We start from the raw sequence: 72,089 nt of genomic DNA, 5'->3' as shown, positions 1-72,089 counted from the left end.
ATATATAATAATATATATATATCAGTTATAAAATGAGAGTATATTCGGTAAAATTACATAATTTGTATTGTGTCAGATGAACTCAAATAAGTAGTTGTGGTATAATTGCCAATAAGACAAATATACACAAAATACCAAAATGATGTAGATCTAATCTACTATTGGTCTTCATACAACCTTCGCCATTGAGCAAACCCCATACTCTATAGCAAGCTATAAACAATGATAAAAGCCAACAGCATGAACAAACGTTTAAAACAAATAAATGAGAAAACCCTTGCCTGATTTAGGCTTAAACAATAAACTAAGAAATAATTATGACAGACAGCGACCAACGACTACCACTAAACCACAGACTCTCGACTTAAATTGTGACAGGCACTTAAAGAATGTGTGAGGCGAAGGGGTAAATATGTTTACAAGTCCTCATCCCTACTTGTCTTGAACAATTGTGTAAATGCACAACATAAAACACGTGTAAAATTTCGCAACAAAACTGGTTTTTCAACTTCCAGCAAATATCATGTAAATTTGACTATTTTGAATTAAAGGTGCTTGACCATAGTTGAAATAAAGTAAATAATTGACGTTTAGGTCATTTAATAGTATGTTGTGGGTGCTTTGCTTAAAAGGGGAAGTTAAATCAATAATTAGAGTGAATTCTAATGAGATCAACTCTGTAAAGTTATCATCTGTTTAACATATAAAAAATCTCATTTGTTTATGTAAAAGGTTGGAATGAATGAATTGAATATTTCTAAAAAATTCAAAATCATTTGTAATCTACACTGACTAAATGAAAGTAACCAGGATGTCATGGGTTCATAGCGAATATGACCAAAAGAAAATGCACTGACCGCAAATCATTTGTCGCATGTTAAGAATACCATTTTCATTATGTTTTTTCTTTTTCTTTTCTTTTTTTTTGCTTTTTCATTCTCTTTCTTATATTTTACTGAATTAACTCAAAAAATATTGTAACATACTCTTGCTGCGTTTTTGATTTTATATTTAAAAATGCATTCATATGTTCGGTGATTCCTTGCACGTTTATTATTGGAATTTTAAAAAGGACGAAAATTATACTTTTTTCTTTATTGTGTAAAACACGCTATCCTGTTTATTTCCCGCATTCCTATAATTATAATGATAACATGTCATTTATCAAGCATTTGTATGGAAAAATATTAAAGTCTATCAAAAGATTGTTCAAAAGTTTGTTATCGGTTGTTGCCCGTCAATATTCCGTTAATATGAAACTACACCAAATGAAAATCTCAATTTTTTAAATTATTAATGTAGGCTATATTCAAAAAATGCAAAGTTCAGTGAAATAAAACAGTCAGGAAAAATTTCAAAAAATATGTGTACCATAAAACGATGCTAAAGGGTAGGTTCAAAAATCTATTATAGAAATACGAACGACTGACAACAGAAAATAAAAATTCCAAACCACAAACAAATCCATTGAATTTAATACTTCATAGTTAAAGATAGAACAAAATGAGCTTTACCACCTGTCGTAACTACACACCGGTTCTGTATTTCTCGATTTTGATATAAACGAATGCAACTTGTTACCAGTATTTTGCTAGCAAAGAATAACACGATGGATGTCAATATTGGAGCAGCCAGAACAGCTTTCTCTTCCAACGTACCTGAGTTCACCCCTGGTTTTTGGTGAGGTTCTTGTTGCTCAGTCATTAACTTTTGTTATGTGTTTTGTTATTTCTTCTTTTTGACGATAGTTTTGTCAGTTTTTATTGGACTCGTGATTTTTCATTATTCCATTGGAATAATCGCTCTCCTTTTCTACCAAAAACCGTGGGTGTAACTCAAGTGTTCCAGAAGGGTTTCGAGTTATTCTTCTCCTCGTTAAACCCGTCTCTTTATTTAGTTCAACACTCGAATACGTTGTCAGTTATTTTTATCAAGCTTCTTATAAAGCGAATTTCTATATTGTCTTGTCTAACAGTAAACCATTATCAAATTCATAAAGTAGACATATTTAAATGAAAAACTCTAAAACCAGGACTAACATAAATGTCGAGACATTCCAAAAACAGAATTGATAAAAAAATAAATACCGAAGACTGAAGTAATAAAAAATTATATCTCATTAGGATTTTATTTGTTATAGAAGCATACACTATTGGTTAACAGTTGATTATATGTCTGTCTCATTATAAATGAAATCAACACCTATTAAATTTCCTGCGTCCGAAGCGCTTTTCTGGATTTACCTATGTCAGAAACGCTAAAACATAAACATTAAACAGCCAGAGATGCGTAAAAACGCTGCAACGGTATGGACCATTTGAACAATTGGGACCTAACTAGAAGAGACAAATTTGTCTACGGTCAATTTACTTCCTAATTTATGCAAGGAATGTCGTCAGTGGTTGTCGTTTTTTTTAATTTTAAATTTTCATGATAGTCCCCGAGGGTATCACCAGCCCAGTAGCCAGTACTTTGGTACTGGCATGAAAATACGGATTTTATGTTATTAAAATTTGCTGTCACAAAATTTTGGAAATTATTTAAAATTAAGGAATGTATCTCCCTCATGCAAAGCTCTGATTCCTTGCCCGGCTTTGGCTATACTTTTTGGTCCTTTTTGTTTATAGCTCTTCATATTTTTAATAAGCTTTGGATTTTCAAATATTTTGGCCTCGAGCATCACTGAAGAGACATTGATTGTCGAAATGCGCATCTGGTGCAAAAAATTGGTACCGTTTATGTTATAGTTCAGATGTTCACAATATATTCGTTAATGATTGATCTACTATTTGGATTTTCTCTTACACATTCGTTTTAAGCTTTCAAACCTCATGTATTTAAGTATCAACTACGATGTTACCAACGTTTACTTAAATGCATATTTGACCATAAACCTTAACAGAAATATAAATATATGCAACAACTTCTTCATACGAATATGGTTAGCGCAAATAAAATAGAATAGGGAGTACTTAACTAACTTGATTTCTGGTTCCAGAGGGCTTCAGTTATGTGCACTATTATGATTTGTTTAATAACTTCATTAGATAAGTTAGACATTGTGTATAGAGATTGTATTAACACATCAAAGGACCTTAAAGGACCGGTAGTTGTAGACATATTTGACTTTTTCCTTAGATACGAATAATTGGATTTTTGGCAATCGTACGACATCTCTTTATCTTTCTTTATATATATATATATATAAAACCTACATTAAAAATCGACAAAGGTGAAGTGTGCCTTAGCGAGTTGTTGGCCTTTTTTAAAATCTAATAACATAATTCATAAACCCGCAAATTGAATTCAAAATCTACATGAAGTATCTGAATTATACAAATACAGAAAGCGCCTCTACTGTGGAATCTGCGGAGGACAAAAACATTACCTAAATGATACCGATTTTTTAGGAAACACACTTGTTCTAAGTATTATCTCAAACAAGAACTGCCAAGGCAATACAACATGTACAAGAAGAAGCCAAATGCACAAGTCAGAATAGCCACATAGCCTAAGGTCAACTGATTACAGGAAGTATGGTAATCTAGATAAAAATAAGGAGATATGTGTTATGATAAGCAATGATACAACTATCCACCAAAGTTTAAATGAAGTGGATGTAAGCAATTATAGGTACCCTTACGGCCTTCAACAATAAGAAAACTCATACCGTAAAGTGGGCTATAAAATGCCCCGACATGAAAAATATGAAACAATTCCATTGAGAAAACTAACGTCCTAATTTAAGACAAAACAATTTACGAAAAACAAATATAACAGACATGAACCAGCGACAACAACTGAACTACAGGCTCCCGACGTGGGACAGGAACATAAAGATTATGGTTGGGTTAAACATGTTTGAAGGTGCTAACCGTCCCTAACCTGGAATAGTAGAGTAACAGTACAACATAAGAACAACCTATAAAAATCAGTTGAAAAGGGCTTAACTCATCAGGTCGATACAAAGCAGGAACACATCTAACAAACACACATACCGGACGTAGCAAGATATTTATACTTCCCACACACCAAAAAAGACACAAAGTACTGAGAGTACTAGCAGTTACTGACAGCTAGTTCAACTAATAAAACAACAATCATTTATCTTAGACTGAAATATCAATCAGTACACATCCAACATCCAACAGATTTAGGTTTTTTCCGACAACCAGCACCTGTAAATCTCCATGTGGAAGTTATATATTCTATAAAAACGTATGCAATTGTATCAAAATAACTTCCAACACAAACATTCGCGGATATAAATTTGACAGGCCATATGTGTTAAATAATTGAAAGCAAACATAAAACAAAATAAAATAAAAAACAAACAAACAAGAAATAAAGATACCAAACATTCGGACATAAAAAAATTAAGAAAAGACAAAACCCATTTGAGCAAATATTTTCTCGAGGTTTTCCTTTACAGTTAAGACTGTACTTCAATATACTGGCATGCAAATAATGATATTGTCTTATTAAAATATGCTGGTATAACATATGGAAATTATTTTAAATAAAAGAATGTCTTTCCGTAATGCAAAGCTCTGGAGTCAGTTTCACAAAAAAACTTACGACTTGGATCGATTGTAAGTATACTGACTTGTTCATGACTTACGATCAATCTTAGTCGTAAGTTTTTTTGTGGAACCGACTCCTGATTCCTTGTCCTGCTTTTACTACACATTTTGTCCTCTTTGGTTCATTAGCTCTTCTTTTTAAAAAGTTTTGAATTTTTAAGTATTTTGGCCTCGAACATCAACGAAGAGCCATTTATTAACGAAATGTGCATCTATTGCAGAACAATTTGTACCGTTAATGATCTGTTTAACCCAGTCACATTCTGCATGTGCCTGTCACAAGTCAGGAGCCTGCAATTCAGTAGTTGTCTTTTGTTGCTGTATGTCTTTACCTTTTATTGTGTTGTACATAAATCAGGAAGTTCGTTTGATTTACTTTACATATGTCATTTTAGGGCTCATTATTTAAGGTCATACGATTGTTAATTTCTACGTCATTTTGTTTCTGGTTGATAGTTATCTCGTTTGCAATCATACGACATTTTCTTTATTTTATTTTATCCCAGAATTCGACATTAGCAACACAACATGTGCCGCCTTTAAAACAGGAACTATTTATCCTAGCAAAGAACATTAGTGGGATCTTGTTGATTAGTATTCAATTTCTGTGTGATGCTATAGTATTTTTTTCTTTCGACTACGGATTCATATGTAATAATTAGCTTCATGAAGATGAACAGCCGTCTGCAGGTAGTTTTCGTAATAAGTAGTAGCATTAACGGTACTAATTTTTCTGCTCCAGATGCGCATAGAAATGGAAACATATGATACATATTCCAGTGACAACGACAGGTGTTCTTAAATCATTTTCAATCAAGTATCCTCAAGAACAAGCTTCTGGATTAGAACGCATATACAAAACATTTGGGAAGATAAAAAATAAACGGTTAATCAAAATCCGTATAATGCAAAAGGAAGCTGTTGTTTAGTTTTGACTATTAGAAGTTTGTCATGAAATTTAAAGTACTTATACTAAGTTTCTACGCCAAAACAGTGGAAACTATCTCAGTTCCACAAGTAAAGGAGTCACCACTATAAACCCAGATATCCTTCAGAAATGTATTTTTTTTTTATTTTGAATAAAGAAACTCATTGTACGTTTGGCACATTTTATTTCGTTCACTGTTTTTCCTTTTTTAGTGGGCAGCCATTTATCTGAAACAAAAAACAACAAAACAAATTTTAAATTGCTTGTAAGGATAGGGTTGCTTTACTTCTTTGAAATGACATTTAAATTGCTAAATCACTACTGCTTCTGTTTGTCCTGTACCAAGTCAGGAATATGGCAGTTGTTATCAAATAGTTCGTTTCTATGTATGTTGGCGTTTGTTTTTGTTGCACTTCAGTGTTCCTGTTGTTCCTTTGTTTTCCCCTTATAGTTGATGTGTTTCCCTCGGTTTAAGTTTGTAACCCGGATTTGTTTTCCCTCAATCGATTTATGACTTTTGAACACCGGTATACTGCTGTTGCCTTTATTAAATTGTACGTACCTATTCTTTATTAAACAACTTAATTTTTGTTTTAAATGACATATTTTTCTTTAATTCTTTAGGTTTTCCTATGTGTATTGTGTCATTATAAATTGTCTTAAGTTATTTCGAAAGGATTTGATTGAAGCCAATATTAGCTATAGAAATTATGATTTAGCATTTTCAAAACACGACGATTACTTATTTCATTATTATTTTATTTCAAATGCACTTACAACATGTTTTTTGCATACGAAGTCAATTGTGTACTTGCAAGGTTTATCGTTCCATGGCCCTCCATGATTTGCGTACATCTCTAAACAATTTTCACCAGTTCCACCATTTGGTTCATTACTATACCATTTAAAAAATTTAACAGGTGCAAAGTCAGACACCCATATCCACTTGTCTGAATCACAGTCAGTTGCTCCTAACCAAGCATTGTTTATTTTTGCTTCTAAAACACATATTTTAATGGACATTAAACTGCAGTATCTACAATACAATGCAAATGTAACCTCCACCTTAAAGATATTCAACAAAGAGAAGTATTTCTTGTGTATTTGGTTTAAAACAGTTATCAGAAACAATTGACTCATATCGGGGAGAGAGAGAGAGAGAGAGAGAGAGAGAGAGAGAGAGAGAGAGAGAGAGAGAGAGATAAGTCATACTATTTACCTTTTAATTTCGACATTACCCAGTTGTTTTCAGTGTCATCCTTAATGTTGACGAGAGATGAACCTTCTGATCGGCAATACCGCTAAAAAAAGGACAATACAAACTCAAAATCATTAGCATATTTTTATATTTATTATATAGAAATGTTCAACAGCATAAACATACAATTATTATAACTAAAACATTAAACTTCTACACTATTTAATATATTCCTCTATTTTTTTTTGTATATGGATATGTTTTGGCTTGAACTATCCTTCAAAGTCAAATGACAAGAAATATAGAATAGCAGATCACCGTACGGTTTACCACAATGATCAAAGACCCTACCATAAAGTAAGTTATACGAAAGCGAGGGATACATTGCTGTAGAACAAATAAAGAGTGAGCACAAATGGCATTGTTAGAATTTAACCTTTTAAAATTATGACAGACAGCAACCAGACACAGTGTTCAGACTAAATAATAAATTAATAAAATATGTTTTCTTACCTCAGCTTCAAACCAACTTTTCTTGTGTTTGCTAACGAAGTAACAATGATCTCTAAAACGGTCCCAGTCTTTCCTACAACCGTCATTTCCCGAAACATGTTTTCCTGGAATATTCAAAAGAGAATAAATTTCTTTCAATATCTTGTATTTATCCATTGTTCCTCTATTGTAATCAGATCTTTTAGATGCTTTAATAGAAAGTTTCTTGAACCACATATTGATTATATTTGTATCTTGTCGTTTTCTTTTAACATTTAAAGTTTTGTTTATCATGAGAAGTCCCTTGGCAAAATATTTAATACTGAAACTCTTTTTCAAAACTTGATAACAAATCTCCCTTTTTCTTTTTTTAGGTTAATCGAAAATGAAGATAAGAGACAGTAATTGTAATTTGTAGATGTTAATCTATAAAATTAAAACCAATCATGTTATATTTGTTAAATCTATTTTTATTTATGTTTGAAAATTATGATTGTAATTATTGTGCACATTTTGGACGCTGCTGTTGTCAAATGAAGTAATTATTTGTTTGTGAGCAAAACAAACAGATATTAAGTACAAAAACGAGATAAGAAAAGGGGATGAGTTGAGCTATAAAAAAACCATAGTTAGTCAGTTCTATTTTTTTTAGTCAAGCACCAATACCCTCAGACAGTTTTTAGTTATGCATGTTTTTAAAGTTGTGGGATTTAAACTAATCCTTACCAAGGTTATTCAAAACCTTTCTAGATTCTGATCGATTGAGAACTGGTAAACACTTTCATATTGTTGAACATCGTACGTATTTTGACAACTTATGTCTTCATTCCAGTGTCAGTAGTTAATGTGCTGTCTCAATATAAAAACAGACTTCCCTTTCTATATATGTTCCTCATAGTTAAGTTGTTTGTCAGTTTGTTTTCGGCTTATTAGTTTTAATATCCCTTTGGTATCTTTCGCCTTTCTTTTTAAAAAATAATGATAACGATTTAAAATTATTTCTTTGCTATTTATAAACATTATCTAATGCACACGAAGTAGGTCTTTTCTGAAAAAATTATCTCTAGACAATGATATAGGAATCAAATGACTAAAACTAACCTTTAAGACCCTTTTCCAAGTCACTGATTGTTTTTTTAAAACCTTTTAACTGGTTTCTCAATTGATTCAAATTATTTTTTTCTTGTTTTTCAAGGCATACATTATGTCCACCAACCTCAACAAAGGTAGCAACCAGAACAACCACAAGAGCAATCATTCTGAAAAGTTATAGAAAAAAACGTATTCCAAACAATGTTTTATAAATGAAAAATGCCTTATAAGTAAAAATTTTGATCAATTGCTTCGTTATTGATTTATTGCCAGTCTCAGATTTGTTGAATAAAATTGATGTTTTCTGTATATACATTTGTGGACTGCATAAAAAAACTCTTTTATATTGTTATTATTTCAAAAGATTTTTTATTTGTGTAAATGTTAATAATATAAGTGATCAAATTCCATGTTTCAATGAAAAATCTTTTTGTAAAAAGTTTGACAATGAAAAACAATACGTCTAGTCAATAAATCTCCAACCATTTATTCAACAAAAACATTTGTAATATTTACTTTGGTAAACAATGTTACGATAGTTTAAAAGTACAAACAAATAAGATGGATCATATAATTCAACAAAGGTTTAACCTTTTTTTATAAAATCACTTGGGATGAATATTTTGCATTGCCTATTGTAAGATGTTAGATTTGTAACGAAAAAAAATCATTCATCTATTATTTGAAATCCATTAGCGGTTTTATATATCAAACATACGAGGTTAATAATTCAAAACAATAAAATAAACGATCATAAGCATAAGGTCAATTCAAACTGGATAACAGTCACATTATTGTATATACCATTCGCTGCGTGTTATAAAAAAATAATAATTAACAATAATCTATAAATTCATACATGTATTTTGATTTAATTAAAATCGCATCATAATCAACTTCATATCATATTTGTGTTCACATATTAACAGCAAATCGAAAATAAAATGTTAATTTCTACTTATACAATTTTTCTTACCTTAATCTTCAAAATATATTGAGTTTGGTGAATGAAAAGTAAATGTATCTATATATATATATATATATATATATATATATATATATTTGTATAGCGTGTGTCAGTTTCTGGCATCCTTCTGTAATATGATCATGCAAGTTTTGAAGTCGGTATAATATTACTTTTATTTTTGGAAGAATCCCATATTTCTTGTATTTTTTTTGTGTATTATAGTTATTACTTCTCTTTTTAGTAATAACTATTAAAAACGATGAAATGAAAAGCATACATCAAATAAATAAGACATAGTTTCATTAACAGTACTTAATTTTTATCGGAAGCATCATTCGGAATAATATAACGTTTGTATAAATACTGTCGTTTCCTTAGGTAAAAATCAATTTGTGGTTTTATTGACTTTTAACTGTTGAAAACAAATCCAAAAAAGGTCACTTCTCTAAAATGTCGGTTTAACACATTTGTAAGACGGTTATTTGTTCATTCCAAGTTCTGAGAAAACAAATATTCAGTAACAACCATATTCCCGAACCGTTTGTACATTACATCTTTTAAAATAATCATAATCATCTAACACATGAAGCAGCAAATGTTGAAGGGTTCTCATTTCTAACAAAATAAATAATAAATATTACACTTGTATCAAATCAACGTAAATAACCATAACTGAAACACGAACATCAGTTCATAAAGGCATGAACTGCAAAACTAAGACTAATGAATTATTATCAAGAAACTAAGATTCAAGCACCCCTCCCCCTTCAAGACAAAATTGACCTCAGATTATTTTAGCTGTCCAGTTTTGGTCCGGCTTTTGGTCTTATAATTGCGTTCAGATTCGGGTATTTGTGTTATTTTATTTTAAAGTGTAAATTTGTATAATGTATGTATATTATGCATATAATTTATTTGAATTATTGTTTGGGGGCCTCATTGAAGAATATCTTTGCTGTTGCTAACTGTGCTACCCTCTTTAAATAAAGGATTGACTGACTTACTTAAATTTCTTATTTTTTTCAGGTGGTCGCACCAATAACTTACTGAGTATATCATCTAGCAAGTCGTAATCACTTACACTTTGGTAACACCACTTGCATTGTGTAACATATATTTTTTCTTATGCAGAAAAAATACTGCAATCTGATTGGTTAATTACCCCGGTGTAAATAACAAACCACCCTTGTTCACCCCGGGATAAATAAAATTTAGCCAAAAAAAAAATAAATAAAAAATTTGCCAAAATAAAGAAAAAAAAAAATATATAAAAATAACATAAATAAAGATAAATTTAATGTAAAAAAAAAACAAAAAAAAAATATAAAAAAATAAAAAATAAATAAATTGGAGGACAAAAATTTGTAACAAACATTTTGTTTTCCCGAAAATTCAAAAGAACAAAATTTGTTTTCTGAATTTTCCCCAAAAAAAGAAAAGAAGTATTTGACAATACGCAGCAACATCAACATTGAAAAAATGTTACACTAGAAATTTTTTATTAGCATTTTTCAATTTTACATCCCGGTTTAAATGAGTAAAGGAATTGTTCATAAAAAATAAATTCGTTATCTTGGTGTTATCAGGGGTGAACGGAATTTTACTCCATTGTTGAAAATTCATACACCCATTCGGCTTACACCAAGATAACTAATATACTCTAATTGTTATTGTTCATTTTGGTGTTCTTCAAAAAATATGTATAAAGTTTCATGTCTTTGTAACAATTGGTATGCGCATATAAAACATGATTTAAAGGCAGAGTTCGTCTCTTTTAATTTTCAAGCAGACAAGATATATACCTTTTATACTATACGGAATAAACTACTTACATTATAATTTGAAAAATTAAACAGCTGTAAAAAGTACCGTGTGCAAATATTATACATATTTAAGACATTATCAAGTATTGCATAACAAGTGTATTAAAAAGAATAAATAAAAACCTTAAGGACATACGATATAGTTACAAGGAAGGTAATGACAATGCTAACGTAAAATGTTATCTATCGCGACGTCAAACTGTGACATATCGGGAAAAGATGCATTTCCATACTGATTTTAATCATTAACTTGAAAACGAGTACATGCAACTCTCTTTTTTAAAATGGTATATGGTTTTATGATGAGTGAAGATTATTTGTACCTGTTTTAAGAACGAATCACCGATTAATTTTGTTTAAATGAGTTGAATAAACAGCAAAAAATGACGTTTTCTTCTCTAATATCATGAACATTTTTTTTAAAATGAATAGTTTAAAAATAATTGTTACATAAATTTGTAGCATACTTATGTTAAGAAGATATTCCAAAAGTTTTTACAAAATCCGCTTGTTTTCACTTTTGAAGCAAGAAAGTTAGGTATGGCCTTATGAAGGCTAGAAATTTCCAAGAAACCCAAATTTTGAGTGAACGTCTAAAAATTTATTTCCATACATAGCATACGAAGGTATATTTTTCTTATTACATATTTAATTAACAAAGTGACAAAAAGAGTGTATGCAAATTTTCGTAAAATGATCATCGTGGGATCAAAACTGTAACGGATGCCCTTAATCATGTAATAGTCAATTACAGAAATTGTAGTTGTAGATTACCGGTTTGTAACTTAACAGTTCTATAGACTATAAAACTCATCCTCATTATGGATAGGATACATAATTCCTACTTTATAGTCCTAGACACATATTTATATTCCAGAAATAAACCATGCACAAAGCTTTTAAACAATGCAGCTGAGTAATAAGAAAATAATTGCAAAAGATAACATTTAGCATTGACACAATCGTTTAAAAATGACCAAAGTATTCCAGCTGTAGGGATGACATTTGAATGCGAGAAAACATAAGTTATAAACAAACAGTTTGGGGTTATTCGTTTATTATGGTAGATTGTTAATAGACTTTTTGTTAGCATGTCACATTATATGGACTTCTTTTACAGCTCTTGTGCTCAGAACGCAAAATATCTTCCAGCAGGGTCCGTGTATATTTGCGTCCATTCGTTTTTCATTTTGAAATATCAAAAACAAAAAACAAAAAACGAGAGTGTTTTCATTTTTCGTTTTTGATTTCTCAAAAACCAAAATGAAAATCTAAAGTGTTTCCGTTTTTCGTTTTTGATTTCACTAAACAAGAATTTTGTATTTAATTTTGATTATTTCTCGTTTTATAATGTACAATGTTTTCCTTTCTTGTTTCACAGTCATTGATAGTAAATAATGCCAATGTAAACACCCCGGTGTTCTTTCAACATATTGTAGACAAAATAGACCGCCTGAATTGAACTACGGTGATAAATGAATCAAAGCCTTTCAAATTACCTTGTTTATATCTTAAATAAAAAATAAATTATTATATTTAAATATTAAACGAATCATATTTTAAATTGTACAATACAATATTATATAAAGATGGTACAAATAAATAGATTGATTACAACATCACATTAACAAGGGAGGTTACTACTTTTTAAAACTTATAAGAAAACTACCCCGGTCGTTAAAGTATTCATGCACAGTCACTGTGGTTATCAGATCTTTAATCGAAGATAATGTCGACGGATGCAAAAGACTTTATCAATCTGAACAATAAGGGTGCGCGATCTTTATTTTTAAATTTAGAAAGGTTGATCTCAGATGATTAGAATTCATAACCAAGGTCCATTATACGAACATTCAGGACGATAATGTGTTTTGCTTGATCAATTGATTGAAAAACAAATTTCCGCAATTTCACAATTCAAACCGGGATAAGCATTCAATCATTTTGTCATTCGGAGCCTACTCGGTATTAGTTTTGCTTATTTTTGAAAGCTATATGGTGACCTTAACTAGAGCCTGGGTGTGGATGGGGGTTAACGGAATAGAGAATAGTGGGCAAAAAATATAAATAATAGAGACAATGGACCAAGAAATAAAAAAAAATAGAATAATGAGGTGTTAAAATATAAAAAGAATAGAATAATTGGCAAAACGTATACAGAAATAAACATGATAAAGAATAGAGAAAAATGGGCTGAAACACTGGTTAAAGAATAGAGAAAAATGGAATAGTATATCAAAGAATACAGAAATGAAGAAATACGCATCCAGACCATCATACTAGTTGCCTTAACCAACGTTATTTTGTCTCCGGTAGAATGTTATTGGTTTTCATACGTTTTCTTTTTATTTCTATGCCTATCAATTAAGACATGAGCTTTCATAATTTGCCAGCTTATTATATTATAAAAAAAGACTAAGCCGAACATCACTCTGGATTTTTTCTCAAGTAGACCTAAGCTACCGTCCCTACCACACCATTACCGATAAGTTAATAAAAAAAATCTACGGCAATACTTTTGTCCGCACTAGGTGCAAAGGGAAGCTGGGTACCTGAGGTCTTCTGGAGAAAAAATCCAGGGTGTAAGATAAAGCAAAACATTGTAATCCACATAGCCAAGTGTGTGGCTGTTGTTTTCAGGGTATGAATGGTTCTTTTCCTCGTTGAAGACCCTCCAGCTACTTTCAAGATGAAGAACAGGAATAAAAGCCCTGTTCATTGATAATTTGTATTTTTTCTATGTATTGTGTGTGATTTTGTCCCATGCACATCTCTTTATTTTCTATTTTAGGGCCTAAACACGACTCAATGCAAGTTTAGCCCTTCAATATAAAAGGTCATATGTTACATTATTGTTTCGGATAAGAGTGAATTTGGTACCTATTAAAACGTTTAAACCCTCTGCATTTGTTTGCACCTGTTCTAAGTCAGGAACCTGATGTTCAGTAGTTGCCGTTTGTTGATGTGATCCATAAGTGTTCTCGTTTCTTGTTTATTATATAGAATATACCGTTGCATAGTTTTACCGTTTGAATGGTTTTGCACTGGTCATTTTGGGGCCCTTTGTAGGTTGCTGTTCGGTGTGAGCCAAGGCTCCGTGTTGAAGATCGTACTTTGACTTATAATGGTTTTTCTTTTACATTTTGTGACTTGGATGGAGAAATGTCTCATTGGCACTCATACCACATCTTCTTATATCTATATATGGTCTTTTTAAGTGAATTGGGAGATTGGGATTTCTAGCTTTTATCTCACCCATGTCAGCTTTTTATTTGTACTTACAGAAAAGAGAGCTAGTTTTGTATTCTTTAATATACTGTAACAGTTAAATTTTCCATGAAGAAAGGACATTATTTTTTATGTCCGGTAGCATCGTATCATATCTGGACATCGGCTGTTGTCTGCTCTTTGGTCGGGTTGTTGTCTCTTTGACATATTCCCCATTTTCATTGTCAATTTTATAATCGGTAGGCATGTAAAATTGCCAAACCATACACAACCGTTCATTAGTCATCGTAGATCTATTCCAAGTCTTAATAAGTCTACACAAAGCAGAAAAGGAACTTTTACAACAAGGAATATTACACAACTGAAGCCATAGTCATAAAGATCGATTGACTGATTGGTGTTCCTTTAACGTCGCCGCAGAACATAAAATTATTACCTGATCTTCATTCTCAACATCTTCAATCTCTATTGTTACCAAGAAAGCAACCATTAGATTCTCTGGGGTGGGGCAGGGATTTGTACCCGAAGTCAATAATTTTTTTTAACCCAGACTGAAAAACATGTCTTTATCTATGGCCACACACAAACACAATAATATTTTCAAGATTTATTAAAAAAAAATTTTTTTTTATACTTTTATATTTTTATGTTGTTTTGAAATATTAATTTGACTTGAATTTATACGAATTAACTAAATATACATGTTTATACCAAGCCAAGTCCGTTTATATCTTGTTTCTCGACTGACTATACAAAAGGCAAGGAGAGCTTTGGCCATCATTTGTCGTCTTTGATAGATATGGTTGACTGATCAGCTGTTTATATAAAGTAATGGGACAATGGCATGAAGACATCACCAAATCACCATATACAATACACAAAAAGACACCTAGAGCTTACCATATGGTCTTTAACTACCCACCAACAGGCAGTAAGCTCTGGTTGGCCTTAAACACAAATCCAGGGGCACAGCAAACTGAGAAAATATCCAATTAAAACTGGGTGAACTGGGAGGAAAACATTGGAACCTTCCTAAGAAATACAAATTTCACCCCTTCCCCCCCTCAACATTTTAATAAGGAGATGTGGTACATGTATGATTGCCAATGTGACAACTATCCCCAAAGTTCAAATGAAGTGGATGTAAGCAATTATATATAGGCAACCGTACCACCTTCAACAATGAGAAAAAAAACCAGTAGGGTATAGTCGGCTATGAAAGGCTCTGACATGAAAAATATGAAACAGTTCAGTTGAGAAAAAACGGCCTGATCTATAACACAATAAAACGAAAAACAAATATGACAGACATCAACAAACGACAACCATTGAACTACAGGCTCCTTACTTGGGACAGGCACATACAGTATGTGGCGGGGTTAAACATGAAAGTGAGCGCTCAACTCTCCCTTTAACCTGGGACGAGTTTTGTTACAGAACAACATAAGAACAAACTATAAAAATCAGTTGAAAAGGGCTTAACATATCAGATCGATACAAAACAGAAAAAAAACATCTAATAAAAGCACAGACCGGACGTGGCAGGGTATTTATACATCCTTAACAAACAAAAAAGGATACAAAGTACAGATCTGAGAGTAATCGCAGTACTGACAGCTAGTTTAAAGCCAATAACAACTAATACAAAAATCATGTATCTAAGACTAAAATATCAATCAGTACAAATCCAACATCCAATGGATTTAGTGTAAAGACGTCATTAACAGTCAGAGAAAGACATGACCTTGTGCAATGCCAAATCATAGGTATCAACAGATTGTAGTACCTTGATGTGTATAACAATAATATATAGTATAATTTTAAGTTACTGATAACAAAATTAATATTTATACCAATAAAAACAATATTCAAAGATCTATTTACAGTGTTCAATTGGTAACCTTTTAAAATAAATTTATTTAAAGGATTGATAAGTTTACCCTGATCGTTTTTAATTTACATGCATACAATTTCTATTTATATTATTATTGATAAATACAATATTGCAGAAGTAGTGGAAATAGATTCACAAGTGAGGGAAGTTGTTTGTGACTTCAGGGACATTTATTTGAATATGCCTGTTATGGTCTTATTTAGATTTACAAGACCTTCATTCAATTTCAGCACATTTTGTGAATGTATTTCCCATTTATAGGCATTATGTTTTTCGGTCTGTGCGTCCGTTTGTTCTTCCGTTCATCCGTCTGTTCCGCTTCAGGTTAATGTTTATGGTCAAAGTAGTTTTTGATGAAGTTGAAGTCCAATCAACTTGAAACTCAGTACACATGTTCCATATGATATGATCTTCCTAATTTAAATGCCAAATTAGTGTTTTGACCGCAATTTACGGTCCACTGGACATAGAAAATGATAGTACGAGTGGGGCATTCATGTACTATGGACACATTCTTGTTCAAATCCTTTATTAAAGAAGTTAGTAAATTTACTTCAGATAAAAATACTAAATTAGACGAACCAATCTAATTAAAAGATAAATCTCTGATTTCGTTATACTTATATAACATTTTTGTATGAATTTTAATAAGATAACTGGACAAACGCATTCAATCTTCGGACTTAATTCTTAACAATTTTACCGAGCGGTGCGAGGCGAAAAAAAAATAACGTCTTTCAAGCCAAATTTTATATGCATGCTATACACACACATTTATTGTTTAAACTTGGTAATCAATTAATCTAAAATACAGTCTTAGATAATCAAATAATTATGAAATATTTGGTGTAGTAATCAAATAATCACTAAAAAAAACGGCCAAGTAATCACATAATCAAAAACCCCATGAGAAATCATTAAAGATGACATATTTTTGTATTAATATTGATTCACTTATAAAGTCTTTGCATCGGAAATAAACTAATTAATTCTAAAACCAGTTGTTGGCATAATAAGGGTCATTTTCTTCACATTGACATAATTTACTAAACGTTTATTGAAACCTGTAATGTGAAGACGTGAATGAAAATGCGGAGTTTGTGAGACCAGGTTCAAGCAAGCAGCCACTCGCTAGCAGCCACTTCGCTAGCAGCCAGTTTTCAGATGTTTATATAAACCCAAATGTTGCATAAGATTCAAACGTACTTCAAATGTTTTTATTAATATATAACCACTATAATATCAGTTTTTAATATATAATTAAGCAGTCAAAGACACTATTCAATGAATTTCAAAATTTTATTTCTTGTTCATTAATTATACAAATACAATAGAAATCGCTTTCAATACATCACACAGCGTGCTGCACGCTTTACATATTTTAAATAGTCAACACTTATATAGAATCGTAAATAATTATGAAATTATTTAAATGTTCGCAAAATGGCACTATTGTGTGAAATAGCTTTCCATATTCTCGGCATCCTGATAATAGTTCATGAAAAGTAACAATTGTTCTGCATTAGAAGAAAAAAAAGTTGCACTCGTGCTTTAACTTTTTTTTTGCCACACAAAACTGTTTTGGCAAAACATTCTACTTCTGAAACAGTGGATTTCGCTTACTTATGATTGGACGAAAGGTTTATTTTTTGTACTCAAAGTATGGTGGGCAAGGAAATTGTTTATTAGCTTTAAAAAATAATCCGTGCTATACCCAAACTGGGAATTTTGATCAAGTAGGCGCTAGGTCTCTAGCTTACGTTTGCACCTAGTGCGGAAAAAAGTATTGCCATAGAATTTTTGTTTGTTAACTTTTCGGTAAGGGTTGGGTAGGGTATCTGACCTCAACTTTGGACCTACTTTAGAAAAAAAAACTAAGCCGAAAAATATCCTGTGTTTTTTTCTACTGTAGACCTCAGCTACTAAGCTTCCCTTTGTCTTAGTGCGGACAAAAGTATTGCCTTAGATTATTTTTTTTATTAAATTTTCAGTAAGGGTGAGGTTGGGCGTCCGCGGACCCCAACTTTGGACCTACTTAAAAAAAACTAAGACGAATAACACCCTGGATTTTTTTCTACAGTAGACCTCAGCTACCCAACTTCCCTTTGCACCTAGTATTGCCGTAGATTTGTTTTATTAACTTTTCGGTAATGGTGTGGTAGGGTAGTTAACTGAGGTCCACTTGAGAAAAAATCCAGAGTGATGTTCGGCTTAGTCTTTTTTTATAATGCAATAATCTGGCAAATTATGAAAGCTCACGTCTTAATTGATAGGCATAGAAATAAAAAGAAAACGTATGCTAACCAATAACAATCTACCGGAGACAAAATAACGTTGGTTTAGGCAACTAGGATGATGGTCTGGATACGGGGTTCTTCATTTCTGTATTCTTTGATATTCTATGCCGATTTTCTCTATTCTTTAATCAGTGTTTCAGGCCATTTTTCTCTATTCTTTATTTCTTTATACGTTTTGCCAATTATTCTGTTTTCTTTATATTTTAACACCTCATTATTCTATATTTGTTTTTATTTCTTGGTCCATTGTCTCTATTGTTCATATTTTTTGCCCACTATTCTCTATTCCGTAAACCCCCATCCACACCAAGGCTCTAGTTAAGGTCACCATATAGCTTTCAAAAATAAGCAAAACTAATACCGAGTAAGCTCCGAATGGCAAAATGATTGAATGCTAATCCCGGTTTGAAATGTGAAATTGCGGAAATTTGTTTTTCAACCAATTCATAAAGCAAAACACATTATCGTCCTGAATGTTCGTATAATGGACCTTGGTCATGAATTCTAATCATCTGAGATCAACCTTTCTAAATTTAAAAGTAAAGATCACGCACCCTTATTGTTCAGATTGATAAAGACTTTTGCATCCGTCAACATTATCTTCGATTGAAGATCTGATAACCACAGTGACTGTGCATGTATACTTTAACGACCGGGGTAGTTTTCTTATAAGTTTTAAAAAGTAGTAACCTCCCTTGTTAATGTGATATTGTAATCAATCTATTTATTTGTACCATCTTTATATAATATTGTATTGTACAATTTAAATGTATGATTCGTTTAATATTCAAATATAATAATTTATTTTTTATTAAAGATATAAACAAAGTAATTTGAAAGGCTTTGATTCATTTATCACCGTAGTTCAATTCATAAGTCAGGTAGTCTAGTTTGTCTACATTATGTTGAAAGAACACCGGGGTGTTTACATTGGCATTATTTACTATCAATGACTGTGAAACAAGAAAGGAAAACATTGTACATTATAAAACTAGAAATAATTAAAACTAAATACAAAATTCTTGTTTAGTGAAATCAAAAACGAAAAACGGAAACACTTTAGATTTTCATTTTGGTTTTAGAGAAATCAAAAACAAAAAATGAAAACACTTTCGTTTTCCGTTTTGGTTTTAGAGAAATCAAAAACGAAAAATGAAAACACTTTTGTTTTTCGTTTTGGTTTTTGACAAATCAAAAACGAAAAATGAAAACACTCTCGTTTTTTGTTTTTTGTTTTTGATATTTCAAAATGAAAAACGAATGGACGCAAATATACACGGACCCAGCAGCTAGGGTTTGACGAAGGATAGTCTGAGATCGACAATACGTACGTTTTAGGTCAACATCACAAATTGATTATCAGATGCGACCTGTCGATGTCTTGACTCAAGAAAGACATGTATTCATGGTGTTAGTTGTAAGGATACAAGGATAGTTTTCTTATCTTTAATCTTACCTGCTTGCTCCTATTCTCTCTTTTTGACTGAATCTATATTTGCATAGTGTTGGAACGAATGCTCAAACGGAGATTTTGGTTTTTTTAGTTGGTTGTATATTCAAAATGGGTTTTAGATTGATGAGCACCGGTAAACCATTTTTGCATTTTATTTCAATAGATTCATATTTTGTATTCGAAGCCATTTTGAGCTTGACAAATACCCTCACATCTCCGGATCTGTCTACATATACAACAATACATTACAGTGCTGAAACGTTTCTAAAAGATTGTTAAAATTTTGTGAAATAAAATTTTGTGAAAAGGGACTGAAAAACTGAATATGATTGAATGATTAATTTTTCAAACTTTTCAGATGTTGTTAAGATCAAAATGACCTTTTCAGACTAAGATTCATTTACTTATGTTTCATAACACAATATGTCAAGATTGATGTTCAAATTTCAATGGAGAGGACATTGATATGCTTATACCCTATATCCTTCATCCTAAAATAACATGTTATTTTAAGAAAATACCTTTTGAAAATGTTGTTTTTAAAACTTATCAAATGAAAAATGACCGGCTTACTTTTTCATAGATTAGAAAACATTCCTGTAAATAATATATTGTCATTTTACGTAAAATAGTAATCGTTTTTTCTTCCATAATGTTTATGATGACAAGGGGTGGTTCACTTGTATACAACAGTGACTAAATTGAAATTCTGAGCATTGCATTGGTTCAATGCGAATATGACTATAAGAATATGCACAACGCACATAATATTTGTTACATGTAAGGAATATGATTTAATTCTTTTCTTTCTGTTGTTTTCTTTTTTATTTACTTTCTCATATTTGACTTATTTAACTCAAAATGGTTTAATAATTTGAACATAAAATAGATGCATTTTCGATTTAATATTAAGAAAGTCATACATATGTCAATGGCTTCCAGGAACGTCCTTTATGTATTATCGGAAATATAAAAAAAAGACGAAAATTAGGCTTTTTCTTCAATTTTGTAAAATACATTATCTTTTTTATTTCCTGTATTCCTATAGTTATAATGATAACGTGTCATTCAACAATCTAGATTACGCAAAACCCATAGAAAAAAAATCGAAATGAAGTGCAATATTCCTAAAATATCAAATAAAACTAAACAATATGAAAATTTCAATTTATTTCTGTAAGAAATGAAAACAATACTTGATACATTTTATGCGTTCGACGCGCTTTTCTGGATTAATCTTCATCCGGAACGCTTACAGTCGACTATTTGAAAGCCAATGATGTATAAAAACTAAGTACATGAAAGTAGGCTATATAAAAAAAAAAGCAATCCCCAAAGTTCAGTGAGTTGACAAAAAAATATTCGCATGTAATTATTTGTTTTTGACTCACAAAAAATTTCGGAATTAATCATTGTTCTAAGAAAAGAAAAAGTTTAATACTGTTACCATGAAATCATCAGCAGGTTCGTTAGGGTTGTTGCAAAACAAAATAGCAAAAAGATGAACAACAGACAACAAGAAGAAAATCCCTATATATACAAACAAATCTACATGATTTAACACTTCATACTGAACTAGGGTTTGAACACGAACCCTACCACTGGTCGAAATGACAGTTCTGTCGTCTATTCCTCGATTGTGATATAACCGAATGCGACTTGTCGCCGTATATTTGCTATAAATATATAACACGATAGGTGTAACTAGTGGAACAGGAACTGCTTATTCTTCCAGAGCACCAGAGTTCGACACTGGTTTTTTCGTGAGGTTCGACTTGCTCAATATTTAAGTGTTTTTTTTGTTATTCTTGGTTTTAGTTTTGATCTTGGCTTTCTTTGTTTTATACAACTTTTTTTATTGCCTCTTAAAATTATCACTCTCCTTTTCTATCAAAAACGGAGGTGAAACGCAAGTGCATCGGAATGGTAACCATCTATTCTTTTTCTAGAAAAATCCATTGCTTTGTCTAGATCAAAACTCGCTATACGTAGCCAGTAATTATATAGTAGGCTTAATACAACAGTCGGAATATCTTATCTAACCATAAACCGTTATCAGATTCATAAAAAAGAAATGGATAATAAAAAAAGCGTTATCAGATTCATAAAAAAGAAATGGATAATAAAGAAAGCGAAAATCAAGACAAAAATAAATGTCGGGATATTGCAAACAACATAAAAAAAAAACACAAAAAACATCAATTTGAACACCGAAAACTAAAATAACAAAAAAGTGATATCTCATTATGATTTGATCTTGTTGCTGAACATTTGGTTAACTGTTATTTATGTGTATGTCTTTTGCAAGGAATACCGTCTGTGATTGTTGTTTTTGGAGATTTTCATTGTTTTTTCTAACTTTCTTGTTTTATTTTAATTCCATACCATTGATATCGTGAGCACTTAATGTGTCTGCCTTATTGCAAGGAATATTGTCCGTGATTTTCGCTTTTCGAGATTTTCATTGGTTTTTTTTTTATTTTATTTCTGTTTGACTTCAATACGATTGATATCGTGAGTATTAATGTGTCTGCCTTATTGCAAGGAATATCGTCGTGATTGTCGCTTTTCGAGATTTTCATTGGTTTGTTTTTTATTAAGTACTCAACATATCAATCGTATTGAAGTCAAACCAAAAAAAACAAGGACAATATCACGGACGATATTCCTTGCAATAAGGCAGACACACGCGTAGTGCATAGAAAAGTTTTAACCATTCATTTGGATCATTGAATAGTTTACTTCAGCTTTTCGAAAGACACTTATTTGTTCAAATCAAACTAATTCAATTTTCTTTATATATATATTCATTCTACTTTTGAAGCATGCTTTGTGTTTAAGGAGTCTTAGCGTACCGCCATTTTCATCAGACGACAATTAGTGATTTCTCCAACTTACAAAAGCGCGCCAAATTCATAGGGAGTGTTTTTACTACATGCACATTCCCAAATATTTATTTGAATCCATTCGAATGACGCCGCATCGAACTATTCTTTGTGAATGTGTTCCCTTTCTAAATATGCAGGAATGCTTGCCACTGAACGATAAGCAATCAACATCCAATCATAACTGTACTGACATACTTTTGTTTTTAAATGTTTAATATCATCCATTAAATTTTTGTAAGATTCTTCACTTTCCCCATCAAGGCCTTGGGCTAAATTTAGTTTTATTTTAAAAACACAATTTATGCATTTTTTTTTTACAGTTATCTCATCTTCACAGTTATTTCATTGTCACATTTTCATTTTATTTATTATTTAATGTTTTTATATACATTCTGTTTTTTGTTTGTTTTTTTTAATATAATTTTTCATTTTATCTTTCTGAGTGTATCCACTTGTACAGGTTTTTTTTAATATTCAAATTCTATTTGAAGTATTGCATCTTGATCTGTTTCAGAACCTTTCGTTTAACTTGTTTTTTTTATAAAGAAAGTTGATGTTTTCCCTTTTCTCTCTCCTTTTAGCGCGAGATATAATTTAATTTGTATGTGATTTATCAATCTACTTAAGGGATTATCTAGTGTATTTTCATTAAATGTACCTAATTTTTTTATATTCTTAGTTCAAAGGAGAGGTGAAAGATGCCAAATTGATATCCAAACTGCTAAGTCGAAAACAAACTGACAATGCCATGACAAGAAAAGAAAAACGACCAAAAGACAAATAACAGTACTGTATACAAAACACAACATAGAGAACTAAAGACTGAGCAAAACGAGACCCACCAAAACTGAGATGCTCTCATGTGATCCGGAAGGGTAAGCAGATCTTGATCCACATCTCATGTGGCCCTCGTCGTGTTTAATTAAGTTGCTGAAAATAGGTTAGCCTATTTTCAAGTTTATTAATTTTCTTACTATAAGACATATTTTTGAATGTATTGGTAATACAGTCCTTTTCTTCATATTTTTAGTTATACCATTAAAGACCTACATCAAGGTATATATTATAAATACGTTGATACCTATCATTTAGATTTTCAATGAAAATATCAATATTCTTCATTTTCTAAAATATTAATATTCAGTTTCCTATAAAAAATTTCCTTTATTGCCTAGATTTGTTTTTTTTTTTTTCAAAAATATGTTGTTATTGTCTGTGAATTTTCAAACTAAAGTTCTTAAAACTGATTTTGCAAGAAGCAATGGGAGACGATACAAAGGGATCACATACAAGCTATTAAAAGTACTACGTATGAAAGTACAATTGACAGTAGCTTTTGATAAGTCTGTACAAAGGCACACTGTATATAACAAATTTGAAATGCCACACACGTACATACACAAACAGAAGGACGAAAACAATTTGAACGAAAACCAAAATAAGCAACGAACCAGAAAAGCATCAAACCACATTCTGTCTCAGGGATTTGAATTTTATTTTAACTGCTAAAAATATTATGAAAGTCTTCAGAAAAACATGATGTATGTCAAACAATACATTGCTCATTTGTTGGAATTTCATCGAAGATATCATATATTGTTTGATGTAATTTTATTTAGTTCTTCAGATGCTTTTGTGTGGCGTTCAGGCATTTGCCTGAAATTTAAAGAAAACAACATATTGAATTAATGTTTAAACTGCCAGCGAAAAATACTATACAATGTCAACAAAGCGCTATTTTTTCCTTTTTTTTAATAAAGCAGTGAAATAATTTATTTCAAATTATTGATATTTCAAATTTTCTTCAGATGTTATCGATTTGAGCTGATTTATTCCTATGTGTTCTGGCATTTTTTTTTTTACATTGAAGGTATCATTATCCAATATCGAAGTGATTTTATTTGAAATGATTAAAACTCAAAAACTAAACATTGTATTTTTTCATTTCACAATATATTTACGCTTACTCTTATTTTATGTTTTTTTTATGTTTAATGAACTTAGGAATATATTCTTGCATACAAAGACAAATTCCTTCTCACAACCAGCATCATTCCATGTCCCATTATAAGTTGGGTATAGCTCGGCACATTTTCTATGTTTAGATCATTTGGTTCATTGATGTACCAATTAGAGTATTTAATTGGGGCAAATGTCGCCACCCATATTAATTTGTTCGAATAACTGTCGGTTGCACCTATCCATGCATGTCTAACATTTTTTGCTGAAATTATCAATTGTATTCTAAAATGCACTCTATTACTAATTACGTTACATAATGCAAATTATGAAGACGTTGTACTATTAAAAGATGTAAATAGCAAACAAAAACTATGACTATTGAAACAAAATTATTAATTGTGTTTTGTTCGTGGGTCGAGGAAGGGTACTTCAACTTACCTTTCGAATTTGACATTAACCTGTTGTTTTTATAAATATCATTAATGGTGACGAGTGATGAATATTCTGTTCTCATGTACTGCTGTAAAATCAGCAAAGATAATTATAAATGAAAGACATTATATAGCATGTCAGTTTTCTTAAATACAAAATAACTTAAGAAAGAGGGACGAAAGATACTAGTGGGACAGTCAAACTCATAGATCGAAAAAAAAAACTGACAACGCCATGGCCAAAAATAAAAAGACAAGCAGACAAATAATAGTACAGATGTCACAACATAGAAAACTAAAGACTAAGCAACACGAACCCCACCAAAAACTGGGGGTGATCTCAGGTGCTCCGGAAAGTTAAGCAGATCCTGCTCCACATGTGGCATTAAGAATGTTCGATACTCTGTTTCTATTTGATTGACAAGTAGAAATTGTTGTTGTTGTTGTTGTTAAAAAAAAAGTTGTTTTTTTATTAAGACTATTATGAATTGATAGTATATAACAGAACTAAAAGAACCAAAATACAAACTTAAGTTCCATGTCCTTGTTTTCAAGATTCATTGAACATTTGGCGGAAAATTAATCTCTCTAGATCTTTCATACATCTAACATTGTTATCTTTTATCATTAAAAAGACTATGAAAATAAAACAAGGATTTTATAAGTTTTTGAAATATAGCTTTTTAAACTATATGTATTAAAATTATGGAAAAAAGTAGGGATAAGCGAGCTAAATTTTAATGGATACATGGAAAAAACTTGAGGATTCCGAATATCTGACAAAAAGTAAAAAATCAAGAGCAGCGAACATCCTTATGTGAACATAATACATCTACGTGATGCATGCTTAGCAAGAGATGCCTGTATGTCGACGCACCTGTTCTCGCTCGGTTTAGAATAAGCTCAACTTTTCTTATAGTTTGGATATAATATTTATCGATTCACTAGCTTCAAACATCGGTAAACTACATAAACCTATAACAAGTACATCATTAAATAAATAAAAATATCATATGAAAGGTAATTGATACAGATGATATATTTTGTTTGAAAAAAAATAAACCGTTTGCTTTTATCTTTCATAATGAATTTTAATTTAAACAAACCATTAAGATGTACCTAATGAATAAGTTTGTTTTTCATTTTCACATTCTTTAATTGTTTATTTATAAAAAGCAACCATATAAAAAATGATTCGTGAAAAAATTTTGCTACTTACATATGCTACCATCTAACACTCAGGGTCTATCGTTACCAATTTTAGTTGTGCTCATATTCGTCTATTATACGTGTTTTGTCTTTATATAGATATAAGAAGATGTGGTATGAGTGCTATGAAACAACTCTCCATCCAAGTCACATGTATATTGTGCATTTACATTTCGTAATTGGATATATATTTACAAGTTGCAAGACCTCATGTATTATGTTACATCCCTAGACAAATCCGAGGATAAAAAACATTGCTCGACTAACAAACTGTATTGTTTTATTAAGCTAATTTGGACGAGTGGTCCAAGGTACTTGACACAGTGTAGGCTGTATTGACATAATGTTACAGAAACACGGGTTTAAATACTCCTGAAGGAAGAACGAAAATAAGCTGTTGTGCATATCTTATAGTGTTGCGCTAAATTCCAGATCTATAAACTGTGGTAAGTCATGCATAAAAACATTAACGAAGCTTTTTATTGCACCAGATTATAACCCTAGGTTAGCTGATAGAGAATGCAATTAGTAACATTATCATAAAGTAAAATGTATATAATAGAATAATAGTGATGTAACTACATGGTAAATGTTAGCACCCTTTATGATAAAAAAAAAACAGCTGATCAGCTAGGTTGAAAAAAATACAATTATTAGAAAAATTATGATTTGTTTTGATCTTATGTAATTTTAATACATATAGTTTTAAAAGCTATATTTCACAATCTTATAAAATCCTTGTTTTTTTATCATAGTCTTTTTAATGATAAAAGATACCAATGATAGATGTATGAAAAATCTAGAGAGATTGATTTTCCGCCAAATGTTCAATGGCTTATATCTCAAAAACAAGGACATGGAACTTTAGTTTGTTTTTTTGTTTTTTTTAGTTTTGTTATATCCTATCAATTCAAAATAGTCTTTTAATAAAAAAAAAAACATTTTTTTTTAACAACAATAACAACACCAATTTCTACTTGTCAATCAAATAGAAACAGAGTATCGAACATTCTTAAGTTATTTTGTATTTAAGAAAATTGACATGCGATATAATGTCTTTCACTTATAATTATCTTTTCTGATTTTACAGCAGTACTGCAGAACAGAATATTCATCACTCGTCACCATTAATGATGTTAATGAAAACAACAGGTTAATGTCAAATTCGAAAGGTAAATTGATATACCCTTCCTCGACCCAGAAACAAAACACAATAAATGATTTTGTTTCATTAGTCATAGTTCTTGTTTGCTATTTACATCTTTCAATAGTACAACGTCTTCATAATTTACATTATGTAACGTAATTTGTAATAGAGTGCATTTTAGAATACAATTGATAATTTCAGCAAAAAATGTTAGACATGCATGGATAGGTGCAACCGACAGTTATTCAGACAAATGAATATAGGTGGCGACATTTTCTCCAATTAAATACTCTAATTGGTACATCAATGAACCAAATGATCTAAACATAGACAATTATGCTGAGCTATACCCAACTTATAATGGGACATGGAATGATGCTGGTTGTGAGAAGGAATTTGTCTTTGTATGCAAGAATATATTCTTAAGCTCATTAAACATAAAAAAAAACATAAAATAAGAGTAAGCGTAAATATATTGTGAAATGAAAAAATACAATGTTTAGTTTTTGAGCTTTAATTATTTCAAACAAAATCACTTCGATATTAGATAATGATACATTAAATGTGAAAAAAAAAGAACTCATAGGAATAAATCAGCTCAACATCTGAAGAAAATTTGAAATATCAATAATTTGAAATAAATTATTTCACTGTTTTATTAAAAAAAGGAAAAAATAGCGCTTTGTTGACATTGTATAGTATATCTCAGCTGGCAGTTTAAACATTAATTCAATATGGTGTTTTCATTAAATTTCAGACAAATGCCTGAACGCCGCACAAAAACATCTAAAGAACTAAAAAAATTACATCAAACAATATATGATATCTTCAATGAAATTCCTACAAATGAGCGATGTATTGTTTGACATACATCATGTTTTTCTGAAGACTTTCATAATATTTTTAGCAGTTGAAATAAAAAGCAAATCCCTGAAGTAGAATGTAGTTTGATGTTTTTCTGATTCGTTGCTTATTTTGGTTTTCGTTCAAATTGTTTTCGTCCTTCTGTTTGTGTATGTACGTGTGTGGCCTTTCAAATTTGTTATATACAGTGTGCCTTTGTACAGACTTATCATAAGCTACTGTCAATTGTACTTTCATACGTAGTACTTTTAAATAGCTTGTACGTGATCCCATTGTATCTTCTCCCATTGCTTCTTGCAAAGTCAGTTTTAAGAACTTTAGTTCGAAAATTCACAGACAATAACAACATATTTTTGAAGAAAAAAAAAACCAAATCTAAGCAATAAGGGAAATTTTTATTGGAAACTTAATATAAGTATTTCAAAAAATGAAGAATATTGATATTTTCATTGAAAATCTAAATGATAGGTATCAACGTATTTATAATATATACTTTGATATAGGTGTTTAATGGTATAACTTAAAATATGAAGTAAAGGATTGTATTACCAATAAATTCAAAAATATGTCTTATAGTAAAAAAATTAATAAACTTGAAAATAAGCTAACCTATTTTCAGTAACTTAGTTTAACACGACGAGGGCCAAATGAGATGTGGATCAAGATCTGCTTACCCTTCCGTATCACATGAGAGCATCTCAGTTTTGGTGGGTCTCCTTTTGCTCAGTCTTTAGTTTTCTATGTTGTGTTTTGTATATTGTTATTTGTCTTTTGATCGTTTTTCTTTTCTTGTCATGGCATTTTCAGTTTGTTTTCGACTTAGCAGTTTGGATATCCATTTGGCATCTTTCACCTCTCATTTGAACTAAGAATATAAAAAAAATAGGTACATTTATTGAAAATACACTAGATAATCCCTTAAGTAGATTGATAAATCACATACAAATTAAATTATATCTCGCGCTAAAAGGAGAGAGAAAAGGAAAAACATCAACTTTCTTTATAGAAAAAAACAAGTTAAACGAAAGGACACACATGAATTGTACAACAAAGAGGAAGGTTCTGAAACAGATCAAGATGCAATACTTCAAATAGAATTTGAATATTAAAAAAAAACCTGTACAAGTGGATACACTCAGAGAGATAAAATGAAAGATTATATTAAAAAAAAAAACAAAAAAAAAACAGAATGTATATAAAAACATTAAGTAATAAATAAAATGAAAAATGTGATAATGAAATAACTGTGAAGGTGAGATAACTGTAAAAAAAATGCATAAATTGTGCTTTTAAAATAAAACTAAATTTAATCCAAGGCCTTGATGGGAAAAGTGAAGAATCTTACAGAAATTCAATGGATAATATTAAACATTTAAAAACAAAAGTATGTCATTACAGTTATGATTTATAGTTGATTGCTTATCGTTCAGTGGCAAACATTCCTGCATATTTAGGATGGGAACACATTCACAAAAATTAGTTCGATGCGGCGTCATTCGAATGGATTCAAATAAATATTTGGAAATGTGCATGTAGTAAAAACACTACCTATGAATTTGGCGCGATTTTGTACGTTAGAGAAATAACTAATTGTCGTCTGATGAAAATGGCGGTACGGTAAGACTCCTTAAACACAAAGCATGCTTCAAAAGTAGAATGAATATATATATATAAAAAAAAGAAATAGTTTGATTTGAACAAATAGCTGTCTTTTGAAAAGCTGAAGTAAACTTTTCAATGATCCAAATAAATGGTAAAAACTTTTCTATGCACTACACGTGTGTCTGCCTTATTGCAAGGAATATCGTCCGTGATATTTTCCTTGTTTTTTTTGTTTTGTCTTTTTGTTGTTATATTTGACTTTTGTTTGACTTCAATACGATTGATATGTTGAGTACGTAATAAAAAACAAACCAATGAAAATCTCGAAAAGCGACAATCACGGCGATATTCTAGCAGTAAGGCAGACACATTAAGTACTCACGATATCAATCGCATTAAAGTCAAACAGAAGTCAAATAAAAAACTTAATGAAAATCTCGAAAGGCGACAATCACGGACAATATTCCTTGCAATAAGGCAGACACATTAAGTACTCACGATATCAATCGTATGGAAGTCAAATAAAACATGAAAGTTATAAAAACAAACAATGAAAATCTCCAAAAACGACAATCACAGACGGTATTCCTTGCAAAAGACATACACATAAATAACAGTTAACCAAATGTTCAGCAACAAGATCAAATCATAATGAGATATCACTTTTTTGTTATTTTAGTTTTCGGAGTTCAAATTGATGTTTTTTTGTGTTTTTTTTTATGTTGTTTGGAATATCCCGACATTTATTTTTTTTTTATTTTCGCTTTCTTTATTATCCATATTTTTTTATGAATCTGATAACGGTTTATGGTTAGATAAGATAATCCGACTTTTGTTTTAAGCCTACTATATAATTACTGGCTACGTATAGTGAGTTTTGACTTTGACAAAACAATATATTTTTCTAGAAAAAGAATAAATGGTTACCCTTCCGATGCAATTGCATTTCATAATAGTTTTTGATAGAAAAGGAGAGAGATAATTTTTAGGGGCAATAAAAAAAAAGTCGTATAAAACAAAGAAAGCCAAGATCAAAACTAAAACCAAAAATAACAAAAAACACTTTACAATAAAATAAAAACTGAGCAAGTCGAACCTAACGAAAAACCAGTGTCGAACTCTAGTGCTCTGGAAGAATAAGCAGTTCCTGTTCCACTAGTTACACCTATCGTGTTATATATTTATAGCAAATATACGGCGACAAGTCGCATTCGGTTATATCACAATCGAGGAATAGATGACAAAACTGTCATTTCGACCAGTGGTAGGATTCGTGTTCAAACCCTATTTCAGTATGAAGTGTTAAATCATGTGGATTTGTTTTTATATAAAGGGATTTTCTTATTGTTGTCTCTTTTTGCTATTTTGTTTTGCAACAACCCTCACGAACCTGCTGATGCTTTTATGGTAACAGTTATTAAACTTTTTCTTTCCTTAAAACAATGATTAATTCTGAAACTTTTTGTGAGTCAAAAACCAATAATTACATGCGAATATATTTTTGTAACTTTGGGTATTGCTTTTCTTTAATATAGCCTACATTCATGTTCTTGGTTCTTATGCATTCAAATAGTAGGCTTTGAGCGTTCCTGATGAAGGTCAATCCAGAAAACGCGTCGGACGCATTGAATTTATAAAGTATTGTTTTCAATTTTACAGAAATAAATTGAAATGTTCATCTTATTTAGTTTCATTTTGTATTTTAGGAATATTTAGTGGGCAGTAAACGATATCAAACTTTTCTACAATCATTTTTCATATTGCACTTCATTTCGATTTTGTTCTACTTCTTTTACGTAATCTAGATTGTCGAATGACACGTTATCGTTATAATTATAGGAATGCATTAAAGAATTAAAGAGAAAAGTCTTATTTTGTCCTTTTTATATTTCCGAAACTAAATGCAGGACGTTCCAGGAATCCATGGACATATGAATGAAGTAGTGAAGTAGTAGTATCACAAATAGAAATCTAGAAAACAAGAAATAAGATAAAATCAGGAAACAAAGCACGAATGCACGAATGCGACAAATAAATGGCAACAACAAACATGTTAAAACAATATAAATTCCCATCAAAATCACGAGTAGTATCACGACTACGGCCGGGTAAGCATTTGTTGTTTAAATATAGTTATTTCAGCTACTTACATGAATGTGTAATGTGAAATCGAAATTATTTAGTACAAAAAAGACTTATGTGTACTGATTGATAGTGAATGCCACTCTCAAATGGTTCTAGAATTATTTTGTTACACCTTCAAAGCACTTGAGCCCGTGAATGAGAAAGAAATTTTGTCATTCAAGCCATAAAGTAAATATCAATTGATACCCTAAGGTTTGATACAACAGTTTGATCATGTATGAGAGGTAAGGAATTTATTTAGAAGAAAATACCATTCTGATAAAAAATTTCATGGCGCAATAGATGAAAATCAATTTTCAAAACTCCAGACAGTTTAAAATGTACCCATATCACAGGAAAAATCGTCTCGCTCTAAGAGTGAAGCTTAAGAACGATTTACACGAAATTTCTTTTTTCATGTTTATCTACTCTACACTTGACATTATCTCTGTACATGATTTAAAGGTCGTCAGAATAGTTAAATGTTGTTAATATAAAGATGCATTATATGATCGCCACCAGAGACCAAAGGACGTGTTGGCAGTGATATCAGGATACAGAATGACAAAATGTTAAACAAATTCAAACGAGAAAAACAAAGGCCTGATTTATGCCAGAACAATAAACATAAGATAAATAGACAGATAGCAATCTATGGCAACAGCTAAATTACATGCTCCTGTCTTGGGACAGCCACATAAAAATACTGCAGGCCTCTCTTTACTCGGTACATTGGTGTGACTCATCAGATCGGTACGAAAGACAAAAACACAAACAAATACACCAAAGACACAAAAGACACAAAGTACCGATATATAAGAGTACTCGAAATTCGAAATTTCTTAAAATGAGTTAAAAGCCAATTACAGCTTATAGATATATATGATGATTAATATTACTGTTGTAATCCTTTTCAATAATTTGATGAAATTTCAATGAAAGGCGGATTATACCAAAGGGATATTCAAACTCATGACTCGATAACACACTGACAATGCCATGGCAAAAAAACGAAAAACAACAGCATACAAAACACAACATAGAAAAGTAAAAGCAACTTATGTTCTCCTGCATTCAAATGTTGATTCATCCCTACAACTTGAATAAATTTGTCATGTTTAAACTATTGTATCAATACAAAATGTTTACTATTGCTATGACTTCCTTATTACTCAGCTGCAATGATTGAAAGCTCTATGCATGGTTTATTTCTGGAATAGAAAATAAAGATATTTCTAGACCATAAAGTAGGAATTATGAATCCTAATTACAACGAGGCGAAATTTTATAGACTGTAGAAATGTTTGGTAATCTACAACTATGTTTTGTATATTTCACTATTTTATGCTTAAGGTTCATATTTATTCTTTTTATTTAACATGTTATGACATGAAATTGAGAAAGGAAACAGGGAATGTGTCAAAGAGACAACAACCCGACCAAAGAGCAGAAAACAGCCATAGGCCACCAATGGGTCTTCAACACAGCGAGAAAATCCCGCACCCGGAGGCGGGCTTCAGCTGGCCCCTAAACAATAATGTATACTAGTTCAGCGAAAATGGACGTCACATTAAATTCCGATACATATAAATGAACCGAAATTAAAAAATAAAACATTCAAGACTAAAAAAGGCCAGAGGTTCCTGACTTGGGACAGGAGCAAAAATGCAGCGGGGTTAAACATGTTTTGTGAGATCTCAACCCTCCCCCTATATCTCTAGCCAATGTGGAGAAATCAAACACACAGCAATACGTACAGTAAATGTCTTAAATGTGTGTAATATTTGAACTCCGAACTTTTTACAGTTGTATATTTTTACAGAAGTATAGTAGAAATAGTGCGCACGATCAACGCTTTTATACCCAAATAAAATTATAAATGAATGAATAACTATACTCCATACCAGATGGTGCTTGAAAATAAATACGCTCTCCAATACATAAAACATAAACTACATCACTACTACACATTTAGTTTCTGGAATGCAAATTTTCTCTTATTTCACAACAAGTACTAATAATTATTTTACATGTATGTTTCATTATAATACGTTATTTTGAATGGCTAACAGCAATCTAGCGTCATTCTAAAATTAACCTTCATTTCAAAATGAAATGTAACATTCATGATAACACGAGCTTCCACACTAAAGTGCACAGGTAAATAAAAGAAAAAATTGATAGAAATCATGTTTTCAGGATCTTACCAAAAAAAGTAATTATAAACTGTATTTAATGCTTCTTTAAGTAATTTTATAGGGTTGTAAAAGCGTTGACCGTGCGCACATTTTAAGAATGAAGCGCTTCCGCGCTTCAAACAAAATGTACTTCGGTCAACGCTTTTACACCCCAATAAATTTACAAAAAGGAGCATTCAATTCTTAAATAAATCTTGACACTGAAATATTAACATTTTCAGACTCACTGGACATCAATCAAATAAACTGTTCTTACTTTAAAATATAAGGGAAGTTTTTACATCGAAAACATGCTTCATTAAGAATAAAATTCCTTTATTTTTCGTATGCAGTGCAATCCGTTAAAAATGAAACTCGTCTTCAACCTGCATATTTTTACACTGCCCACAAAATCTTTTATCTTTATCGATTCTTTTATATCGACCTTTCTCAATAGCTGACTGATGAGCACTGATGCTAAATTGAGTGAAGCTTTTTCGATACTGCAATTTATTAACTTGACATAAATATGCTTTCCTTTTAAAGATATTTTTAAATTTAGAATAAGTACGCAATTTTCCTTTTTTAACATTTGCATTATCGTCTATAGTGTTTTTCCAGTAAATCCTATATCTACTAATCAAAATATTTTTAACCTTTTCAATGTCAAAACTTTTTATATCAACATCAATACATCTTAAGATATATACAATACTAGAATAACAAGATGACTTATTACATTTGTGAGTGTCCAAATTTGTGACCAGGGCTTGTTTTAACAAATGATCCTCTTCTAAATCATTAATTCTTTTTAAAAATTTAAGAATAGAACAAATACTGTCAATATGCAAGTATGGAGTACGACCTAGCTCTCTCATAACAGCTAAATTACATGACTTTTTATTTAGCCAGAGAATGTATTTGTAGAACTATACAATTATATTGAAATATTCGCCACTGGACGTTAAGCAACCGACAATCAATCACTAAAAATTAAGTTCTCGCAATCAAACTTACTAATTTTTTTCTCAATTTTAAAGAGGTTGTCTGTTTGACATTTCGAATAATTAAAAGTACAAGTTCCCCGAATTTCTGAGCCATATGGTAAAATCGGCTTTATTGTGTGGTCAAAGATATGTAAACAACTATCACTTTTCAGGATGTTCTTACCGAAAGTACTTTTTAACTTGAAGAAAGCTATTATCCCCCTTTGATACAAATCATATCGAGTCGTAGAAAAACTTTCATAAGCAGAAAAAAATAACACCTAGATATTTATAATTTTTAACATTTTCAACTGCTTCACCATCAAAATAAAAGTTACATTTAATCATTTTACCACCTTTGTTAAAAAGTACAATTTTTGTTTTCTTAAGATTAATTAACCTGAATACACCAACTTTTACATTATTCTTCTAATTATTTAAACATCTACTCAATCCTGATTGACTAGTAGAAAGAAGCACAACATAATCGGCATACAATAAACAATTAAGTTTTGTACTTCCTATTTCAGCTGGTACACAGTAATCATCAAAAATACACGGCAAATCATTGACAAATATCTTGAAAAGATTGGGACTTAGATTATCCCCTTGTCTAACTCCAATGTTAGCATTAAGTTTATCTGATAATTTGTCATTTAATCGAACTTGTAAAAAATTGTTATTATACATGTTTTTCATAATATTTTAAAAAATAACCCCTATCCCAATGTTTTGGAGTTTTCACAACATAAATATTTAATGAAACATACATGTAATGTAACTTTTACTAGTATAAACTTTAATATTCTAAATTTTTAACCTTCTACTACATATGTTATATGCATGATTATTGTAATGTACAATTGGTTTTGAAATATGGTTGTCATTATATATACTTCTTAGAAAATGAAATAAATCAAAATGTTTTTTTTATTTCGTAAATAGGTGTTTTATTGACTGATATATTTATCTTTCAAAAGTCAATAAAAGCACAGGTTTACCTCATTTAACGACAATACATGATTAATATTCTTCCGGATGAGGCTTACAGTTGTTGAAAATTTGTGTATAAATATTGGAACTATGTCTTATTTATTTCATGTATAATTCATTTTCATCTCGTTTACTGAAACGGGAAGTAATAACTATGATAAAAACAAAAAACAAAATACAGGAATTATGGGATCCAAAAAGTAATATGATACTGACTTCAAAATTGACATTATCATATTTCAGTAGGATGCGCTGCAACAGATGGCACACGTTATACAACTATACATATACGTTGTACGCGCGAAAGTCAACATCGCTTCAAAATCAAGGTAAGAAAAAAAATTATATTATTAGAAATTATTACATTTTTGTTTAATTTACGTTATATTTGTAAATACAAATATAACATGAATTCGCAAAGAACGAAATTCCTATTTAATCAGCATCTGGTTACTTACAAAGAGTATGTTCTTTCCGTTATACGCAACGAATAGTGTCTACTATAATCCTGATATGAACGAATTTGAAATGACCTAAAGAAAATGATTGTTTATATCATGTTTTAACATATTTACCTTGCATGATTGAGATATGAAATTACGAATTTATTTCAAAAGAATGTGACCAAATAATGGATGAATTATAATTTTAAAGAGAAATCGAACATCTTAAATTCTAGCTATAGGCACTGCAAATTATTCATCCAAAGAATGAGTGATATTTGGTGATTTCACAATAATAAGATAATCGTTGTTAAATTATTTGATCTATTTCATTTGTTTTGATTTTTAAAACTATCGTCACGGTGTTTATACGAGTCAGTCTCAACATTTACAAACGTTTTAGTTGCATAAATTGATGGAGGTGTTTTTTTTTGGATGTATATTGTTCTTCAATGTCATACTTCGTACTTTTTTTAATTTTATATCTGTTTATTAAAACATGGGATTTAAACGCTTTGTTTTCACACAAATTAGAAAAAAAAAAATTTTCAAGAGGTTTACAATGTAAATAAAGATAACCTTTTGCATAACATAATATTCGATGATTCTGACATTGGGAAAACAAAAATCGATACCTTTTCTGATAAGGCATTTTTCATACAATATTGTTTTCAATTACTTGTTTCTGTACACATTTTTTAGAATGATTGCGCTTGTGGTTGGCCTGGTAGTTACATGTGTTGAGGTTGGTGGACACGATGTATGTCTGGCAAACCAAGAAAAGAGTCACTTTAATAACTTGAGAAACCAGTTGAAGGGTGTTGAAAATACAATCAGTTACTTGGAAAAGGGACTTAAAGGTTAGTTCTAGTCAATTGATTTTTCAGTCTTTGTATAGCAAGATCCATTTCAGAACTATGACGGTCAACGTGGAATAATATTAATAAATGACCAAGATATAACTTAGAATGGTTTACATTAGTGTTGAAACAATATAATAATGAGGGACTTGTATGCGTATGAATAAAAGGAAGATTAGGTTTACTTTGGTTTTACAGCAGCTCAACTGCCCAAACTATCATTAAGACATCTAGACGAGAGAATGGTCAGCATATGATGTTTAATAATAATGTATATAATATAATATATATATATCAAGTTCTAAATAAGCCAGAATCTCGAAAGGTTTTGAATAAATTTAAATGAGATTATCAAAGATCTGTTATTAACACGTAATTCCGTAATGATAAAGCAAATCCCACAACCATTAGATGTGAGTAAAGATGATCTGAGATTCTTGATAATTATCGCGTTTGTATAATCAATTAGAAAATAGCCATCGACAGAACACTTTGACTTGTTGATAAGACAACGGAGGTGTATCGAAACTACATGGTAAAAACTGAATAAGACGTCAGAATGTTCATTAACTAAAAAAGTAGGATATGGGGTAAATGTTCAACACAAATAATACCCTATACAATACTATACCAGGCTGACATCCAGTTGATATTAAACAATAGAAATGGAATTCTTTGTTAGAGAAGGTGAAAAAGGTCCAGTAGGTATATTTGAATTGTTTACATCTGTTTCTATAGGCTTTAAAAGTTATATGTAGGTGCATAATTTATTATTGTTTGCATCTTATATACGTGATTTTACTTTAACTGTAGTATGGTACTTTGAGATAGTTGTAAACTTTTTAATTAAAGACAAATTTTAACAAAACAGTCGATTGTGGTAGGTACACGTGTATGTGGATCTTTTTAGTGCATAAGCATTAATTCCGCCGAAAAAATTCCAAAGAAAGATAAAAGAATGATATTTTTAAAGCATTAATTTGCATCTCTGCTCCCGGCGACAATTGTTAAAATAATGAAATAAGAATCCTGACTGTATACAACAAATATTGATTCTACTGTCAAACGGTAAAAGTCCTATTATGGCAGTTACGTTTTAAACTTTAAAATTCGAGGTTCACGAGGATTTAAACATTCTAAAATTTAACTATCGGAGTTGATAAGATTTTAATGAGCGGAGTAAAGTGGTCGAATCTGTTTTTTGAATGATTATAAAGGAAAACAATGAAAATACAAAGTGCAATTTTTGAAATAAATATGGCAGGAAATAACAAAAGACTAATTAAATCAACGTGTAGTTTGAGAAATGTTACAGTATATATCAATTAAAGCGTCCAACAGATCTGATAACGATTGAAGAACAATGGCAAACTGAAATATGGAGAGAGAAAATGAGAACGTTAATGATTAAAGGCGATGGTGCCTTTCACTTTTATCATTAACGTTAACGTTTTCATTGTTTTATCCATATTGTAGTTCTCAACCGTTCTTCCGTCGTTATCAGATCTTAATTTTCATCTTTGTCAGATCTTAGATTTCCAAGAATGTTCGTAGACTTTGTTAGCAATTTATTGTCTGTTGAATATTTCAGGAAAACATGTTTTTGCAAATAGTGGTTGTAGGAAGGACTGGAAACGTTTTAGAGATCACTGTTACTATATTAGTAAACAGAGGACAAGTTGGTTTGAAGCTGAGGTAAGAAAAATATTTCATTCATTTATAGTTTAGTCTTCGAGAGCACTGCGTCCTTCGTCATGTTGTTACCAGTTGTTTTTGTGCTTAGTAGTGTTTTAATAAGTCATGCTCTTTTCATGTAATTTTTACAGCTGTTCCAATGTTGTTCTGGCATATCACTGCGTTTTAGTACTGTTATTGTTTCATTGATTGCTGTATTTGCTGGATACTGAGATATCGTGACACCAAATCGCCTGCACTGTATCTGACGCGCTAGACCACACGGCCATCTAGGTACAGTGCAGGCGATTTGGTGTCACGATATCTCAGTAGCATGAGTTCGGATCCCGGCGAGGGAAGAACAAAAAATTTGCGAAAGCAAATTTACAGATTTAACATCGTTGGGCTGATGTTTAGACGAGTTGTATATACAGAATGTACACAACCATGTATCACCATCACTGCTGGTGATCCGATGGATAAATCTGTTGTAGAGTTGTCACTGGTTCAGACGTACTTATATATATATTCTTGTTGTGTAGGGGGTAAGTAATTAACCGTATGTTGTTTTATTCTTTACAATATTTAAACTATTCAGTACTACCTTTCACAGAAGATTTTTCTCATGCATTTTAATAGCTATAAATATAATATTTAAAATCAACATTATATTTTGAAGTGTATTATATGAGTCAAAAATTTCCCCAAATACTAAAAGTAACATCCCTTGCATCTATCTGTTTCGGGGTAAATCCACATTTATTATAAAAGGTTGCTGTATTTGTTGCCATAATTGAAAAGCGTAGAATGTTAATAGCATATATCAGACTGTTTGTGCATTCATTTATTGACTTTTAAAAAAAAAGTAGTCAGTGACCTTTATTCAAACGGACTAAAAGCTAAAAATATTGTTCATTGTTGTAGACTGTACGATGATATGTAGATGTACGTGCCCTTGTCCTTTGGCTTTGATGGATAGTTGAAGGCAAAAAGATTAAATAATAAAATCGAAATAATGTACTATACAATTTTGAAATTTGAAAAAAAAGTGTTTTTTTTTTTAATTTTACTGCACAAAAAAATTGTCTTTCCTTATTTAATTTTAGAGGCATTGCCGTGCAGAAGGTTCGTCCCTCTCAAGCATTAATGATGATAATGAAAACAACTGGATAAAGTCGAAATTGAAAGGTAAATCGAATGACTGAAACGATCTCTCTCTCTCTCTCTCTCATCGGGGTTCGGTGCTTGCTATTATCTATTTTAAACCATATACACAAGAATCATTGTTTACAGAATATCTATAAGGCGGTACTCCCAATGGCTTTATATATCATATATATGATACGGTTAAATTTCGACTACAATGTATCTTTCAGAAGCAAACATTGGTTGTGCATGGATAGGAGCAACTGACTGTGAATCAGGCAAATGGATATGGGTGTCAAACTTTGCACCTGTTAAATATTTCAAATGGAAGAGTAATGAACCAAACGGTGGAACTGATGAAAATTGTATAGAGATGCGACCATCTGGGCTATGGAACGATAGAAGTTGCAAGGTTACAACTTACTTTATATGCAAGAGACATGTTGTAAGTGCAAAATAAATGAAATTAGAAGAAAATAATTATTTCATAATGCAAAATCACAATTCCTGATTTTGGTTTAAATAATTTCCAAATAATGTTAGACAGTTCATAATGACAGATCACAAATAAATAACATTCAGAACATCCTAGAAAAGATCATTACAAACAGAAAGAGGATAAAAAAAAAAGACAAACAAGTCATTTAATACAAAGATACCAGTGTTTGATAAAGAAATAGATTCATCAAATTAAAAAAAAAAATATTATAAATGTTTCATCAATAGATAGAAAAATTCAAGGAATGTAAAACAACTCTATATATTTAAAACATCTATTTGATATTTGGTTTTTCTTTTAATTTCAGAAAAATGGCTGCCCTTCGAAAAAGGACTAACAGTGAACGAAATAAACTGTGTCAAACGATATCATTTGTTGTTGTTTATATTTGTTATTTGTGTTGGTTCTTTTGTTGTTTGTTTTGTTTATCTTCCTTTCAAATATTTAACACATTTGGCTCGTAAAACTTGTATTCCCGAATGAATGTCTTGAAAGTTACTTTGGAAACTAATGCAAAAGTATTGAAATTGTTATACGAATTTATAACTTCCACCTGAATATGTACAAATGTGTAACATATTTGTTTTTCGTTCATTATTTTGTACATAAATTAGGCCGTTGTTTTTTTCTCGTTTGAATTGTTTTACATTTGTCATTCCGAGATCTTTTATAGCTGACTATGCAGTATGATCTTTGCTCATTGTTGAAGGCCGTACGGTCCCTATAGTTGTTAATTTCTGTGTCATTTGGTCTCTTGTGGAGAGTTGACTCATTGGCAATCATACCACATCTTCTTATTTTTATAAATGATGTCTGATAGTCACTACCTTAATGTAACATACATCCTAAATTCAGATGACCTAATACTGTTTGGCTGTTTTGTACCGTTTACGGTTTTTTTGTCTTCAAAATAGTGTTTTGCATTGGGCTTCTTATTTGTTTTGCCTTGGGCTTCTTATTTGTTTTGCCTTGGGCTTCTTATTTGTTTTGCCTTGACAGTACGTTCTCAAATCGGTATCATGCAGTTAATATAATTGCCATAAGAAGGTTCCATCTTGGATGAAATTTCTGTTCTCGAAGATACCATCAACCATGTGATCTCTTTTCCGTATATGTGCGATTCTAATTCTTTATGTCAATTTCAAATTTAATTTGCATTTTTTGTAAATTATATAATTGTGTTCAAAATATTAAAAAAAAATTAGGCGATTTTTTATGTTTAATTTGTTTATGTCCTTTTATGTAAGAAAACTACTCCCTATCTCATACGTTTTTCGGCTTCCAAAACAATGTCAAACTTCTTAAATGAAGGATATTTCTAAAAACCAAATTGTAAGCGTAGTTGAGTCGTTTTAAACGGCCATCATTTTTGCAATATTGTTCTATTTTTCTATGGCGAGTGTTTTTTCCTATTTTTTCCTCAGCATGTTAACCTTTATACAAAATGCAAATCTATTATCTATGTGTGACATTCAATTTCTTCTGATTGGACAGATTTGATCTGTTTTCATCGTTAGACATTTTAAAAACTACTAGGTAATAGTTCTCTGTTTGGCATTCAAATGTTTCCTCATTGGATATTTTGATTAAAAAAGAAATAACCGTTCCTCAATGATATTCAACAAGATTTTAACATTTGAGATTTCGGAGATCGAACCAACAACCTCCCATTATCATGGAGAGACCAGGAGACCATCGTGAGGTTATAAGAATAAAGAAAGAAACCTAATGTAATCGCTTATATATAAAGTATATTTGATAAATAATAAGTTATATGTTATATTCTAATGTTACTGCTGACTACATGTATAATTACGTCACAACCTAATTATAATGTATTTTACTGTCATTCGAATAAAGCATCGATATTTTTGAGACAACAACCAAACAAAAATTAATCAAAAAGACATCTTGAGGTCAACATGAGGTTTTTAAACAATAGCATTCTCTTCAGAACTTGTGCAGCTCTTAATAGCACAAAATCTAAAATAATTGTGAATAAATTTAAAAGAGAATATCAGTATCGGAGATATGTCGTCAATACAAAATAAAAAAAAACATGCATCGGCTAATTTGGCACATAAACTTGTTGCGGGGTTTATCAATTTTTAATAAGTACCGAAGATCCCCTAGCTTCTTATCTCGACCAGTGAAATATTAAACGGTAAAAATAAGAAAGTACAATGAAAATCATGTCAGAAAATTACTTTGTTTTATAACGATTAAGAAGACAATAAAAATAAAGATACAAGTAAGAAACTAATAAGAATCAAATAATGTTTGCAGGTACTGAAAGCAAACTTGGTTTACTTAATTCAACTGAAATGAAATTAGAAATTGTCTTATTTTTGTTTTTTTCACTTAATATTATACATAAGCTTTATTGCCACGTTATTTATGGCAATATGCTGTGTTTTCACAAATGTATCACAAGAGTGCACTAAAACCATGGTTTCTTCTTTTTTGCAAAAAGTCTATCAGGGTCATGCTTTTCTCGGACTGTTTATGACGTCTTTACACTTTATCCGTTCGATGTATACTAATTGATACCGTAAACTGGGAGAGCATGATTTATTTACTAGTTGGTTTCGGCTTTGAACTAGCTTTCAGTTACTGATAGTGCTCTTAGATTGGCATTAGTAAAGTTATACTGGTATTTTGTGTCGTTTGTCTTTATGCTACATGTAGTTGTTTTTCTTTATTTTCGTGCCTATCTGACGAGTCAAACCATTTCCAACTGATTTTTAGTTAATAAATGATACATTTTCATTTCATTTTCTGATGAAAGACAAAAAATGAAAACGTTACAAACGTAACAACTAGAACATAAGTTTTAGTGGCTACTTGAATTTGAATGAATCATTTGACATGTACAGATAACAGGAAACAACGGAACGGTCAAAATAATGAATTGATAAAACAAACAATAAATTAAAAAAAAGATATATAATTTCAATATAGATTTTTCAAATATCCGTTGTCAAAATTTAATTATATTATATTTAATTTTTTCTTTCTTTTTGGTTTCAAGGTTGAAATACTAAATATGCAGGATCCCAGTTAAAGACTCAAACATGCCCATTGTTTACTTGTCACATAGACACCGACTTTAACAGCAGCATTTGTTTCTAGACTCCCCAGGTTAGAAATTAAATGAAGCGAAATAGTTCAATAAACGTAGAGATAATTGTTTATTTCTGCAGAAGGTATCAAACTCATGTTTTGGTATTGTTAACAACATTTTCCACTCTATAGCGTTTTTGTTGTTAGACATTTCACTGATCAGGATTATGATGACCTTCACCTTGAAACATATGAAGCATATAAATCATTCTTTTCTTATTATTACAGACAATTGATAGACGCAACATTGTATGCGATCGGAAAACTAAATCATAAAAGGAAAAACAATGTTTGCTGATGTTTGGAAACACAAACAATTGTTTCAGCAATTCAAGCAAAAATATCAAAAATTTTAAACCATATACAGACATCTTTTTTCAGACTGTTTTTTTTTTTTTTTTTGGATTATCACATTCTGAAAAAAAGATGTGTGTATATAAGTGACTCGTTTTTTTTGTGTTTTTTTTTTTTCTGTCAGTTCGCTTATTTTTACCTGCAAAATAGCTATATGTTATAATACATGTTGAGCTAATATTTTCCAAAATAGACACAAATGGCAAAAGTGCCGTTACTTACCATGTTAAAAAACAAATAGGTAGACATTGAAAAGTTATTTCAATCTGCTTTGTCGGATGGATGTACTTTTGAAAAAAAATAATTCTTTATAATTCAATACATGATGAACCGTTGATGAAAAAATTTTAATTGGACGATGGAAACATAGTTGCAATACCTGAATTAATACAAATATATACATTGTCATCTGTTTGATAGTATTAAAATTAAGGTTTCGTAACAGATGTTTGAGGTAGACATATACATGTACTAAGAAATTAAAATTTACGTACAATCAAATTAACTTTTTCATTAGTTGTATTGCGTTTAACAAAGATTTTTTTTTTGTGAATTCAATCTATAAAGTTTTTTTCCATCCATTCCAATGAAGCATATGAACATTTTAAAAATTGTTTAGGTAAATATTTAGTTTTTGGTATCACATTATGATTCCAACGTGACCAAGTGACTCTGAATACCAATAGCGGAACAAGCAAATATAATGAACTCATTTACGACAAAAGAGATGATTTCAGCTTCCCAATTGTAAAGTTTCCATTTCTATGCAGCAACATTCCAGAAACCAACATAAGGAGTTTATATCTCCCAATTTTACGATAAGCCAGGCCTTGCGTTTCCAATCATGATATTTATGATAGAGTTCCAATTAGTGAAGTTGAATCATCTATGACCGGACTATTTGGACTGTGCAGTGTGAAAATAGTTTAAACAACATTTTATTTATTTAATTGTTTTAATGTATATTTAGGTTTTGCATTTATTTTATTATTCTGGACTTTGTCGTAAATTTAGACATAAGTGTTTTACACGGATTATGTGTCATAATCTTGGACAAAGGTCTTAAATGCATTTACTCTATTTATGTAATTATTTATTCTCTGTGACAGTTTGGACAATAACTTACAAATACGTGTCGGTCACTAATTACTCTTTTAATCTATTGTCATTTCTATTTGGTATCTGTTAATCGTCTTAATCCTTTAATTGCTTGTGCTTATATATATTGTTATTGTTTGCATGTTACATAACATTTAATTTGGAGTTTGTTGTTCGGTCTTGCCGGATTGCTAAAATAAAAGTTTAAGGAGCGAAATATTCCTTCTTGATTTCCATATAGTCGGAACGCCATTTTACCCGGCCATACATCCATTCGAAAATTTTACGGACGCCCTCACGACTTTGTTGACCGTTATGGATTTCTGTTTCACAAATGACAACGGATATTCTCCAATCGTCGTAACAACAATCCCGTCCTCCTTTTCTCCGAATGTGACCTACCAAATTAGACTTAACACCGGGTTTATACTTACATGATCAACACGACGGGTGCCACATGTAAAGCAGGATCTGCTTAGCCTTCCGGAGCACCTGAGATCACCTCTAGTTTGTTTAAAGGGGATCGTGTTGCTCTTGTTTTGTTTTTAAGTGTTGTTCCTCGTGCTTTTGTCAATGTCTGTGATGTTTATACCGGTAACAGTCTTGTCTATTTTATTAATGAAAAATGTTTCAAGTTTAAAATCTCACACTCGGTCAAGTTTTATGGTTAGCAAATTTACACGACCGATGGTTTTCGAATTTGGTGATGTCTTAGGGTTAGATAAGAGTCGATACCAAACCCCTATTATGTGATGACTTATAACTTGATATAGCTTAACAACATATTTTATAGGAGTAACATGACGGGTGCCACAGGATTTTCTAACCCTTCCGAAGCAACTGAGATTAACTCCGGTTTTTGTATACTGTTGTTTTCTTTTAAATTTGGTCATTTTCTTTATTTTTGCCATAACGTTATCAGTTTATTTTAGACTTATAAGTTTGAATGTCTCTTTGGTATCTTTCGACTCCATATTGCCTACAGATGACAGTCCATGCGACATTTTTCTTTAAAATTATATTATGGATATAACAGCACTTTACATCTATGATAGGGAATGGTAAGCAAAGAATGTTCGTTTCGACATCACATGAAAACTTCGTCTGCTGTAGTAAATATATTTCAAATGCAAATGAAGAATTCCACGAAAAATCAAATGGAAAGTAATTCATTGCAACTCATTTACATTTTCGATATCAAACTATAAAAATTGGTTTCATTTAAAAATAAATCTGACAATACAATCATTATTTTTATAATATTTTAATAGGACTATTATAACAGAAGCAAAGATTCTGTCCAATCTGTTTTATTTTATAAAGATTTTATCACTAAATCACAGTAAAACATATACACAGAAACACTTATAAAAATACAGTAGTGCATAGGACAACATACATGTAACAAACTGCTATGTATATACTTTTCACATACATGTAATATCTCGTTACAAAATGTACCAATATTATCATGAAGATTAAAACATGTATATTTAATTAAAACAAATCTTCTACATAAAAAGGTACACTAGAAAGAGGATGTTTTATTGAACGTGAATATCATACAAAAAGTAAGACCTGCCAAGTGAATACTGAGCTAATATAATCTTGCAAATTTAGCGTGAAAATGTCAATTCTGACGTCACAGAAAATCATGAAATTGTACCTAAAATGTTCACGTTTAAGCATGTCTAAAAAAAAAAACAAATCAACTACATCAACATACTTGGGAGGAAACTGTAGGATATATATATATACGGGTTAAACAACGTTTAAGATGTTAAACTGAGCAACTTTAGTAGTCTGCGTAGTTTTTCTTATGCAGCAATACAACTTATCTGAGAAAGCAAATATATTACATGTATATGATAAATCAAAATATCTGGAATTGATTTATATTTTGGGAGATGTTAATTATGTAAAGGGATAGTTGTCGTTTAGAACCTAATATCATACAATTGGTGAGGTCATGGAAAAAAGGATAGTTACTTTATAATTTATACACTTAAATCTATATGTAGAACCACAAACAAGGTAATATCACGGGTAATGACTATCATAGCAGGGGATGGATGGTGAATCATAAAACATTTGCAAGGCATTGTTAAAATATGCAAAGTGCATGTTCCAAGTTAAGAATTAATATATATATATATATAAAAATAAGGAGATGTGGTATGATTGCCAATGAGGCAACTATCCACCAGAGTTCAAATGACGAATACGAAAACAATTACATGTCACTGTACGGCCTTCAACAATGAAACAATACCGTATAGTCAGCTGTATGAGGCCCCGACATGCAAAATGTGAAACAATTCAAACGGGAAGCCTAACGACCTTATTATACAAAACATTAAAAAAATAAATACAAATCATCAATGCAGGAGTACTCACAGTAAATGAAAGCTACTTCAAAACCAATAAGAACTAATAAATAAATCATGTTTTCCCAGACTAAAGTATCAATCAGTACACATCAAACGGATTTAGTGTGAGGACTACCATAATTTGTTTCAACTTTACCCGGAAATTTACCAATATATGTTGACATTGTTGTTTACGAGCAATTACAAAGTCAATAAGAAATGTAGATTTAAATAAAACATTTATTAAAAAGATCGATAATGCTTTTCAAACAGTAAAGTCCTTATGATTTATTTATTGTTCTGCTGGTATCATATCAGCACTGATACGCTTGAACATAAGTTCCAATTCCCTCAGGCAAAGTTGACTTAGCTAATTTGATTATTCTGTTCATGTCCCTTTTTGGTTTTATAGCTCCGTACGTTTCTATATAGATTCTACCACTGCATCGAGTGTGATACCATATTTCGTCACTCGAGACAGTGAAATAGCTTGTTTTAAAACGCGAGGATCGCCGAGCGCTTTACATATTTAAAATGCAACTGTCGAGAGTGGAGACATATCGTATTGCACGAGATTTGGCGGTAGAATCTGTTTCTAATATGATTATAAGACGATATGCAAACTTAATTCTTCTTTTCCAATGATCTGCAAAAAGGTGTGATCTTTCTATGTAACGTCATCAGGCATGGTCTTTTTTCGTGACATCAGAAAAGCAAATTCAGAGGGAAGCAAGAACATTTGACGTCATAATTGAATTTTGACCAATGAAGAACTGAGATCAAACGAACCACACGTTGATTTAATAAAATAATCAACCGGTCAGGAAATGGATAAATCAGCTAAGAATTAGATAAAAGTTTTTATACACCCATGGCTTTCAAATATCGGGATAATGAAAGTAAATCTATAAAAGCGTATCGTACGCACGAAATCTATAAAGCATTATTTGTATTCACATCTTTGACATTCCGTTATAGATAATGCATATGTTAAGGTCTTTCTTGTCGTATAACACACCGAGTGGTGTGTTATATGACATGAAAAACCTTAAACTATTCATTATCTGACTTATATACCGTCAAAGTATACTATTTTCTTGAAAGATTTGCGGGAAATTGTATCCCATTTTACCGATCAAACTAAAGTGGGATATTCCTTACTCATGCGTTTAGGTATGACAACGCCCCACGCTCATTTATAAGCTGAATTCAAACTCACTAATCTAGATAAACGTTAGTTATCGCGGTCTAGTTAAATCACAATTGTACTGTAATTGCACGAAGCAAAAAATAAAATCAATTGTTTTGGTATGAGAAAATACAAGTCATGCACTTTGTAAGTAATTAATTATATTTACTTTATAAAAGGGATGCTATGTTTTTTTTCTCTGCTTTTATGACATTTTACCATGAACAACAAATTATTTTTTCAACAATTTAAAAGGAACTATAATTTATTTTTTCGTAAAAAATTGAAAATCAGGATATTTCACATAATTGTGTGTAAAATCCGTGTTCTGAAAATAGCATTTCAATTTGATAAATGGAGTAAAGGATCGTTTCTGTATAAAACCGTAAAGGAATATTTAAGATAGACAATGGTATAGAAAATCCCTGAATGACAACCACACACGATTACTATTACATTGTATAATGATGTTTTAAAAAACTGAAGTTTGTATTATAATCGGGGTAAATAATGACCTGACACAAGTCATTATTATATGCCTTAAAGCACTTTTAATTGAAACTTGGTATCGTTCCGGTTGATTTTTCAAAAAAATGACCTATCGTTCCGAAAGAAAATAGTTCCATATAGGTAAATATATGTATTTATTATATCTATCCATCATACCATAGAAGTATTTTAATAAATAAGTAAAAAGACACCACAACATCTGTAGGTCCCTTTGACATTCATTAAACTCTTCACTAAATGCTATATAAGCATTATCTTTAAAACCAATTCGACATCTCAGATACTAGTTGATCTGCAATTATAAATCTTAGTGTAAGGTTCAATCTAGTGAAATGTAGCAGCATTTTACAAATGAGGGCTTACACAAACATCTTGTGTTTCTTTGTTTTCATGTTTAATGTATCCGAGTTTAGATCTTATATGGGTCATTATCAAAAAAACATGCAAAACTATGTTATTTGGTCTTTTCAAGTCAAAAGACATGAAACTATATCAAAATGTATTAAAATAACTATTGCATACGAAAGATATGAATGTTTTGTGATACACTATACACAGTTTACAGTATGAAATGTTATAAAAACATTCTTAATTTTTTCTCAGACCCTTGGATATAGCCAGAATCAACTGTTATTTTTTACTATAAATCCCTTCAGATCTGAAATAGGGCTATTATTCATATCATTTGTTATTAGAAATTATCACTTTTTATTGCATTTGATACTAACAAACATTTTTTTAATGATTTGGAAGGTGTATGTTGGTTTTATAATAAAAAATTTAACCAAAAGGAAAAGTCTCATTTTTTAAGTCAATGGTGTAACCAAAAGACAAATTGGTAGGGTAAGAGTTATCTTTCTCAATATTTCAGCATTTACAATAGTTTCTCCCTTAGCAATGTTACCTGTAAGCATGTTATGCAAAAGAAAACAAACATTTATGTTGAAAATTTAGTAAAAAATATTAAAAGTAAGTTCAAGCTATATCGTAATTGAAAATAGTGTCCATGGTGTACCCTTATAAAATTTTTTTTTATTTAAATTCCTGAACTTTGAATTATGAAATATATTGATTGTAGAAACATGCACCAGGAACATCATATAAAATAGGGGAATGGAGCCCTTATTTTGTAACTAAATCTTAAAATACACCTGAAAATCAATGGTGTTACTGTCAATGGTGAGACCATTTTAATAAAATAACACCATTGAACAGCTTAGTAACACCACTGAATATATTATGACAATCAGCATTTTTTGGTGTTTCTTTCATGTTTAACAAGCGAAACATCATATTATTTATAACAAACAATACTTATTTAACAATGTTTTAACAATATCATGTATTACATATACAAAGTTTTTAAAAAACTGGTGTATGCTGGTAACACCAATGACACTATTTAGTAACACTACTGACATTTTTAGTTATTAATATTATGTTATATAATTTGAGATTTTTAAGCCTAAGAATTATTTTTTTCTTCTTTTTATTTTGCTCAGTGTTCTCTGTTTTGTGTTCAGTACTTAATAAAAGTAAAATTTGAAATGTGTTGTCAATGGTGATACTTTTGTGTCATTGGAGTTACTGAAGAGTCAGTGGTGTTACTATATAAAATGCGATACTTTTTAATTTTTATTCATAAATGAAAGTGTTTTTAGGTTGTATACGAAGGATTAAGCATATTCTTATCATTTCATCTTATACATTATACATATATTCAATTTAAGTGTATTTTTTAGTATTTACAACAGCCATAATTAGGACAGCCAACTTTTTTACGACAATGTATTCTGAAATTTATGTTTAAAAAGAATGTATAGCTAGAGGAATAATGTCAATAAGTAGTAATTTAAACCTTAACAACAAATTGGAACAGTTGTTTGATGTTTAACAATAATATTTAGTACATGTACCTAAATGCATGTTTTAAATTGGTAACACCATTGACACGATTCTATCAAAGGATGACCTAAAATTGTTAAAATTGAAGGAACCCTTCATTTTTCCCATTGCATATTTCTGAAAATAGTTGCTACCATACTATAGAATAGAGGGACACATTTAAATGTTTTAAACAATGACATCGTTTTTCCAAATATTACTTCATCGAAATTTGCATGTTTTTTATAATGACCCATATACTAAGTGTGCTTACATCGTATAAATTACTGTAAACATATTGCAAAGGAGGTTAAGTAATCTCTACAATTAGTAGGTATTCTCTTACTGATATTTTATACACTTTTTGAAAGGAATGTTGATGTTGATTCAGATAAGGTTCGTTGTTCAGATTGTGAGAGGCCTACCTTTTAAATTGTTTTCTCACATTGAAGTTAAGGTATATTCACAGGGCTACATTTTATTTGACATTATATAACTTTAAATGTCCCGTTGGTATTCGCCTCTCTTTTCTACCTTGTCTATATACAGTACAGTGATCATTAATGCATACAAAGATTTAATTAAACAAAGCTCTCCTAAACCAGTAATACTTTTAATGCTAGGAAAGAGGTAACACATATTTCTTGTTTAATAATGAATTATCGATAGTAAATACATACAAAATAAAATAAAAACTTTTTGATATCACTGAAAAACTGGTAATTTCATGGACAATTCGTAAAAAGAATATATTAATCTTGAATTAGTAAATGTGTCTTTTTTGAAGTTACAAATGACACAAGAATGTCAAAATTAGATGCAAGAACTATACGGAAACATGTATTTTATGTAGGCTTAACGATTTTGTTTTGATTACGATATCATTGATATTTTTATACAATAAAGAAGTTTCAATATTAAGGAAATGTCGATAAAGTATTAATATCAAAGCACTGAAGTACCGAACATCGGATGACCGCAAGTTCTGATGGATAGTCACAGGCACTTGTCTCAGAAAAAATGAAATATCTCTATACCTGAAAGTTAGGTTAAAGTACATAGATTTTTTTTCTGAGACAAGTTCCTGTGTGGATGATGAATAAATGACAGAGAATTCAACCTCAGCGTAATAATTATTATATTGTAGTGATATAATCATGGGACAATCATTTGTTATCAGTATAATCTGGTTTGTTGTTATATATTATATTAGTATTTGTACAACAGCTATATATGTAGCAGATCATCTTAATAACTCTACCGGCACATTTTCATCCATTCATACCATCGTTCTATTCTACTATTCCAATGATAGTGCAGTAGAAGTGCATGGTGGACAATCTTCTGTAATAATTCGTTTTTCTAATAGGTTTTAATTGAGTAGGCATTCATATTTCTCCCGCTAATGAATATGTATTGATGAAATTAATATATAAACAAGTGATAAGAGATATTCATCCGCAACCACAATTTTTCGGGGTACGTTTGTAAAGATATTAATGATTTTTTACTTAATATATATATATATATATATATATTTCTCACGACAAAACATTTTCATATTATTTATTTATGTTCTTAAAAAAATATTTTCATGAGTATTCATTGAAGAAATGAATTTACAACAAGCGATAAGGAATGTTATTTTGCACTCGATAATATCCGCGTATTTATACAAAATACGTTCGGTTATCAGTCAAAAACGCAAGTCACGTGGGTTGAAATGTCTGCGGTAACATAACACCAGAATGCCCTCAAGGTCATCCGCTGTAAAAATGATTATCTGACATAATCATCTTTTCCGTTCTAAAAAACGGATTGTCGTCAATGAACCTGTATCAGTCTTGGTTTTACAGTGGCAGTGATGGCACTTTACTTTGTTATTTTGGCTAGAAATAAGCTACTTAAAATAAATATTTCTTTTTTGTCTTCTTTTTCTTTATCATCAAATTTTGTACGAAAATCGATGGCTTACCTACAAGGTATTTCTGTAAAATAACCAAGTATAATACATTTATATTGTATAATACAAAATCGGTATACCATGTATACAGAAGTGTGTTTTTTTATCTTGCATTACACCATATAAGCGTATTACACAGGGCGTGTATAACAAACCCTCAATATAAAAAATGTAACTTAAAAAAAAAATAACTTAACTTTCAAGGATATAAAACTACATAAAACAAAACATTATATCAATAAATTCCGTAGGAGGCATTACATCTAGATGTATATATTTTAGTAAATTTATGTTTGTGGGTTGCTGTTCAATTGTTGCTTATTCAATATCGGCGATTATTCATATTACACCAGGAATTTACCATGCTGAGCGTCAAAGTCATTAAAAGTTACTTACTGTATTTTCTTAATTTTAAGACATCATAACATTCCCACATAGTTAACAAAATGAAAGCGTCCTCTTCACACAATACTGTCTACTGGCAACATGCAACTAAACTTTGTAAGGGGATAGAAATGTTTTTTTTTTCGTTTTGTTAAATCAGTGGAAATTCAGGCGAGAGTTGTAGTTCTCCGATGTTCAAATCTCGTAAATAGATCAGTAATTAACAAACAATTAAAGGCGACCGATATAAACTGAGGGAATCGCATTAACTCAAAAGCACCGAGACTGGAATCGTTGACAGGGTGTGCGTCTCTTTCTATGCATACACGAACCGTCTTGCAGTCACAATGTCACAATGGGAATAGGATGGAATCAGGTAAGTTATCGATCAAACAACCGACACATTGTATCGGTCAACCAATTCGTGATGATGACCGTAAAACTTACGTAGTATGCGTTTCACTCGCTCTTCCTCGTAACTCTGTTGAAGCAGTTGTTGTGTCAGGAGCACACTTCTTTCAATGAAGTCCATGAAGTGTCAACATGCACGAGCGAAACTTATTAACTGAGATATGTAAACGGCAAAAGATGGGGCATAGGGTATGTTATGCTGAGGAATGGGAAGTTGACAATTGAATGTTGAAATCATTAAGTTTGTCATAGATTCAAGTTTAAAGTTGTCCAACTGTGACAGTATCAATGGATAGACGGGTGGCAACTTAGATTAATATTCAGGACGAGTGATATGATAATGTGATATGATATCAATTGATGCGTTATGCTCGTGTATGTTCACACTATACGGACTTCATATACAGGAGTGTGCTCCTTACGCACAAACTGCTCAAACAGAGTTATGAGGAGGAAAGATTAAAAATGACACTCCGTAAATTTTATGGCCACCATCACGAATTGGTTGATCTATACGATGTGTCTGTGTCTAAACTAACTAACGACATTTTTACCACATCTTAGTTTGTGCTTTACCATCCACATCGTCTGGTCTGCTTAGTACCGATCGAACGTGACCTATTTCCGAATATGACTTTTTTGCCGAGTGTGAATTCGCATTGCTATACGACGTGTCTCGGTATTTATATATATCCAACATTCATGTATTAGTTATGTTTCTTATGTAAGTCCGGTTGGATATTTTGTTATGTCTTATGTTCGCTGTTGGAGACGACGTGGTTCGGTATTTATATATCCCGCTTTCGGGCATTTTGTTGTTACCCTCTTTTACGTGTGGGTCCGGTGGGTCATTTTGTGCTGAGTTGTTGTCTGTTTATTTCGTTTGTGGTTTTAATTCTGTATTTTAGGTACATTTCACATATGTCTTATTTGTCTGTATAGTGGGGTTACTCGTGGTTCGTCAACAGGGTTTTTGATTTATGTTGTTTGTTTTCATGTGTGTTTACTGTTTTTCTTACATGATCTTGCCTTTTATGATCTTACAGTTATTTTATTACTATTATCTATATGTATGTACAATTTAAGATTAAAAATCAGCTACTACATTTACAAATGTATATGATTTTAAGTTTAAAGCAACTATATACACAGGATTTTTTTGTTTATACACAGTTTTGATTTAGAAGAATAACCGACATAGTTACAAAATACAAATAACAACACCATTACAAACACAATTTCATATTAATATTCTTGTCATGGTTAGAAAATACATAAAATAACACCATTACAAACTCAATCCCAATTGTACCCCACAAAACACAAAAACGTTCAGGAAAGGTTCCTAGAACGTTTCTGTTTCGTTGTGAGAACGTTGTGATTTAACGTTGTGGGAACGTAAAAGTGTGGACTACCAGGCTGCCGTTTCATAAAACAATCGTTAGCGTACGTTTGATCGTTAACCAAACCTAACGCTAAAATTCCGTTTCATAAAACAATCGTACTTTGCGATGGTCGTACATTGCGTGTGAATCGCGAACGCTATTTGCGTGTAGTTAAACCTGTCGCAAAGCGATCGTTACATCAAAAATGGCCGTCGCCTCGCACATTTTGAGGCACAACCGACGCCGAGACTTTAGCCGACAAAGGGTTTTCAGGGAAAAGATTGAAATCATTTTTGGTTTGGACAATTTAAACGACACAGATATTATATCTCGCTATACCGTCTTGATAGACGGGGCATATTTGAGTTTTGCAGATAAACTTTTACCACGCCTTGAAAGGGCAACTTTGAGAAATTTCGCAAAACCTCCTTTCTACCAAGTATTGACAAGTTACCTTATGTATTATGCAAAAGGGGGGCTTCGTGTTAGAGATAGGAGATATTCATGGGATAAGTTAGTTATCGGTCAGTCGTTCAATATCCTCCGTAGTAGAGTTAATTTGCATCTCTGTTCTGAACGAAATAAACTTTTCCAATGAACAAGAAGCATTGAGAGGAATTAAACAAGATTTTTACAGTATCTACGTTATGCTGAATGTAATTGTTTGCGTTGATTGCACCTTGATCTCTATTATAAGACATGTAGAAGATGAACAGACTTTTGTCTGTAGGATAAACTTTCATGCCTAAAATGATCACGGCATATGTGATGCAAACATGAAGATAGTATAAGGCAAATGTATGCTATTTGAGTGAACTTTTCATTATTGTACCAAACAATACATAGATATCGCCTAAATTAAGACCATACAGAAATGTGTGTAGTTATGTACACGTGTCATTTATGATCTACCATCCTAAATTTACTGACTTCTGTAACTCTACAAAAAACTTGTTTTCTCTTTTCGGGTAAAGACACTTAGCGTGCTATGTACTTACAATTTATATGTATAACAAGTTATTTCAGCATAACAATCAGAAATGTCTGATCCAAACCATTTGTTTATGATATATGAACAAAAACATGAACAAATTAAATTTTATACCAAATGTTTACTGTTGACGCTACTTAAAGGTGTCTTCTGTCACGTCCGCGTTTTGACAGGCAGTGCTTGTTTGTCCAATCATAATAACTCCGGTTAAAATATAAATAAAGTTTTTTTTTGTGTTTTTATCATCGAGGGCATTTAAAACTATCGAAATCTGTAGCTGTTAGTAAACATAGAAGCAGCATCCTATCAAAAAGATATGGAAAGGGTATAAGGGTATAGTTATAAAAAAAACTTGTCAGAACTAACTCCCCTTAGAATGGTAACAATAATATAGTACTAATGTATGGACTTTTTCATATTGGCCCTATAACATGCCCGAGGTATAAATAATGGTCAAGGATGGTTGTAATGGTCTCGAGGCAACGCCGAGGGCCATTTCAACTGTCCGAGGCTATTATTTATACCAAGGGCATATTACAGGGCCAATAAGAAAAAGTCCATATATGTGTTACAAAACACTGAACATCATTTAAACTTTTTTTTAAATGACACTTATTTAAAGAAATAAACGACATTTTGATTTAATTGATGTCCCGTTTCATCTGTTCATAATGCATGGCCGTGATTTCGTAATGCACGGGTGTGATTTTCTAATGCATGACTGAGATTTCGTAATGACTGGCTGTAGCAATTTCTCCGTTCATAATGACCAGTTGTAGAAATTTTCCATTTATAAAGCATGGGCATTTCTATACATTTTGTAGTAAGTTGGTTAATAATTATATATAATAAAAAAATTAGCTTTTGCAAATGTTATTAAGATGTGGTACCATAGCCAATGGGACAATAGCCGAACATAACCCCTTGATAGTAGTGCCTTAAACAATGAGCAAAACCAATATAATACTTTAAAGAAATCCATAGTTTAATTCATTTAGTTTAAACATATCTAATCTGCAAAAGTGGCAAAAGGGATTGGACACAACATTAGTGTCATCCTCTCCCTATATAAATATAAACACAGAAAAAATATTTGATAATGTCAAGAACCTAAAAGGAATACATGTTATACAAAAAAATCGTAAGGGGGTTCCGCGGAACCCTGTGTTCGCCTGCGATGCTGCTGTCCGTGTAAAAGTGTAATGTAAATAATAGGCAAAAATGATGTCATTTAAGGGCAAAAACTCCAACACGAGCTCGTCTGACAGTTTTGACGTAAATAGATGGTAGGGAGATCTCAACATTTTGAAAATTCCTGCCCCTGCTAGATTTACTCTATCTATAGCAGTTTTCAAGATAATAGACAAAACTTGCATTTTACCCCGTAAGTTCTATTTTTAGCCGTGTCGGCCATGTTGGTTGGAAAAAAAGGGGGGTGGTCATCGCACACAATTTTCTAAAACTTGATACCCCAATGGTGATTGTGGCCAATTTTGATTAAATCTAGCCCAATAGTTTCAGAGGAGAAGATTTTTGTAAAAGTTAACGGACGACCACAACGGACGACTGACACCAATTGATGGGGAAAGCTCACACTGGCCCTTTGTTCTTAAATTGTACTTCGAAAATAATTTCAGAGACTGTATTTTTATAGTTGGGTAATGTGTTCCCTTAGATAAAAAGCTGGTGCTTACAAAAATAACTAGATATGATTCTTAGACTATCAAAATGTAGTCAAACTTAGAATTCAACTGTCAGACTTGAATGTACAGTGCATGCTTGATCCAAGGACCAAACACTCACGAAAATCATTTTACTACCAAATTGTGATGAAGCAGATGCATGTCATAATACATTCACAAATATTTCTGTTATATAAACACATATATTAGACAGAAGAAGAAGCAAAAATTACTCTTTATAAAGTCCTCAACTGATCTTGAGTTCAATATATTCAATATTTGACAGTAGTACTTCATTGAAGTCTGAATCATGTACTACATCTGCTTCATCAATTGTTTCCACTTTATTAGAATCGTCCATCATTTCATTTGTTTTCTTTAAGTTAAAGTTTCCAAATAAGCTTCTGATCTAATTTGATGATAACCATTCTTTTAGTGGAAACATTTTATTTAGAGCTGTTTTTAAGGCGATTGCAAATGCCTTCATAACGAGGTTTTTTCAAGTTTTTTTTCTCCTTGATCAAAAAGCATACAATATAAAAATAAGAAGATGTGGTATTATAATAAGTTCTCTTTCAATTTTGGGGAAATTTTACAACTTTCTTGGGCCTTTTCAAAACCCAGCCTTTATTTATCAAATCTTCATGGTTTTCTTAGTTTATTTGGGAAATCTAACAAGCTGACTTTTACATGTACAATGTATCTCGAAACTTTCTGATCGAGACCTTCAAAATATGTTTCTTTAAATTCAAAAAATATTGCAATATGAATAACACAACAGATTGTCAATGTCACCCGCCTACTATATGTTTGAACAGGGCTCATTTTCAAACTTGACCGGTTGTCTGTAGAAAGCTACTGCATAAATTTTATCCAAATTAGATAACGATTAATTATGCTAGAAAGTTTAAAATCCGGACCGATGCTCGGACGGACAGACGAACGAACAACAGTTATATATATTCCCGGCCGCAATGTGATGCTGAGGGTGACAAAAAGAACATATATGGGGTATATGTCAAGGAGACAACATTTCATCTCAGAAGTTAATTAACCAAAAATGTACACCCAGAGGTCGCCACACGATCTGCAACAATCTGGGAAACCTCACACCATGTAGTTAGCCCTATATGACACAGACTGTGACATGACCTTAGTTGCATTTTTTTTGTACAATATTCAATATAATTTAAATCTGCTTTAATTAATCTCACATTTTTGACGGTCACCATGAATACGCAATAATTTTATTACAAACATTAAGTTCTGAATTCACAGTATTTCAAATTTTTCTGCATAAAGTCAGAATTCTACCAAATTATCTTTGAATTTAATTACAACTAGGTAGAACCGTTTTAGTGAATAAAAACTAATGTCTTCCCTGTAGAAGTCACTCTGGTAAAAAAAAGATTGCCATTGCAAGTAAGAATATCTTTGTTAATGCCTGGAAATAACACTGTTTTCAATATATTTACAAATTGTTAACAAACGAGGGTGTAGGGCATGAGGAACAAAATATATGTTACACTTAATTGGTCTAGTCATGATATATTTATTAGAGTATATGGTTTAGGGGTGGTATTTGAACGGTGTATATAAGGGGCACGAACCACAGCAAAAACATGTATCATAAGCAATCAGTCCACATCTCTTCATTTTCATATTGACATGGCAAGAAAGGATATGTTTGGTTTAAGGGTGACATATAAAATTAAACATTTTACCTTGAAGGTCAAAGATCAAGGTCATCATCCATGGTACGCGACACATCATATTGAGGTGTTGCACTTGTGTGTCAAGTATTAGAAGACTTTGTCAAGGGAGAGGAAAAGGTGGGCTCCAGATAAGAAAATGTAAACGAATCAAGAATTGTGACCTTGAGGTCAAAGGTCAAGGTCATTTGACGGTTTTAATTTTTATGAGATACGCTGTCTTATTGTAATACACCATCAAGCCAAATATCATAAGCCAGTGTCATAAATAAGTTGTCATGATTAAAGTTTTGTGAAAATTACACATTTTTATTCCGTTGCCATGGTAACGGTATAGGAGACCCCAGCTCAAAAATCCTCAAACTTGTAGCACGCATGTAATCCTTTATAGAAATATTTAAAACACTAAAAAAATCATAGTACCTTAAAAGATGTCATGTCTTTTTGTTGATCGTTTTAGGAAGTATCCAAAAAAGGTCCAAAATGCCCTTTTTAGACCGGTGAGCCCCAAAATATAGCTATACTCAAGCAAAAACATTTTGTCCAGGTTCAAAGGACGAATGATGCTTGTTATAAAAATCTATCCAAATATCAGCTAAACATAACCATATCTAGCATATTCAGAGTAACAAAATTGTGACATTTTTGTGGAAATTTTGGGAAATTAACCTTTTCCAATAGATTGCGCTGCAAAATCTAAAAATAGCCTAAAATCAGATTTTAAAGATAGAATTTTTTTTTCTCTTGACTATCATAACATACAATGTATGTGCAAAATTTCATTACATTTGGTTGACATGTCATGTGGACCTACTTATAAACCTTTTGCATAGTTCTATCAAAGACTGGGTGTTTATAAGTGAGTCCTTTTATCAGTAAAATACAGAATTTTAAAAAAATCAAAATTTTTCTTTAGAAGCTATTTCTAGGTCTTGAAGATTAGCGTCTGTTCATGTTTCATAACAATCCATGAAAATTGAATCTCAGTGTGAACCGTAAAAATCAAAGTCCATCTACATGTATCAGAAATATACTAAAAATGAAAAAAAAATATATATATTTTCAAACATTTGCTTCAGACATTTTCTCTTAATTATGAAAAAGTATCTGCCAAAGTTTCATAAAACTATGAAGGTTTGACAAAGTAATTGATGTATAACAAACTTTAACCCCAGACTGTATCTACTTGTTAACTGTAAAAAAACTAAGTCCATTTACCAGTAAAATACGGAAAAATGAAAATAAATATTTTTAAAATTTCACTCCGGATACTGTCTTATGGTCATAAACAAGCTTCTGTCCAAATTTCATGAAATTTCGTGAAGGTTTGACAAAGTTATTGATGACTGAAAAACTTTAACCTCAGACTAAATCTGAATGTTAACTGTAAAAAAACAAAATCCTTCTATAAGAAAAATACGGTAAACTAAAAATAAATATTTTCAAAATTTTGCTCTGGATACATAAACAAGCTTCTGTCCAAATTTCAAAAAAATCCATGTAGGTTTGAAAAAGTAATTGATGTCTCAAACATTTTTAACCACAGACTGTACCTAAAGTTGACGCCGGCGCCATGTCTCGCTTTCGCGAAATAAATTTCGTATTTGGCGCAGTTTTTTCAGAGGAGAAGATTTTTAGATAATTTACGACCACGGACGTCAAGTGATGACATAGGCTCACATGGCCCTAAGGGATAAAAAAATATTTTAGACCGTATATGAAAAGCTATAGTTGCAAAAACAAGTACCATCTTTTCGACCTAGACTATTTAGACAAATTTCAGAATAATATGATTAGTATTGATTGATATTTTAGTCTGAGGAAACCTGATTTTTTTCTTGTTATAATTGGTATTAGACTAGTTTTCAGTAACTGTAAATCTGTACTTTATCTTTTTGATCGTTGATTTAGTGCCTTTTCATAATGAAACGAGAGAAATAATATTTTTAGAATTAGAAAGATGTATGCTATATCAAATGAGCTTTTTGGCTGGTGATGGTGACCTTATGTTTCAACAAAAATGTATAATTTTATTAGTCTGTACAATCTTATATTAGAATTACACAACAATTCAAATCATGCAATTAAAATGATGAATTATTTATTTCTCTCATTCTAATCCAGACAAGTCTTATCATATTACATGTATATTGTATAAAAAATATGCTCACCGTTGCTAAAAAATGAACATGAGGGGAAATGCAGTTTTTGACTTATATCTCAAAACCTTAAGCACTGACATGAAATTTTCAGACCATTTGGACAACCCAATGTAAGTTTACTGTCCAGGAATTGTTCATTTTAGATCACAGATTTTGGTTGCCTTGAATGATATAATAGATAAAGAGAAATTGTAAACAGCAAAAGTGTTTAGCAAAGTCAGATCTACAATAAAGCCAAATGACTGAAATTGTAAATTCACCCCTTATTGGAGTTATTGTCCTTAAAAGATAATTTGAACTGATTTTTTACTTTTTTTGCAGAAAGTATGATGAATAGAAACATAAAATGGCATGTTTACACATGATTTAATATATTTTGTGAGCGATTTCAGGCTCTCACGAGCCTCGTGTTTAGACATTAATTACTTTGAAAAACCTTCATGGAAGGTTACGGTATAAATTTGGACATTTACTGTAGTTAAAAGTATCTAAACAATATGATTTTAATTTCCCTCTGTGTTAACTGATTCATCTTCTTTGTTCCTGCAAGTCAACATTATACAGTTTAAATGAACTGAAAAGATGAAATAAAATGAAACAAAATGTCCACTAATATTTGGATCGCCGTGGATTCGATTCCCAGCCAGTTCAAACCAAAGACAAAAGTTGGTATTTACTGCTTTAGTTTGTGGCATTTGGGGGTATTATCGAAGATTGGTAGGTCCTATGAAATAAGAATAATATGTGCGGATAAGGTGACATGTTTTTCCTGTGAACTATTACCCAGTGAACTAGCATGTTACAAATCCGTCTATGTCGGCCAAGTAAAAAACAGGGTATATAATCATATCTCATAATTATAAGTTCTCACCCTAAACATGCATTTAACTTGCTACTGGACGAACATTCACACCTCATGTTTTATCATACACGAATAAAACTTAATTCCAATCAGTTCCTTTTGTGGTATTCAAAACTCCGTGTATTATATCTGGAACACAAATTCTAGGAGTTGCGAGGTGGTAAATTGCATTAATCTTGTTTACTACAAGCGTGGTTTCCTATCGAATTAGAGTTCGAGTTGGAGTTCGAGTTTAAGTTCGAGAGGATCTTCAAGTTATATTTCGAGTTACTCTTAAAGTTAAACTTCGATTTTGAGTCAAAAGTCGAGTACCAGTTCAGGATAAATTTTAGAACCTCCAAAACAAATCTATAGCAAAGTCTTTGATTATGTAATTGGGAAAACCCCTAAAATAAGTATGACAAAAAAAACCAGAATAAAAGGTGCAGCATATATGGTAAAGATTCATAAAAAGGCACACACCAAGCTGTCTAGCGGTTAAAGAGTAGTAAAGTATATAAAAGAGGGACACAAGGAGAGACGGACGGACGGACTCTCCCATTACTATAACTTTATTCCTCCGCTTTAAAAAGAAGCTTGGGAGTATAATAATAAGTCCTGAAAAATTGAAGAAAAATAAAAGAGGTTAGAGAATATCTTTACCTTTAAACAAGAAATAAGACTTATTTTAGTCTTTTTGTCTTAGATACATGATTTTTCTATTAGTTGTTATTGGCTTTGAACTAGCTGTCAGTAATTGCGACTACTCTCAGGTCTGTACTTAGTGTCTTATTGTTGTGGGGATGTATAAGTAAGAGTTAAGCCTTTTTTAAATGATTCTTATAGTTTGTTCTTATGTTGTACTGTTACACCACTATCCCAGGTTAAGGGTGGGTTGGCGCCTGCAAACATGTTTAACCCCGCCACATTTTGTATGTGCCTGTCCCAAGTCAGGAGCCTGTAATTCAGTGGTTGTCGTTTGTTTCTCTGTATCATACTTTTCTTTCGTTCATTTTTGTACATAAATAAGGCCGTTAGTTTTCTCGTTTGAATTGTTTTACATTTGTCATATCTGGACCTTTTATAGCTGACTATGCGGTATTGGTTTTGCTCATTGTTAAAGGCCGTACGGTGACCTATAGTTGTTAATTTCTGTGCCATTTAGTCTCTTGTGGAGAGTTGTCTCATTGGCAATCATACCATATCTTCTTATTTTTATATGACCATTTTACGTATTTGTGTTCAAATAAAAATGCATTTAAAAGAATAATCAGGATTTAGAGAAAAGAGAAATTAGATAAAATGTCAGATTTTCGATGTTTGGAAAGAAAGAGATTACGAACCAGTGTCAATCACTTACAAAAAAATAAATCGAACTTGATTTTGGATACACATGAAGCAGAAGTAATTTCAAATCATTTTATACTGATGGTTTTTTTTAAAAGAGGCGAAAAATACCAAGGAGATATTAAAATGGAAATGATAGTTGTTTAAAACACAACTATAGGTCACCGCTTTTAAGTGAACAAAATCCATACTGTAAAAAATCAGAATATAAAATGGTCCAGACCATTTGAAAATTTTCAACTAATCTAGAACTTGCATGAATTATTCTTAAATAAATAGGAAACAATATTATTATGTCTACCATGGCTGGAGGAAACATTTTAAATGGGACTTTCTTTGGTTTGGACTCTTTTTTTGCTCTCCGTCGTTTGCTAGTATATGTTTCTCCAATGATAAAGAGTGCGATTTCCTGAGATTCCCGTGCTAAAAATAAATAGCGATTGTCTAGCGATCAAAAAATCTAACGATTCGTCTACGTATGCTTTATGAAACGCACGTAAACGTAATCATTATGTAGTCGTTAGTTACACGCTAAAATCTACGTTTGTCGTTATTAGCGATTGTTTTATGAAACGGCAGCCTTACGTTATAAGAACGTTATGATATAACGTTATGAAAAACCAATCTGGAACCTTAATAGAACCTTGTGTAACCAATCTGGAACCTTGATAGAACCTTGTGTAACCAAACTGGAACCTTGATAGAACCATGTGTAACCAATCAGGAACCTTTATAGAACCTTGTGTTACCAATCTGTAACCCAAATTTAACCTAGTCGTCACAGACAACATTTGTATGTTGGCACAACAATGGCCCGACGTATCTTCATTCATTGGCCCAACGTTGTTTTTCTCTCCATCTTTCTTAAAATGCATGAACGTTTTGCCACTGGGCGTTTAAGCAACCAACAATCAATCAATCTTTCTCTCCAGGAATTGTACTTTAGAAATTTACCCATATTTGAATTAATTAAATCCACACATTCATGTTACCTATTTTTCTTAAATAATGAATACAAAAATATGAATACTAGTATATATTATTTATTTTAGCTAGACAACAAGCAAATTGTTAAAAGTTCAATTTTATGTATCTACACGTTGCTAAATCAGATCTAGAATGAAAATTTTAAAGTCTATTCATGATAATTCATTTTTCTGTAAATGTTGTTCACTTCATCATGTCCATATAGTTATTTTCCTAGTTCTGTAATTTCACTACATCATGTTCATACAGTTATTTTCCTAGTTCTGTAATTTCACTACATCATGTTCATACAGTTATTTTCCTAGTTCTGTAATTTCACTTCATCATGGTCATACAGTTATTTTCCTAGTTCTGTAATTTCACTTCATCATGGTCATACATTTATTCTCCTAGTTCTGTAATTTCACTACATCATGTTCATACAGTTATTTTCCTGTTCTGTAATTTCACTTCATCATGTTCATACAGTTATTTTCCTAGTTCTGTAATTTCACTACATCATGTTCATACAGATATTTTCCTAGTTCTGTAATTTCACTTCATCATGTTCATACAGTTATTTTCCTAGTTCTGTAATATAACATGGTTTGTATTCACAAGAGTGTTCCTTTTGTTTTCTGCTACACTTTCTTTTTGGCACTATTTCTGACTCCGTCTTATGTTTAATTCTTATTCAGTATAGCAAATCTTCATAAAAATTATTTCACTGGCCCTGTAATAAAGATTTTAAGTAATGAATAAATGAGTACTCAATGTATACTTCTTACGAATATAATAAATCCTAAAAAAATAAGCAAAAAGATATAATAAAAACATTGTTTCCGGTGTCCTGGCACAACAATCTAAATATGATAAATATTAGTAGAGAAAAGACTCTTTTCTAATATTTTACCTAGACTATACAAGGCACAGTAATATGGATAGGACATGCTTTACCAAAATTGTTAGACTTCACCGTGCAAGCTAAGTTAACCCGGAAAATTGAGGGTAGATATGGAAACAGGAAACAGAACCATGTTAAAAGAAAAACGTTTAAACTAAATGAATAATTCTAGTGAAAAAAATAGAAGTCAAATCTAAATACACCAGCATAAACGGTAATGTTTTAACATTTTAAGCATATATATTCGTGAATTTCGAATACGATGTGGCATAAAGAATGGCTATTATGTTACTAAATTAAAATAATTCATTCTGCTTTCTGTCCCATTCTTATATATTTGTATGAAGTAGAAATAATTTAACAACATTTCTGAAACTGTACGTAACAAGGTACATTATAAAACAGACTTTTCCATTGATATTTGTTATAAATGCATTCTTTATATTTTAATAACAAAGATTTTAAAAATAAAATATTAAAATGTTGGTCAGTATACAATTTGTTTAATGATACTAATGTTCACTGGCAAATAGTCATGTTTATTTCGGATTTAAAATGATTTAAACAAAATCTATTTCACCCGAAGCGTAAGATCAACGTTATAAAATGATAGAAACTTTATGTTTTATTTGTAGTTAAAAACATATTGTATTTGTCATTCATAATCAAATACATAATATAAGAATTTTAAAATTACAACTAACATGTTTCTTTCTTTTTAGATGATGCGATTTCCTCTTTTGTTTTCTTTGTTATCACTGCTTTCTTACAAATACATGACAGGAAATAGCATCAAAAGTGACCATCCCATTACATTAAGATTTCCTATAACCTTAATTACCATAGCAACTATCTTTAAATTTGTTTAACATCTGGTCAACCTTATCAAAATATGCTTGATTAACAGAATGGCTGATCAAATATCATTCTGTATATAATTGCTAATTATGTTTCACAGATTAAAGTTGAATGAAAAAAGTTATAATAAATAATGAGAATAATGAATTTGAACTTTTAATTAGGCAATCTACTGTATGATAATTTAATTTTTTTTATTATAGTATTGGTTAATGATAAGTTTCAAAAACTATCAGCATTGACTCTCTTAAACAAAATAAAGGTTTGATTGATATGTAAACATATTACTGGCATTTTTTGTTATAAATTTAAATTGTTTTTTTTTTAGGAAAGATTAAATTTCCTAAAAATGAGGAACATTGTTCCAACGTTTTAAGACTGTTAGTCACGTAACGTTAAAAAGTAACTAATATCCAACGTTTCTACAACGTTTTGTTTGTAACATAACCAAACTGAAACTTCCACACAACGTTAAAACAAAACGTTCATAGAACGTTGAACTGTAACGTTTCATTTTAACGTACTCACAACGTTCGTGTAACGTTAAGGTCCGAAATAACCTTACAGGAACCAATCCAGCACGTTCGTTGAACGTTATGTGTTTAGTGGGACGTAATACAAATCTATTTTATTTTTTAGAAATTTACCTGTGATAAAATAAACGTCACAAAAAATACTTCACTTTTTGTGACGTTGATCCATTCATATGACGTGCAGTTTAAATTTCGTTTGTGGTGTCCTGGTGTGCTGTCATAAATTCATACGAGGTGTCCGTGGTTATTCTGCGGTTTACATGTTGTAATGTACTATTATATTATTTGTTTTTGTATTTCTCTGTGCTGAGTGTTCTTGCGTTTGTCTGTACTGTACTCCTGTCACGTAGTGTTGTCATTTTAGTGATATTTTTAACATTGTCATATAATCGGGAGGTTTGGCTAGCCATAAAACCATGTTCAACCAACCATTTTTTTCTTAAAATGTCGTGTACCAAGTCAGGAATATGGCAGTTGTTATCTACAGTATGTTTCTATGTATGTTGGCGTTTGCTTTTGTTGTAGTTCAGTGTTTCTCTTGTTCCGTTGTTTCCCTCTTATAGTGTATGTGTTTCCCTCGGTTTTAGTTTGTTACCCAGATTAGTTTTTGCTTAATCGAATTATGACTATTGAACAGCGGTATACTACTGTTGCCTTTATTTATGGACATAAACCCTGCTTTCTACTGATCATAATTTCAACATGATACTATAGAAGATAAGAGTCCGCAGGTATACATGTCACCCTATCAGCACACATTAATCAGACTCCGAGACAAGTAGTCTTTGATGTTACTGGTAAATGCCGTTTTGCTAGTTGAGACGCAGCAATTACCAATTTTGAAGTCTTTGGTTTGAACCGGCCGATGTTCGACTTTCCGCATTTGAGGCGAGCACGCTATCACGAGACCACTGAGGCATGTGTCAATATCGAGGAAAAGATCAAGATACTTTCGGTAATATACTTAAGTTCAAGTTTACATGGATATTTGAGATGTAAGCACTAATTGCAATGTGGATTATTGAGTGACAGAACATCATCAATATATCTGAAAGTGAAATTAAAGAACTTTTCAAGATTTTTTTTGCTATTGTTTTTCATAAGGTTCTGTATGAATTATGCTTAATTTGAGTACACAATACAAGTCGGTCAGTTGTGGTGAACAATTAGTACCCACTGGAATATATACCGACTGTCTGCTTAAATATCAATCCACCAAACTCGTCAAATATGCTGTATGAAATATTAGAAAAACTTTCAGAGAAGTCTCTCTTAGCCTTTTAGATGCCGTAACGTGTGTTTGTAGTTGACAATCTTTGTTGCAGAAGGTAAGGTAGAGGTATGCTGTGATCTATATATATACAATTAGGACTTAAATCATTTAAAAAAAATGTATATGAAATGTTGACACTGCTTTAAAACCTGTAAAACGGATAACACTATTACAATTTCAAATATTGATCCCAAATAGTTTCGAAAAAGTTTGCTCACAGTTGAAAAACGTGCGACAACCTGTATTATTGGCAAAAATATCATTTCTCCTTTTTTTCTTATTTAAAAAAAAACAAAAATAAATACATCATTCAATGAAATGAATAGTATGGACATTTGTATAGTAAAACAAAAGCAAAGAGAAAAGAACAAAAACGACACAAACACAAACACAAACATAAAACAGTAATATATCAAATAAGGAATAGTTTACATAAGTTATATTTAGCAAAACTTTTCGGAATTTTGGAATCTGAATGATCTTTAACTTTGTATATTGGCTTTTTAAGTTTCTTTATTTCAACTTAATTTGTCTATTGTCGATAAAACGTGCGTTTTACGTACACACTTTTAAGCCCGGTATCTATGATGAGTTTTGTAAAGTAAAATTATGACAATGCAGTTTAATCAATTTTCGTCCATTTAGATTTAGATATTTATATAAAAAAAAGGAGATGTGGTATGATTGCTAATGAGACAACTATCCACCGAACTCAAATATTGTGGATATAAGCTATTATAGGTTACCGTACGGCCTTCAATAATAAGAAAACCCATACTGTATAGTCTTGGGTATTTATCCATGTATATTCGTTTATCTTTTGGTGTTTTGTGTGATGTTTGTTTAGTCAAATTCAGATTGTTCTAGACATTATCACTGTCATGAAACAACAGTAACATTAAAGTTATCCCTCTTTGAACGAAGTGAACATTTTGACAACTATTTTGGCTCGGTATTGTTTTTCGTCAGTTGAGTGTCATCCAGCGGATGAAAGACGAAAACAGTAATCTCGGAAAATCAGATTAAAGCCTAACAGATTGAAGGACAGCAACTTTTGCGCTCTCATTTTTTATTCATTGTATTTTGTTATTTCCCCTGGGAAGCGCAGAACAGATTTGAAAAAGACAAGCAAGCACCGTTTTCCATTGCCCATATATATTTATGTATAACGATTCAAGTTATAATTCCATACAGCCTTCAACAATGAGAAAAATACATCCATATACTACAAGTACAAGCTATAAAAGTCATAAGAATGACAACATCTTAAACAGTTTAAAAGACAAACTAGTTTGGTTTATAAGTAAACAATCAACGAAAACATAATATGCAGACAAAAATCAACAAGAACTACTGAGCTTTTGTGAGTGCTGAACTCTCCCCCTAACCTTGAACAGTGGTCCTATAACATATCATTAGTACAAACTGTAAACAAAACAGTAGGTCAAGGATTGATTCAGTCATATCGTTTTCTTAGCACCAAAACAACTTCCAAAAGGACAAAAAACACAAGGTAGCAATCTAAGAGTCCTCGTCGTTTGGGAAACCGAGTTCAAAGCTTATTGCAACTTAAATACAAGCCTTTTTCGCAGACTCCAATTTCAATCTGTACACATCCAATTGATTTAGTATTGTTAAGGATTCACATTTTGAGAAACACATGACCTTGTACGTATACACTGTTAAAATATACGAATCAACAGGAAACAGGATTAAAATATCTGTATAATTAAAATAAAAGTTGGGTTATATGTCAATGCCATGGTAATCAAACAATACAAGCAAACAAACGTCATTTAAATGTTAACGTACTGTCTTAAATGGTGGACAAATGTTCGGATATATTGTAAAAGATGTGTGTATCAACAGAAACTTTGATAGATCCTGTATCTACACACTATTTCCAGAACTACAATACTTATTATGATATGACTGAAAACAACGACTCACGAGGTTCCTTAATGTGCATGTTAGTATCCAATCGTTCCATTTTAGTTTCAATCAGATGTATAACAAAAAAAAAGAATTATCGAATAACCTTAACATTGGTTAAGAACAATGGTATTTTAAAACCTGCATAATTGACCAAAATATGATTAAACGTAAAACAAAATTACATAACTAGTATTAAGAGATCCGGCAGTTATTGAAACATAATAGATTAAAATATATCTTTTTTGTTCTTTAAACTATTTCCGTTACTACTATCAAAGAACTTATCAATAACTTATAATAAATAATATATGTTAAATAAAGTAGTTGTGTTTGATGGTCCTTTCAGTTCGATCGATAGTTATGACATTTCTACTCTCTTTCACACAATTCAAACAACAGTTTTTCCAATTTACACAAATCGAACAAAAGATGTTTTATTTACACAAATCGAACAAAACTTTTCTTATATAATTAAATAGTCTTATGAAAATTCGTATTGTTCATTTAGTTGCTGCAACTTATATAACAGATTCTTCGGTAAGGAAAAAGGTAAATATTCACGATACAACTTTTTGGAAGTGTGATTAGATGATTTAAACTGTAAACTGTCATCTCGACATTATAAATTGATGTTTCGGTAATAAAATGTATAGACAGGTTTAATTTGTTAGGGAAAAAGGGAGGCGAAATATTCCAAAGGGACATTCATAATTTGAAAATAAACTGACAACGCCATGGCTAAAAAAGAAAAAGAAAAACAGAAAAACAATAGTACACAAAACACAACATAGAAAACTAAAGACTGAGCAACACGAACCCCACCAAAAACTGGGGGTGATCCCAGGTGCTCCGGTAGGGTAAGTAGATCCTGCTCCACATGTTGCATCATGTGTCACTCATGTTAGTTCAAACCTGACAATAATTCTAATTCGGTAGGTTACATTCGGGGAAAAGGGGACGTATTAGTATTCCTGTAGACACCCATTGTGTCCGTTCAATAGGAGACTTGTTCCTGTATTGTTATGAATCACCGTTTGCTGACATCTCATTATTAAAGATCCGTTTGAATTTCATTTTATTTACCCTTGATTTTATTCTTTTTACAAAACTATTCCCTATTCTCATTTGAAAGATCGACTTCATCTTCTCATTTAACAGAGCCTTTTCAACAAAAATAAAAAAACGTAGATACTAATGTTTTGCTTTAGGTCATGAAAAATCTGACTTTGGGAAAAACCACTCTGATTCCACAAAA

At 31.1% G+C, this 72,089-nt stretch overlaps 2 protein-coding genes across 2 annotated transcripts; one reads left to right on the top strand and one right to left on the bottom strand.

The window, feature by feature from the left end:
- Positions 1 to 5,675: 5,675 nt before the first annotated feature.
- LOC127704378 (perlucin-like protein) lies at positions 5,676 to 9,308 on the bottom strand. Its single transcript, XM_052208412.1, has 6 exons — positions 9,270 to 9,308; positions 8,303 to 8,460; positions 7,223 to 7,326; positions 6,731 to 6,812; positions 6,289 to 6,509; positions 5,676 to 5,738 (listed from the first exon to the last, which is right to left on the bottom strand). Exons 2-6 carry the CDS (start codon positions 8,457 to 8,459, stop codon positions 5,703 to 5,705), a joined length of 600 nt encoding a protein of 199 aa, XP_052064372.1. The 5' UTR covers position 8,460; positions 9,270 to 9,308; the 3' UTR covers positions 5,676 to 5,702.
- A 27,315-nt stretch (positions 9,309 to 36,623) lies between these two features.
- LOC127704380 (CD209 antigen-like protein C) lies at positions 36,624 to 41,326 on the top strand. The gene is made up of 6 exons (XM_052208415.1): positions 36,624 to 36,667; positions 37,484 to 37,641; positions 39,233 to 39,336; positions 40,422 to 40,503; positions 40,692 to 40,906; positions 41,268 to 41,326. The coding sequence occupies exons 2-6, from the start codon at positions 37,485 to 37,487 to the stop codon at positions 41,295 to 41,297; spliced, it is 588 nt and encodes a 195-aa protein (XP_052064375.1). The 5' UTR covers positions 36,624 to 36,667; position 37,484; the 3' UTR covers positions 41,298 to 41,326.
- The last annotated feature ends 30,763 nt before the right edge of the window (positions 41,327 to 72,089 follow it).

The sequence above is a fragment of the Mytilus californianus genome, unplaced genomic scaffold (assembly GCF_021869535.1).
Source record: "Mytilus californianus isolate M0D057914Y unplaced genomic scaffold, xbMytCali1.0.p SCAF_6, whole genome shotgun sequence".
NCBI classification, from domain to species: domain Eukaryota; kingdom Metazoa; phylum Mollusca; class Bivalvia; order Mytilida; family Mytilidae; genus Mytilus; species Mytilus californianus.
The sequence above is the reverse complement of the archived record's forward strand: the minus strand, read 5'-3'. Positions and strand labels throughout refer to the sequence as shown.

What these genes read in the sequence shown, in the direction of transcription:
- LOC127704380 (XM_052208415.1), top strand. Translation starts at nt 37,485, where the DNA reads ATGATTGCGCTTGTGGTTGGCCTGGTAGTTACATGTGTTGAGGTTGGT. An exon ending in CTTGGAAAAGGGACTTAAAG is followed by an intron (nt 37,642 to 39,232) that starts GTTAGTTCTAGT and finishes TGAATATTTCAG; the next exon opens with GAAAACATGTTTTTGCAAAT. An exon ending in CAAGTTGGTTTGAAGCTGAG is followed by an intron (nt 39,337 to 40,421) that starts GTAAGAAAAATA and finishes ATTTAATTTTAG; the next exon opens with AGGCATTGCCGTGCAGAAGG.
- LOC127704378 (XM_052208412.1), bottom strand. Translation starts at nt 8,459, where the DNA reads ATGATTGCTCTTGTGGTTGTTCTGGTTGCTACCTTTGTTGAGGTTGGT. An exon ending in CTTGGAAAAGGGTCTTAAAG is followed by an intron (nt 7,327 to 8,302) that starts GTTAGTTTTAGT and finishes TGAATATTCCAG; the next exon opens with GAAAACATGTTTCGGGAAAT. An exon ending in GGTAATGTCGAAATTAAAAG is followed by an intron (nt 6,510 to 6,730) that starts GTAAATAGTATG and finishes TATGTGTTTTAG; the next exon opens with AAGCAAAAATAAACAATGCT.